The sequence below is a fragment of the Microcaecilia unicolor genome, chromosome 2, assembly GCF_901765095.1.
Source record: "Microcaecilia unicolor chromosome 2, aMicUni1.1, whole genome shotgun sequence".
Lineage (NCBI taxonomy): Eukaryota > Metazoa > Chordata > Amphibia > Gymnophiona > Siphonopidae > Microcaecilia > Microcaecilia unicolor.
This window is the reverse complement of record NC_044032.1, coordinates 400,719,665-400,791,753: the sequence shown is the minus strand read 5'-3', so window position 1 is coordinate 400,791,753 and position 72,089 is coordinate 400,719,665. Positions and strand designations below refer to the sequence as shown.

General features: G+C 42.4%; 1 protein-coding gene across 1 annotated transcript; it reads left to right on the top strand.

Moving 5' to 3' along the window:
* Positions 1-25,652: 25,652 nt before the first annotated feature.
* NPFFR2 (neuropeptide FF receptor 2) lies at positions 25,653-60,829 on the top strand (the record flags this gene model as incomplete). The annotated part of the gene is made up of 3 exons (XM_030192142.1): positions 25,653-25,923; positions 39,180-39,279; positions 59,941-60,829. Coding segments are annotated over 3 exons (1,227 nt in total), but the record flags the coding sequence as incomplete, so codon positions are not given.
* Between the last annotated feature and the right edge of the window lie 11,260 nt (positions 60,830-72,089).

The window sequence follows — 72,089 nt, the reverse complement described above, 5'->3', positions numbered from 1 at the left end:
TAAGTACTGCCAGGGAAAGGAGAGAGTACAGCAGCGGGATTCAATTCTGTTCAATTCTGGTTTCCGCATCTCAAAAAAGATATAGTGGAATTAGAAAAGGTGCAGAGAAGGACGACGAAAATGATAAAGGGAATAGGACGACTTTCCTATGAGGAAAGACTAAAGCAGCTAGGGCTCTTCAGCTTGGAGAAAAGGCGGCTGAGGGGAGATATGATAGAGGTCTATAAAATAATGAGTGGAGTGGAACGGGTAGACGTGTTTACGCTTTCCAAAAATATTAGGACTAGGGGGCATGCGATGAAGCTACAAAGTAGTAAATTTAAAACGAATCAGGGAAAATCTTTCTTTACTCAACATGTAATTAAACTCTGGAATACGTTGCCAGAGAATATGGTAAAGGTGGTTAGCTTAGCAGAGTTTAAAAAAGGTTTGGCTGGTTTCCTAAAGGAAAAGTCCATAGACCATTATTAAATTGGACTTGGGGAAAGCCACTGTTTCTGGGGATAAGCAGTATAAAATGTTTTATACTTTTTTGAGATCTTGCCAGGTATTTGTGACCTGGATTGGCCACTGTTGGAAACAGGATGCTGGGCTTGATGGACCTTTGGTCTGTCCCAGTGTGGCAGTACTTATGTACTTATTCCTGGGGATGCACAAAACATGGATGCTTACTGAGAGACTGTTCTGCGCATGTGCCTAGACAGTTTCCTTACTGAGCTGCTTGCTAAATGTATGTGAATCTCATTTGCATGCGATTTACATTGAGCATTGCTTGCTATTTTGAAAATTGGTAATGTCTACTGTGGATCTAAACGGACATGGGTTTTAACAGGTACTTTTGAGCATCAGCCCCTCAAACACTAAGGGGTTCTTTTACTAAGTTGTGGAAAAAAATGGCCCTGCGGTAGTGATGGAGGCCATTTCTCCCACATGCCAGGCCCTTCTTACTGCAGTGAGTAAAATGACCCCCCCCCCCCCCCCCGGCTAAAAAAAATAGTGCCAAGCTAGCTTAATTTTTAAAAAAGTTGTCTTTCTCTCATTTGGTGGGTTTTTGGGTGGGGATGGTCTCTGCAGTGCCTAGTTTAAAATTTAAAAAAATAAATAAAAGTGTAGGCGCCGGCAGTTTTCTCTGGGTGGACCGGTGTGTGCAGAGGTGGGCATGAAAAAAAAAGTCTTTTTTATTTAATTCCATAGGGGATGGGTAGGGAGTAGGACAGGGCTGATGCTAGGCTACAGGGAGGAGTGGGGTGAAGGAAACAGCTGATGTTTACCTATGTCATGGATGGTGGGGAAGGGAAGGATTGATACTGGGCTATAGGGATGGATGAGGGGGTAAGGTATAGAAGGGAAGGGCTGATGCTGAGCTACGGGGATGGCTAGAGAGTATTGAAGGGAAAAGCTGATGCCAGGCTGCTGGGATGGATGGGGTAGGGTAGGGAAGGTCTTTATGTTTTTGTAATATGTTTTAAAATTAACGTGTGTTGAATTGTGAGCTGTTTAGAATTGCAGAGATAATGTGGCATAAAAATTTAGAAAATAAATCAATAAATTTATAATTTTTGGTCCTTTATTCTGTAATTGATGAGGGTGGTCTGCATGTGACTGCGAGCACATAAGAGTTTCTGCTGGCATGTGGTTTGTATGGGGATCTATGAGTCTGTCTTGTCTGGCTTTTCCAATGGGATGTCTATTGCTGTTGTGTATATTCACTGCTGCCTTTTTAAAGGTACTGTTTTTTGAACTGATGTTATGGTTTGCAATATAGGCTCTAAGAAGCCTCTTTGCAGGATCACAAGTATTTGGCAACAAATGGATTTTGTGTTGCTATTATTGAGGTGCTACTACAATTTGAATGCATTGCTCCAGGATTGTGGGGGTGCTAAGTTTTAGTAAAAGGGCAACTTTATTATGCTTCTGCTACCTATGTTGTTGGATGTATAATTATTATTTGTTACATTTTTATCCCACATTTTCCCACCTTTTTGCAGGCTCAATGTGGCTTACATGTAACCGTTAACGGCGTTAACCGACTCCAGTCTGAACAAATACATGGTATGAATGAATACAAATGATACTGTGGTAGAATGAGGTGCATGTATGTATGGTAGGTACAATTGGGGGAACTTAGAGAGGGAAGGGGGGAAGAAGAATCAGGTATTGTCTGTTACGGTCTTTGGTTACATTGTGTTGCAAGTGTCCAGGTATTTTTATGTTGGGTCGGTGGTGTATGCTCTTCTGAACAGGTCTGTCTTTTGTGCTTTCCGAAAATTTTGGTGGTCGAGTGTAGTTTTTACTGCTTTTGGCAATGCGTTCCATAGTTGTGCACTTAGGTAGGAAAAGCTGGATGCATAGGTGGATTTGTATTTGAGTCCTGTATGTAAATGTAAACTCAGAAGATCCTTATCACAAAACTTACTGAAGTTATTATGATTTTAGCTTCAAGGAGAGAAAATTCCCGGAAGTGTTCCCAAGATAAATATATTTCCTGACAGTCTTCCTTAGTCTGCCCCCATGGCAAAACAGAGTTCATTACTAAACTACCTCAAAAAACCACATGTAGAGGAGCATGGCGAGAATGCTGTTCCCTCAGCAAGTTCTACTTTATGGTCACAGATCAGTAAACCTGGTGTGCAACCGATGGAATTACTTTCAGATTTATCTGACATTGATGAACCACCAAAACAGCCAAAGTTACAGGTTTTCCCAGTTTGTACAATTAGTGGCAAGTCCCGAAGTTTTTCATCTCACTGGTATGATAAATTTCGCTGGCTGGAATACAGTGCAAGCCAGGATGCAGTGTTGTGCAAAGCGTGCAGACATTTTTCTGATACCCGGCTGAAGAAACTTTCACAAGAACTGGCTTTAGAGATTGGAAGCACATGAATCAGAGCTGCTCAAAACATGAATCCAGCAAGGTACACTCTCTTGCACTAGGAAAATCTGAAGACTACAAACAAAGCCACTTACCAGTAGATTGGGGAAACATTTTCAATCAACTAAACCAAGATGCCATGAACTTTTCTGTAGTTGAAAGTAATCGTGAACACATCAAAGTAGTACTTGATATTGTGATATTCTGTGCCAAGCAAGAAATTCCATTACGCGGACACAGAGAGACAGAAGAAGCCTTAAATAATGGAAACTTTTTGGAAATGTTCAAACTCCTTAGCAAATATGACAATAGTATCCAAAGTCGCCTTGAAAAACTTCCAAAGAATGCAACTCTAATGAGCTCAGATATTCAGAATGAACTGTTAGAATCTGCCACTTTACTACTGTTATGCAAAATCAAATCCGAAATACATGAAACCGATAATACATACTATGCATTTCTGGGTGATGAATGCAAAGATCTCTCTAAACGTGAGCTTGTTGCAGCATGTGTCAGGTACCTACACAAAGGGGTAATAAAGGAAAGAGCAGTTGGATTTGTTGATACTGCAGACATGACAGCAAATGGGATTTCTGATAAAATCATAAAAGTGATTGAAGTGCTTGAATTAGATCCAGAATTATGTGTTGGCTTCAGCTTTGATGGAGCATCTGTGATGTCTGGAAACAAAGGAGGTATTCACGTCATTTTGAAATGCATGTTTTGGCGGGCTGTTTATGTGCACTGTAATTCTCATTGCCTCAATCTGGTTCTCTGCACAGCGTCTAAAGCATGTCCCTCTGTTAGCACATTTTTTGAAATTATGAACTCCTTGCATAGTTTTATGACAGGTACATATAGGCATGCTCATTTTTTGGAAGTACAGAAACAACTGCATCCTGATAGACAATCAGGCTTATTTTTGAAAGTGATCGCCGGCGATCTTCCGCCATAAATCGGGAGATGGCCGGCGATCTCTCAAAAGCAGCAAAATCGGTATAATTGAAAGCTGCTTTTTTGACACCATCGCCGCTTTCCTGTCGCCGCGCCGGCGAAAGTTCAAGGGGCATGTCGGAGTGTAGCAAAAGCGGGACATGGGCGTGGCTACCAGATGGACGGCTTTCACGAATAATGGAAAAAAAAAGCGGTGTTCATCAGTATTTCGCCGGGTTTACTTGGTCCTTTTATTTTCACAACCAAGCCTCAAAAAGGTGCCCCAACTGACCAGATGACCACCGGAGGGAATGGGGGATGACCTGCCCATAGTCCCCCAGTGGTCACCAACCCCCTTCCACACTAAAAAAATAAAAATAAAAACCTTTTTTTTACCAGCCTGTATGCCAGCCTCAAATGTCATACCCAGCTCCCTGACAGCAGTATGCAAGTCCCTGGAGCAGTTTTTAATGGGTGCAGTGCACTTCAGGCAGGCAGACCCTGGTCTATCCCCCCCCCCCCCTACTTGTTACACTTATGGTGCTAAGTGTTGAGCTCTCCAACCCCCCAAAACCCACTGTACCCACATGTAGGTGCTCCCCTTCACCCATAGGGGCTATGGTAATGGTGTAGAGTTGTGGGGAGTGGGTTTGGGGGAATTTGGGGGGCTCAGCACCCAAGGTAAGGGAGCTATGCACCTGGGAGCTATTTGTGTATTTTTTAAACATTTTTAGAAGTGCCCCCTAGGGTGCTCGGTTGGTGTCCTAGTATGTCAGGGGGACCAGTGCACTACAAATTCTGGCTCCTCCCATGACCAAATGCCTTGGATTTCGCCGGGTTTGAGATGGCCGGCATTTTTTTCCATTATCGCTGAAAAACAAAAGCGGCCATCTCAAACCCGGCGAACTCTGGCATTTGGCCAGGCTAAACTGTATTATCGAAAAAAAAAGATGGCCGGCCATATTTTTTGATAATACGGTTCTGTCCAGCTGTTGCGCCGCCACCAAAATAGATCACCGGCGACGTTCGATTATGCCCCTCAATGTCTTGAACTTGAACGATCAACAGACACAAGGTGGAGCTCAAAACCTGGTTCTGTGAAAAAATTATTGATGCTTTTTGATGTTATTCTTGAAGTACTTGCTGAATTTTCAAATGCTGCTGGACAGACAAAACTAGATTCCCTATCTCTTCTATATCAGATAGAGACAAAGAAATTCTTATTTCTGGCAGTTACATTTGGGAAATTATTTGAAAGCAGTGATTTTGCCACAAAAGGACTACAGAATGTCATGTTGTCTGTTACACTTTGAGTAAATCTTCTTCTGTGCAAAGCAATGAAGATTTGAGAAATCTGTGGAATGAGATTATTGACTGCCAGCTAAGTGAACTGAATAATCGTTTTCATGTTAATACTTATGGAATGATGACTGCTTCTGCTGCCTGTATGCCAACATCTGAGGCCTTTGGCTGAAGAAGGAGACTACTGCCTCTGTGCACTTTATGTGGCATTACCATAGAGGAAGCTGAATTAACAGTGTTTGTTCAGCATCTAAAACGCAAAGTAGCAGAAGGTATAAATTTTCCATCTTTAATCGAAGTACTAGACAACTGCAATGTGGACATTTTCCCAAATGTCAATGCCCTTTTAAGAGTACTTATCACTCTGCTGATGTCAACTTGCACTGTGGAACGACTGTTTTCAACTGTAAACAGGATCAAAACGGCATCAAGAGCCTCAATGCTCACCAGTCGCCTCCATAATTTGTCACTGTTATCATTTGAAAGAGAACTGTGTGATTCATTGGACTATGACAGAATTATTGATATATTCAACACCAAAAAATAGCGCCTCATTCTTTAGTGAGCATAGTTTCTCAACTTAATTTGCTACATACTATTATACAGGTTTGAAATTGTACATTTATGCACTTACTGTTTTTGTATTAAAGCACACTGCACTGTTCTTTTTAAATAGTTACAGTTCTTGAGTGCATGTAACCACACCTGTACTTTCTACATTTGAAAAGTAAGAGATGGCTTTGTTCTTGGTTTTTATTTTAAACTGTTTGTTTTTACAAATGTCCCTGACATAGCCTTCAAGCGAAACATGGTCATGTTGGATCATTTTCAGTAAAGTTTTTTTGGTTTGTTCTTCGTCTGTGATTCGTTCTGTCCTTTGATATACGTTTCTTATAAAGCAAAGTTGAAGGATATGTGCCAAACTGTGGCAATTTTATTTTGTCAGCATCAGAATAGAGAGAAAGCTGTAGAGCCAAAGGAAGGGGAAAAGACTTAAAAGGTTTTCTTCCTGTTTTGCTTAATCAGGCATTTACATTTGTTATAAGCAAAGTATATTCCATAGCTGTAATTATACTGTTATGTGTGTTGACATATTTGCCATTATAGTAGACATATCTGATCAAGTTTGATATGGCATAATGTAACTATATTTAAAACTATTGGTTTTTTTTTTTCACATTCAGTAAGTGGTTTATATTGATGCAGGGCAGCTGTTGGGCAGAATACTTAGAAATCCATCATCAAGTGCATTCTAAGGCATTATTTTGTAGTATCCCAAGAAACACTACTCATCTCTCTCTCTCTCTCTCTCTCTCTCTCTCTCTCTCTCTCTCTCTCTCTATATATATATATATATATATATATAGTGCCCACTCATATTAGCTCTGGGCCCAGCCAAAATGTTAGGTCTACGCCACTGACAGGATGTCTGCAAATAGGTTAGTTTTGCACATCTCATGACAGGAATGAGCTGCATTCCTTCCTCCCAATGATGTGCTGCCAGCTTCTTCTTTCACCAACTCTGCATTACTTGGTGTAATGCTCTTTAATATAATTTAACCAAGGGATTCTGAGAAACTACATGATCCCTCTCCTGCACTTCAAGGCTTTATTCAGTCCCACCAGACTGAACATGCAGAAGATAAGTCAGTAAATAGATGCATGTGTTCAAAACTCTGATAGAATTTTATAAAATGCTCAGAAAATGTGTTTTATTGTAAACAGCTTTGATTGCTCTGAAAGGTGGTATATCAAACACTGAATAAACTAAACGTTTTTAGATTTTACTCACACCTTTTTCAGTTGTAGCTCATCCAGGTATACTAGATACTTCCCTTTCTCTAGAGGGCTTACAGTCATGAAGGGCAGTTCAACAAAGGGCACCCAAATAGTCAGAGATGGGTTTGTTACTTTTTAAAAGTACTTAAGCAAAAAGTAAAAGCTCTGGCTTCAAAAGTAGTGAAGTAAAAGTGGAAAGTCTTATCCCCCCCCCCCCCAAAAAAAAGTAATAAAGTACAGCTCTTAAAACTACTTTTTTTTTAAACTATAAAGTACAAAGTATTCTTAACAAGTTGGACCACTGAATCTAGTATGTTTACACGCAAACGTCCAGAGGGTTACACAAGGTCCTTCCTAGAAAGAAACAACAACACCCTGACCATTGCAGTGGGCAGAAGAACATTGATACACCCATTGGAAAACAAAACAAGCTGGATTAGTATGGATCAGGCCTACACGGACACTTGATAGTAACAGAATACCTGAGTCATGAACAGAGGTAGCCCCTCATGAAGCATAGAATAAGTAACCACTAATTAAAAATAGAAATATATAGACAAACATTAAACTGAACTCCAAAGAAGCCATACTCTGCATTTAGTGCGAAAACAAAAAACAGAAGTAGTAACACGTCCCTTTGTACCATGCACAATATAAAGAGAGCAGATGCAGATTTCAAAAACTTATATATTCCAATTGCTACGTTAAAAATTAACAAATAAAGCAAACAGAAAATAAGGTGAATCCTTTTTATTTGACTAAGTTCTTACATTTTTTGACTACTTTACGGAGGTCAAAACCTCCTTCTTAAGTCAGGACAAGCATACTATTACAGCAGTATATTGCCCCGACCTGAAGAAATAGGTTTGGGTCTCCAAAAGTTAGTCAAAATATGTATAGAGTTCAATACAAAGGTATCATCTTATTTTTTGTTATTTTTTTTTCTTTTCTTTATATTTTTTAACTTTTGAAGTGGACTAGCCATGGCCACCACATTACCTCATCCTAAATTAAAAATAAAATTCATTTTCTGCCTTTGCTGTCTGGCCATTTAATTTTTCTAATTGTGTTGGTCTCAGTCTCTAGTTACTGCTTTCCTGTCTTCTTTTAACTCTTTCCAAAGGTCTCCTGTCCATGTGTCATTTTTTTCTCTTCTGTCTTCTTCACCTCTTCCACTATAACCAACTCCAATACTGACTGGATCTGTTCCAGCTCTATGGGTGTTCAGCACCCCCAATATTGAAAAAACCCTTTGACTGTGTCCAGGGAGGGGTCATTTCTATTGGGTTTAGCTTCTCCAATTATTTTGAAAAGTTGACTCCTATGTCCCCAGCTATCCAATCTTGTCCAATTTCTCTGAATCTCCCCAGCTCATAGCCTCTCTGTCCCCCCTTATTCAGTATCACCCCCATCTCTGTGTCCCTCTCTCCTCCCCCCCCACCCATGCAGTCTTGCCTAATTTCTCTCTCTCTCCTCTCCCAACCACTGTGGCCCTGAAGCACAGTGTCGCTCCCTCCCCCTGCCCATGCACCTTGACCCGGCCCGCGCTAATTAATTATCATAGGAGACACGTGAGACCCGTCTCTCTGCAGCACTGCTAGTGCTTTCTACACCAGTCTGGAAGTTTATATCAGAAGATTTGGGCTTGGCACAGAAAGTACTAGTGGGACTGCAGAGAGCTGGGTTCTGCATGTCTTCCATGGTTGTTTATTAGCATGAGCCCAGCAGAGGTGCAGCAGGAGGGAGGGAGCAAGACTCTGCTGCAGAGCCATGATGTATGGTAAGGGAGAGGGAGCGGGAGTGGGCCCTAAATGCAGTGAAGGTGCAGTTCAGACTGGGGAAGCAGCTGAGCCTGACAACAGTAAAGTAATAGCCAATCAACAGCTGTTCTGTGAAGGTGTAGAGGGCGGGGACTAGGGTTTCCAGGTGATGTCAGACCCTGGCTTGTATCTGGTTGGGTCTGAACTTCTGGTCCCAGCTCATATGTTTAGATTCCTGTGTGCCTACTTGATCTAGTCACACAGGAATCTAATTTAATATGCAGGTTTACCAACAGCAAGCTGTCAATGCAAACTATAAACCCCTTGAATCCAGTTTTACAAATGGAGTCTATCATAGACTTGTTGTGTCTGAACTCCTTCAAAGATGTTATATAAGACCAGTGGTGTGCTGTAGTGGGCTCTCGCAGGCTCACAAGAGCCGTTTGTTAAGTTTTTAAGAATTTTGGGAGCCGGTTGTTAAAGTAGGCCCCCCCCATGGCTACTTTAACAACTGGCTTCCAAAATGCTCCTGAATTCTCTTTTACTTTGCTGGCAGGGATGCTGAGCCCTGCAAACCAAGTAGATAGACTGCTGCTACTCCCCGCTCCATGTTTCCAGCTTTGAGCAGCAGGCTGGGACTCTCGTGCATGTGAGTCAAGTCCTAGTGTGCTGCTCGGAGCCAGAAACAAGCAGTGGGGAGTGGTGGCAGTCCATTTATTGGCTGGTGGGGCTCGGGCTCCCTGCCAGCAAAGGCATGCCTAGCATGCCTGCACAAGGGAGGAGAATTGAGGCATAGATTGCCCCCACCAGTCCACCCCTGAACCCCCCAAATTGCAGGGCTGGCTATGCCCGGAGAGAGAACCCATTGTTAAAAATTTACCAGCATACCCCTGTATAAGACTGTACAGTGTGTAAAATGGACTTCCTATCAGCTATGTTTGCTGATTGCAATGGAGCCTTGGAACATCAGCATTGCATTTCAAATTTTGTGAAGTCAGCACATCAGAAAGGAAATTAAACATGCAAATAAATTTAACTGTCACCTCATAGCCAACAAGCTAAGAAATGATTTACTCTGGTCTTACAAAAAGAACATCCCATCAAGCTATGCATCACCATTTGGAAAACATTAATGTCATTCAGCTCCAGCTCTTCTACTCCTGCTTTCCCTTAGCCATCATTATTCCCAGGACTCATCTATATAAAAACGCATAGCCGGGAGACAAAGATTAACACCCCCCCCCCCCCCCCCAAATAAAAGTATGCCTTTTATAACCAAACTTGAAGAAGAAACAAATATATATCACAGAACTAGAAAATGTTGGCACATTTAAACTGACTCTGGACTTCTGCATGAAGGTAGCTCTGCCCTCATTTCTTTTAAATAGTAGTAATAAACAATAATAAATACCATTGCATTCCACAAACCATCTTTTTCTTTTGATCTAGGCACAGGAAAAAAAAAGATTTTAAATGCTTCCAGGTTTCAACCTAATTCATGTTTAATGTGGGATATAAATATCATAAATAAGTAAATAAATAAATAGAAACTCTGAATGTTAAGCACCTGATTCTCATAACATGGTCTATTTTAGTGGCCCTTTACCAGGAGAAAAAAAAAATCTCTGCATGAATATAACACATGCTAGGGTGTCCCTATAACCAGACCCTCCAAATGACACACTGATTACGATTTATAACAAATTGCTACTCTACCTCTGAAAAGTTATTCTGTTATTATACTTTCTCTGTGTACATATGTATGCTGTACAAGCCGACATGTTTGAAAATGTAAGTGGGATGGGATCAAATAATAATGCTACCAACGAAGAATGACAACGTGGATATGTGAAGGCTGTGCGGGGCAGTGGCGTAGCCAGACCCAGTATTTTGGATGGGCCCAGTCCTAACTTAGATGGGCACTTCCACAGCACAGCATGGCACTCCATAACCCCCCCCACCCCCCAGAGATATAACAAAAAATTATAGATTTTTTCACCTACCCCACATCAACATCTCTCCTCCTCCGTAGTGCCCCAGCATCTGACTGCCCATCACTGAACCCCGTCCCTCTCTGGTGTACCTTACAAGTGTCCATAGTGCCTACTACTACTACTTGACATTTCTAAAGCGCTACTAGGGTTACGCAGCACTGTACAATTTAACATAGAGGAACAGTCCCTGCTCAAAGGAGCTTACAATCTAAAGGACAAATGTACAGTCAGTCAAATAGGGGCAGGCTAGATTTCCTGAAAGGTATAAAGGTTAGGTGCCGAAAGCAACATTGAAGAGGTGGGCTTTGAGCAAGGATTTGAAGATGGGTAGGGGGGGGGGGGCTTGGCGTAAGGGCTCAGGAAGTTGATTCCAAGCATAGGGTGAGGCGAGGCAGAATGAGCGGAGCCTGGAGTTGGCGGTGGTGGAGAAGGGTACTGAGAGGAGGGATTTGTCCTTTGAGCAGAGGTTACGGGCGGGAACGTAAGGGGAAATGAGGGTAGAGAGGTAATGAGGGGCTGCAGACTGAGTGCAGACTGGGTGCCTGCAGTGATTCAATTATTGTTGCCTTTGCCAGCTCCACCAGACAGAAAATGATGAAAGCAAGGGTGGGACCCGGTCGATGAAAGCCTGCAGGGCTGGCGCAGGCAGCAGTAATTAAATCACTGCAGGCGCCAGGAGCGCCTGTAAGGTACACCAAGGAGGGATAGGACTCAGCGATGGGCGGGCAGATGCCGGGACACCACAGAGGAGGAGGAGAGATGTTGATGTGGGGTGCTGCTGCTGGGTGGGCCTGTGCCCACCCAGGCTCACTCGAAATTACGCCACTGGTGCGGGGAGAAGGGAAAGAGATTAACCTTTGTGGCTTCAGCTTTTTTTGACGTCATACCATCTTCTGTTCTCAATCAAACCTCCTTGGGCAGTGACTGAGCCATGCACTGCTGAAGACAGCCTCTTCCAGCTGCCCCAGGCTTGCTTCATCCCACCTTTTCAACTTTCTCTAAGTGGGACTGAGCAGCGAGATGGACTGGGCAGCCTGAAGCAGCTGTCGTCAGCGCTGCCTGTGCCACAACTCACTGCTGTGGGAAAAGAGAGGAGAGAAAGATGTAGCCAGCTGGCTGGACCCAAAAGAAGGAAGGAAGGGAGGGAGAGTTCAGATGAGCTGCCTGACAGCAGGGAGCTTGAAGGAGCAAAAAAACCCGGCTTTTGTCATGCCGGTTTTAAGAGTCAGCCGACCGCCTAGTTTGTCACCATTATTGGGGGGGCCTGAGACAGAAATGAGGGGGCCTGGGCCCCCGAGGCTCCCCGTAGCTACACCACTACAGTAGTGTGTGTTTCAGGGCTGTTTCACACACCACTTAATGTAAACACCGAGCCACAAAAATGACAAGGAAAGGAGGACATGTAAGTAGCACATATGAGTTATCTTGTTGGGCAGACTGGATGGACCGTGCCGGTCTTTTCCTGCCGTCATCTACTATGTTACTATGTTATGTTATGTTCTTGTTTAATACATAGGAGGCCTTTACTTACTAACAGGGCCGCCGAGAGACTGGGCCAGGCCTGGGACAAGGCCGCCCCTGGGCCCCCCCCCCACCCGAGGTTGTCTGGCCCCCCTCCACCCGCCACCGGGCCCTCTCTCCACCCCCGGGTCCTCTGCACTGACCTTAAGCATCTCACCTTCGAAAGCACAGCAAGCAGCGGCAGACCACTCCTTCCTTCTGTGTTCCGCCCTCGCGGAAGTTACGTCAGGCGAGGGCGGGACACAGAAGGAAGGAGTGGTCTGCCACTGCTTGCTGCACTTTCAAAGGTGAGGCGCTTAAATTCAATGCCAGGGAGCGATGGCGGGCGGGCCGGACTGCGGCGCCGGGCCCCCCCCGGAGGCCCGGGCCCGTGGAATTTTGTCCCCCCTGTCCCCCCCTCTCGGCGGCCCTGCTTACTAAAGTGTAGTAAGTTTTTGCACTTATCGTGCTTTAACAGCAAAATTTATGCATGGTAAATGCAATTTGTGCAGTATCTTTTTTTTTTTGGGGGGGGGGGGGGAGGATGCTCAGCATGTCTTTTGCAGCTGCCATACTGAAATGCTGTTTACTGCACATTAGCAGGGTAATTCTATATATGGTGCCCAGTATTAGGTGCTACTTCTGAAACGGGGCAGAAAAGGCAGATCTGTATGAAAACATTTATAGTACAGTGCCTAAGTGTTTCCATGTGAATCTGCAAAGGGGACATAACGATGGGGCATAGGCGGATCAGGGGCATTCCCGTAACATGCGCACAGTGTTATAGAATGGTTCAGCTCTGCACCTGGTTTCAGTTGATGTAAATCCTCATGCCCTTTTGCTGCCAAATTGTGAGTGCCAGTTACTGATTCCAGTCCTAAGGGGCCCTTTTACAAAGGCACATGCAGCATGCGCCAAAATGAGACTACCACCAGGCTAGCATGCCCCTTGGTGGTAATTTCGGAATTGATGCACACCCATATAGCCGGGACAAATTCTTTTGTTATTTCCTACCAGGCATGGCATTTCCGGTGTTAATCAGCAGTTGGCGCGTGCTGACCGGTCAGTACTCATGCAGCGTGGGAGCCCCTTACTGCTAGGTCAATGGGTGGCGGTAAGGTCTTAGGCCAAAAATGGACACTCGCTGGTTTCAATTTTAGTGCACGCCCATTTTCCAGTCCCTTTAACAAAGGCCCTTTTTCCTAGATGCAGTAAATAAACGGCCCAGTGCGCTCCCAAAAGACACACTTGCACTACTACAGGCAACTTTTTACTGCGGCTTAGTAAAAGGACCCCAAGACTTTGCATTTAGTGTGAATGAACTTACCGTCTCCTCTTGAGATGATAAGCGCATCTACACTAACTGCACAAGTGACAGTATGCGGTAAGTGCAGTGTGCAGTCCACCAGTGCGTACCAAGGGTAGGGCGGTGGGGGTGGTCCACACCGGGTGCAAGCTGCAAGGGGGTGCAGGGAGCTGCCGTGCGGCTGTCGGATCTGCTGGTTCCCTGCTCTGACTTTACTTCTTGATCCAGGGCAGGAAACTGGAGGAACCAACAGCTGCACAACTGCTCCCTGCACCCCCAAGAGGTAAGAGCAATGCACTTGAAGGGGTGGAGGTGTTGGGATTCACAGGGGGTTGATGCACCGGGGGTGTCGTGATTCATGGGGGGAGGGGTGATTCGCTGGGAGGGTGATGCGCCGGGGAGGGGGAGGGGGCTCAGCGGCAATATGCCCCGGGTGGCAGCCAACCTAGGAACACCACTGCAGTCCACTCCACACCCACTCTCTCTCTCTTTCTTTTTAAAAATCATACATATATATATATATGTCAAAGAAAAAATAAAAAGTCCACATCAACGAGAGAGCTGGAGGAAAAGAAAAGGAAATCAATTTAAATAATCAAAGCAAGAAAACATCCTGCTACCTCAGCACCTATACAATTAAACCTATTCTATTCTCATTGAGTCACCTAAGTGATAATTACAAACATATTTCTAAAAATCACTTAGCTTCTCACGCCCATTCTCTTCCCAAACCCACCAAAATGCTACCCCGAAAACAGAATGCAGTTAAGGTGTGAATTAGTGTGTACTATCAGGCCATCTTGGTAACAGTTGCCATGCTCATACAATAAGAGCACCTGCTAGTTTTTGCATTAACTGCTTAACACACTTCAGTAAAAGGGCCCTATAGACACTCCAAAGATCGCAATTCATTGGGCAAGAATCTGTGCTGGTACCTAATATGAGACAGTAACACCAGAATAATCATAACTACTAATGATCCACGTTTGGCACCTATTTACTAACGCTCAGCTCACAATATCAGACACAGAGTCACTATTATAGAACAGGTTTTGTGTCAGACAGTGAACAATAACACTATTATCACAGGCTCTGCATTAGTGAATACAACCTTAATATACAAAGTGTTGACAGAATGAATGGTTTTCTTGAAATCATATCATTTACAATACGCTGGTTGGTACATTGAAAAGTTCACATTTTCTATAGACGTTTTAGTTAGTTTTTTTTTTTTTTGTTAATGGATTACAGCACAAGTTTTAGCCTTTTTTTTAAAATACAAGGGAAATTGAACATGTCCCAACTTGGACATTTTACCTTCATATTATCTAAGCAATATAACCAGAAGATATAAAGGAAAAATGTTCAAAAAATAGAAAATAAATGGGATATAAGCTACTGTTGTGCTCGAAACCTCCATAGAAAAATGAAGGTAAATGCAGAATACATGACCTATCCAGTCTGCCTATCCATGCCATCTACTATCCCTTCCTCTCTGTTAGAGATCCTATGTACTTGTTCCAAGCTTTCCTTAATTCAGATTGACTGGGAGGCCATTCCATGCATGCCTCACCCTTTTCTTCTTCTTTCCCTTCTTCTCGTTCCCACCGTTCTTCTTCTTCAGTGTTGTTCAAAGTACTAGGCCAAAGTACTTAAGTAAAAGTAAAAAATAAATGTATATTTATAAGGACTGGCACAGTCCTTATCCAGCCAAGGCCTTAACCTATTAATTTACGCAGATGATGTTACTATATACATCCCCTTCAGGCATGATCTGACAGAAATAACCAACAAAATCAACGATAGTCTGAACATCATGGACTCCTGGGCAAATTCATTCCAACTGAAACTGAACACCAAAAAAACACATTGCCTCATCCTCTCCTCTTCATATATCCATATTCAGCAAAACACGCTTCAAAAGTGCCAAACCCCTCCGAGAAAAGTTGCATTGGCTCCCAATCAAAGAATGGATCATCTTCAAAATCTGCATCGTAGTCCACAAAATCATATATGGCGTAGTCCCAGAATACATGACAGACCTCATAGACTTACCAATAAGAATCAAAGTCAGATCATCAAGATCCTACCTAAACCTACACTACTCAAATTGCAAAGGACTGAAATACAAAACAACTTACGCAGCCGGCTTCTCCTACATAAGCGCACAACTATGGAATGGGCTCCCAAAAGCTGTGAAAACAATCCACGACCACTTGAACTTCAGGAAATCACTAAAAACCAACCTTTTCAAAAAGGCTTACCCCAGCGACCCCACGTAACCCTCTTCACCTACCAACACAGCATGACTATGATCGAACAGGACAACACGCAATCTTCATCCATTCCAACTCTCCACTTATACCTCATACGATCACTATACAACTTTGTATTTGTTATTCACCGACTGGGCAAATGCCTCTGACGGTACTGCAAATAGGTGGGAAAATGTGGGGTACAAATGCAACAAATAAATAAATAAAGTAAAAAGTACAGTGAAAAACACATTAAGGGCCCTGTTTACTAAGGCGCGCTAGTGTTTTTAGTGCAATCTAAAATTTAGCGTGCACTAATGCTAGAGATACCAATATATTCCTATGGGTGTCTCTAGCATTAGTGCATGCAAATTTTTAGCACACACTAAAAACAATAGCACGCCTTAAGTGTGGCTAAGTAAACAGGGCCCTAAAAAATTTACTTTAAAAAATGCCTAATATACTACTTTATGTGAAAAAAGTAAAAGTACCACAAATAAAATGAATGCAACTATCATTAACGTTTTTACCCAACAAATTTATTGCTGTACAATTCAATCCACTTTGCTTTTAGTAAAACTAAATTTTTGAAAATCACTGTCACTCATGCGATTATGGTTGTGAGTCATTAATCCAGCACAGCTAAAAAAGGTGTATAAAAAGTTCCTTCAAATCAGGCCAGTTTGCAATATTACTGATGTCTTATGAGTGGGTCTGCAGGTTATGATCAACACTTGAGTTGCATTAGAAGTAGTTCAGTGTTCCAAATCACCAAGGTTGATGACAAACCAACTCTTTCAGTAGAAGATAGAGAGTTCTTGAGAATTATGGATTTGCAAAACACTCTGAGAAAGAAACAACAAAACAAAACAAAACAGTACTTTACATCATTTATGCAGAACATGCTGGATAATGGCCATGCACAGCCAGCTCCACTATTAAGGCAGTGAATAATGTTGGTACTTACCTACCTTTGGTGTGCGTCATCCATAAAAAACAGATAATGTCTAATTCCCATCTAACATGAAAACCAATTATAATGACTTTGCATTCAATCTCTTGAAATTTTATTTCCCCCTATATGCATAAATATATGTATAGGGACGTGGTCATATGAATAAGGCACAAAATGGTGCCCTAAATGACCAGATGACTATTGAGGGAATCAAGGATGACTCCCCCTTACTCCCTCAGTGGTCACTGACCCCTCTCCCACCCCCTAAAGATATGAATTAAAAATATTACTTACCAGTCTCTATGACAGTTGCAGATGTTATAGCCAGTTCTATTAGAGCAACAAGCAAGATGAGGACCCAGGCCTCTCCCTCTGTTACACTTGTGGTAGAAAGTCTGAGCCCTTCATAACTCACCAAAACCCTACTGACCCCTTCACCTATATGGGCTATTGTAGTGGTGTACAGTTGGGTGAAGTGGGTTTTGGAGGGCTCAGCAGAAAATATAAGGGGGTAACAGTGAGTTGTGTATCTGGGACCTTTTATATGAAGTCCACAGCAATGCCCCCTAGGGTGCCCCACTGCTCTCCTGGGATGTTTGTCTGGCCAGTCTACAACTCCTTGACCAGATCTTCTTGCTCTCTCTAATTTCTTTGTAACACCAATTGTATTATTGACCCTGTTAGGGCGATGCCATAACAGATCTTTGTAAGCCACATTGAGCCTGCAAATAGGTGGGAAAATGTGGGATACAAGTGCAATAAATAAATAAATAAGAATGCTGGCTCCTTCTACATCCCAATGGCTTGATTTTCTCTGTTTTTCACTTGTACTTTTTTTTTTTCAAAATGGACCAAAAAGATAAATGCACAGTGCACAAAAACATGTTATATGTGGTATAAAAAAAAAAAAGAAGTTTTTCTGTTTCGAAAATGGCTATATTTCCTATTCAGATTTGGGATGTTTAGCATAAAATGTCCAAAGTCCGACTTGGACGTCATATTGAAAATACTGCTCCATGTAACTTTTTTAAGTCTAAGTGCTTTGAAAATATGCCTCTAAGTAATTTTTCTTTTTTCACTTTTCCTTCTTCTAAGGGTATAAAAAGAATCAGTATTCATGAGAAACGTCTTGTTGTGTACAAGCTATGAATAGTTGGGAATTTGTTTCTTCCTGTTTTATATACTTGTCTGCTTATTTCTTGTTTAGGAAAAGTTTTAAAACCCTGCTTTATAAAAAGTCCTTTGACCTATTTTGATTTATATTTGCTGGGAATATTCTTATGCTTTATGTAATTCCCAAGGATCTGCCTTGGTCTTTTTTTACTTATTCTGAACCACTTAGAACTATATGATGAGTGGTATATAAACGCAATGTAATGTAATGTTAGGGATGTCTCAGAAAAGACATCACATAAAAACTCAGAGGTGTAGAGCCACTTTAAAGTACTTGAGGATCAGCATTATGCAGAATGCATTTACTGGCAGAAGGCCAGCTGTATAGAAGAAATATCTTTCAAATAGTGATATGATTCATCATTTGCAGAAACAACACTCAAGCTGAGTTCAGGAAAGGGCAGATAATAGGATGGAGATTTCATCCTACACTGCACGCAGCAGGGACAGGAAAGCTACAGGAAAAAAGTTCCTTTTCCAAGCTGTTCCTCCATTCTCTTTCCCTATTGAGTTAGCAGGTGAGCAGACCCAATGCTTGTGTAAGATGAGCATGTCCTGGACAAAAAGCAAGCAGAATTAAAGGTGATAATATGGTGCATTTAAAAACTGATTGTCCTGGATAACCAGCCCCTGAAGGTGGTTGAGAATGTGGAATTTATTGACTACTCATCTTTTAGGGCTAGATGCACTAAACAATCGTTAGACCCCTTCCCTTACCGATTCCATTAGTGAATCGGTAAGGAACAGGCATGCATCAAGGAAAAGGAATGCAAATGAGCTGCTCATTGTAGCTCACTTGCATTCTCTATTCCATCGTTAAACAGTCAGCCATTCGGCCAAGCGTTATGCTGGCTGCTCTGCGCATGCCAATCCTTCATTCAAAAAAAAAAGTTAGCAGCACATCCGATCCCGCTGCACAAGAGCTTAGCTGCCCCCCCCCCCCCCAGCACCGTCTATGGTTTCCTGCCGCTCCCTCCCCATCTGTGACAGTCTCTTTCTCTCGTTTGCTCCCTTCTTTCCTCCTGCCCCTGGTGTCCTGGCTTGCTCCCTCCCTCCCTCCCTCCGTGTGTGATCCAGTCGGGATCCAAGAAGAAGGCACAGCTCCCTCCTCCAGGCCTCTCTCAGCCAATCACAGTGCATTTAGCTGTTTTGGTGTCAGCTAAACGCGCTGTGATTGGCTGAGAGGTCGTGCGCTGCTCTCCCTCCCAGCTGCTGCTCACCGGATGCTGCGCTTACTTTGGCTGCCCTGGCACAACTTGTGGATGTAGAGCAGCGCCTTGTTCACGCTGCACTCCACCTCGATACAGGTCAGTTGAGGATGCCCATCCATAAAGATGTCCTTTTTGGCTGTCATTCCACCCCCCCCCCCCCGCAGGGCTTACTACTTGCTCGTTAATGGCTCGTTAAGTTTAGTGCATCTGGCCCTTAGTCTCCAAGTACCAACTGCCCTTGCCCTCCAAGACAGCTTTTCGTATGCGAGTAATTACCAGTCTGTATAATCAATACTGCACCTGGCTGCAAGTATAACCAGCCAAGGCAGAAGAGTAGTAGCTAGTTCTGCACCTCACCAGTGACATCTGTGCCAGTTAACACTGCATATGTCTACCCTGAAAATTGACTAATGATAGCTGGATAAGGCATGGACAGGTTATAAGCTTAATGGGTACACACCAGCAGAAGGCTAGAGATGGACTGTGCTGCATACTCAGACACTGGATTTTGATCATGTCTAGCCCATAGCAGAAATAAAGGAATTAATGGAGGGCTGGCAACTAAGCAAGAGAGAGAGACAACCAAGGTTAGTCAGAAGAACATGGTTAAGGCACTGAAGAGGATTTTATGCTCCTAGCACCCGATCAAAAGATATTCACTGGGCTTAGGAATCAGGGGAGACAGCAGCCCTGTCTTGAAGCTACTGATCATTAAGTGGCAAAATATAATAGGTGTTTCTGTTTTTTGTCTGAAGAGCGGGCACCCATTAGGCTCCTTCACTCCTTAAATGATCATTGCCCTGTATTACCAGGCTCCAAATCTGCACAGTTGGAGTCCACTGGAAGCACGGCCTTTTTCTTTTTTCCACCTTTCATTTAGAATGGGCTTTCCCTCTGTATCTGCAGCAATCTTTCTTTTAAAAGGCCTAGGTTTTCGGGAGGGCATATGGGATTAGATTCTATATATATATCATGCCTAAACATTTCGCACCAAATTGAAATTTACCTATGCACCAGGGGCGTATCTGACTTTCCCTGGTAGGGGGGGCAGAGCCTGAAGTGCGGGGGCCATTTTTCGCCCCCCCATAGGCTTACATTGGCGGCACGGGGGGGTTGGCGACGGTAGCGGGGGCCAGGACCAAATGTACGGGGGCCAGGCACCCGTTGGCCCCATTACAGATATGCCCCTGCTATGCACGTTCTATAAAGTACGCCTTAATTTAGGTGTACTTTATAGAATAAGCCTAAATTTCCATGCAGTTTATAGATTACACTGAGCACCAGTCGGCACAACTAAATTTAGTCACAAGTAGTTATGCTAAGTAAAACCTGGTGTAAATGCCGATGCCTGGCACTGACTGGGGGAATTCTATAACCATGCACATAGATTTTAGAAATGCTCACAACCTGCCCATTTCACACCCATGACCATACTCCCTTTTCAACTATGCAGCTTAAAATTTACGTGTAGCACATTATAGAATATGCTTAGAGAGTTCTGTGCATAAATTCTAACTAATGCCAATTAGTGTCAATAATTGCAATTATCAGCACTGATTGGTTTGTTAATTAGGTTATGTGAATTTTTATGGAATACGCATTGATTTCTGTGCAGAAATCTCAGTACGATATACAGTGGGGGAAATAAGTATTTGATCCCTTGCTGATTTTGTAAGTTTGCCCACTGACAAAGACATGAGCAGCCCATAATTGAAGGGTAGGTTATTGGTAACAGTGAGAGATAGCACATCACAAATTAAATCCGGAAAATCACATTGTGGAAAGTATATGAATTTATTTGCATTCTGCAGAGGGAAATAAGTATTTGATCCCCCACCAACCAGTAAGAGATCTGGCCCCTACAGACCAGGTAGATGCTCCAAATCAACTCATTACCTGCATGACAGACAGCTGTCGGCAATGGTCACCTGTATAAAAGACACCTGTCCACAGACTCAGTGAATCAGTCAGACTCTAACCTCTACAAAATGGCCAAGAGCAAGGAGCTGTCTAAGGATGTCAGGGACAAGATCATACACCTACACAAGGCTGGAATGGGCTACAAAACCATCAGTAAGACGCTGGGCGAGAAGGAGACAACTGTTGGTGCCATAGTAAGAAAATGGAAGAAGTACAAAATGACTGTCAATCGACAAAGATCTGGGGCTCCACGCAAAATCTCACCTCGTGGGGTATCCTTGATCATGAGGAAGGTTAGAAATCAGCCTACAACTACAAGGGGGGAACTTGTCAATGATCTCAAGGCAGCTGGGACCACTGTCACCACGAAAACCATTGGTAACACATTACGACATAACGGATTGCAATCCTGCAGTGCCCGCAAGGTCCCCCTGCTCCGGAAGGCACATGTGACGGCCCGTCTGAAGTTTGCCAGTGAACACCTGGATGATGCCGAGAGTGATTGGGAGAAGGTGCTGTGGTCAGATGAGACAAAAATTGAGCTCTTTGGCATGAACTCAACTCGCCGTGTTTGGAGGAAGAGAAATGCTGCCTATGACCCAAAGAACACCGTCCCCACTGTCAAGCATGGAGGTGGAAATGTTATGTTTTGGGGGTGTTTCTCTGCTAAGGGCACAGGACTACTTCACCGCATCAATGGGAGAATGGATGGGGCCATGTACCGTACAATTCTGAGTGACAACCTCCTTCCCTCCGCCAGGGCCTTAAAAATGGGTCGTGGCTGGGTCTTCCAGCACGACAATGACCCAAAACATACAGCCAAGGCAACAAAGGAGTGGCTCAGGAAGAAGCACATTAGGGTCATGGAGTGGCCTAGCCAGTCACCAGACCTTAATCCCATTGAAAACTTATGGAGGGAGCTGAAGCTGCGAGTTGCCAAGCGACAGCCCAGAACTCTTAATGATTTAGAGATGATCTGCAAAGAGGAGTGGACCAAAATTCCTCCTGACATGTGTGCAAACCTCATCATCAACTACAGAAGACGTCTGACCGCTGTGCTTGCCAACAAGGGTTTTGCCACCAAGTATTAGGTCTTGTTTGCCAGAGGGATCAAATACTTATTTCCCTCTGCAGAATGCAAATAAATTCATATACTTTCCACAATGTGATTTTCCGGATTTAATTTGTGATGTGCTATCTCTCACTGTTACCAATAACCTACCCTTCAATTATGGGCTGCTCATGTCTTTGTCAGTGGGCAAACTTACAAAATCAGCAAGGGATCAAATACTTATTTCCCCCACTGTATAGAATTCAGGGGTTTGTGGTTTGGACTGACTGGGATCCCCGTATGATGTTTAGACCTCCTTTCCTATACCCTTACTCAGTGCTTTTTTTGTAGGAAAAAAGGTACCGGTACTTATTATGGGCAGGGTCACCACCTATGGCTCTGCCGCTATGATAGCCACACCCACATTAGCCACACCCCTTATACCAGCCATAGCGCATATAAACAGGCATCATTGAAAATATTATACCAGTATAGGAGAAAAAAATAACCTGTGATTTTTTTTTCATTACAAATAATTTATGTAAGCCATTACAGTTCCAGTATACCTAGTGCAAAATAAGATAGCAGATGCAAATTCTCAAATTGGACATATTCCAAGCACTAAAATGAAAGTAAAATGATTTTTTCTACCTTTGTTGTCTGCTGACTTTGTTTTTCTGATCATGTTGGTCCCAGTCTCTGATTCTGCTGCTGTCTGTTTTTATAACTCTGTTTCCAGGGCTTCCTTTCTATTTATTTCTTTACTTTCCTTCTTTCTTCTTCATTTCTTGCCCTACATCCATAAGTAAAATCTGGGTCCTCTGTGGAGGAGGTGTAACATGAATCCAACTTCTGCCTATTTTCTCCATCCATGTGCAGTTTTTCTCCTCTCTTCCCTTTCCCTCATCTCCATCCATGTACATCCTCTTTTCTGTTTGCTCCCTCCATCCATATCCAGCATTTCTCCTCTCTCCTCCCCGCCATCTATGACCAGCATTTTTCCTATCTCTTCCTCCCCTGTATCCATATCCAGCAATAATTCTCTCTCCTCCATCCAAGTCCAGCATTTCTCCTCTCTCCCCTATCCACCCCTCCATCCATCCATTTCCAGCATTTCTCCTCTCTTCTCTGCACTCCCCTCCCATCCATGTCCAGCAATTCTCCTCTCTCCCCTATCCACCCCTCCATCCATCCATTTCCAGTATTTCTCCTCTCTTCTCTGCACTCCCCTCCATCCATGTCCAGCAATTCTCCTTCCTCTCTCCTGCTCTCATCTCCATCCATTTCCAGTATTTCTCTTCTCTTCCCTGCCCTCCCTTCCCATCCATGTCCAGCAATTCTCTCTTCCCTGCCCTGCCCTCCCCTCCCATCCATGTCCAGCTATTCTCCTCTGCCCCCTGTCCTCCCCTGTCATCCATGTCCAGCAATTTTCCTCTCTCAACTGCCCTCCCCCCTCAACCATGTCCAACGATTCTCCTTCTTCTGTCCTCCCCTGCCATCCATGTCCAGCGATTCTTTTCTCTCCCCTGTCCTTCCCTGCTATCCGCGGGGAAGAGGGGAGTAAGAGGAAGGGTGCAGCAACTCGCCGGGGTATAAAAAAGGTGCTGGTATGCTGAACCATTGTGTACCGGCACAAAAAAGCCCTGCCCTTACTACTACTACATCTGACCTTTTCCCTCTCTCCCTCTTACTTTTCTTCTGTGAATAGTTCACTGTCCTATCAGAAATCGTAGTTCCTTTTCTTTTTTGTTCCCTGTTTTAGTCTGTTCACCGCTCTGTTCTGCTCGCCAGTTAGAATTGTTTAGCAAATACAATTAAACTATAAATGTTTAGAATGGAATTAGAAAAGGTACAGAGAAGGGCAGCGAAAATGATACAGGGGGTGGGACGACTTCCCTATGAGGAAAGGCTAAAGCGGTTAGGGCTCTTCAGCTTGGGAAAAAGATGGCTGAGGGGAAATATGATAAAGGTCCATAAAATAATGAGTGGAGTGGAATAGGTAGACGTGAATCACTTGTTTATTCTTTCCAAAAATACTAGGACTAGGGGGCAGGCAATGAAGCTACAAAGTATTAAATTTAAAATGAATCGGAGAAAATATTTCTTCACTTAATGTATAATTAAGCTCTGGAATTTGTTGCCAGAGAATGTGATAAAAGCAGTTAGCAGGGTTTAAAAAAGGTTTGGATAGTTTCCTAAAAGAAAAGTCCATAAGCCGTTATTAAAATGGACTTGGGAAAATCCAGTGCTTATTTCTGGGATAAGCAGTATAAAATGTATTGTTCTGTTTTGGGATCTTGCCAGGTACTTGTGACCTGGATTGGCCAATGTTGGAAGCAGGATACTGGGCTTGATGGACCTTCGTTCTGTCCCAGTATGGCAACACTTATATACTTTTGTAAACTATAACAGTGCCACTGAATATTGGCTCTTACTGCTGCAGCACTCTCCACTCCATCAATCGCCGCTAACTGGGTAAATCCCAGCTCTCCCCTCTGATCATCTTGGCACTAACCAGATATTCTATGACACTGACCGGTTAAGTGCTGCTGAATACTAGCTATAGAGCTGGCCAGCGAGATTCAGCCCAGTAGGAGCCTTCCTATCCATTTAAAGCCCACTGAATAGCTATCCCTAAGAGTTTAACAGCTCTTCAGCTGATATTCAAAGCAAGTTATCCATCCTGGAATGGCTGCCGACCAGTTAACTCGCTTCTGTGCTGCTATCTGCTCATTTTCAGTGACACTTAACCAGCTAGTGGCACTGAAAAGGACCGGTTAGCACTGAAATGTAAGCTGGCTATATCGGGGGCATTCTGGGGGCGTTTCAGTGGCGGAGTCCAGTTAGTTCCCAATATTCAGAGCTAACCAGCCATGTTTAGCACATAAATATCAGTCCTATCTTTATGTACTAGCCCATGGCTAGTTAAGTCTAAATATTGGCTTAACTGGGCCCGTGCTAGCCAGGTTTAAAAACAAAAACAGAAATTCAATTCCGAAGCCTGGCATGGAATTTCTGGTTTTAGCGGCAGTCAAAAAAAGCACTGTCCACCATTGGCTGAATATCAACCAGTCGGTTTATAGTTTCATTTTATTTTGAATTGAGCGAGCAAAACATTGTTTAATGTTCCATCTCACCAGGATTACAGATGTGTGTGTTACTGTTATTTGTCATGCACGTTTGCATCTAATTCATTATTTGAAGCTATCTTTCAGTTTAACCTTATTATCCAGACTGAAGACTTTACTATCTATGGTGCATACAGCCATGTTTTTTTTTTTTACTATGCTATTAATGGTCTTGTTATCTCAGCTTTTTATTACTGTAAGGAAGAATTAACTTACCATTAATACTTAATTGTCTATGGAATGCAGTAAATGAAGGTGATGTTAATGGAAGTTTTATGATGTAGACCGCTGCTCACTACTAACAACTTATGTTCATATAACATTCATTGTACTGAAGAGTTTTGTATTGCACTTCAGCAATTTTCAGTAGAGAAGAGAAACACAGAGAATGCACACACTGCGAAGTAGATTCCACAAAGGTAAACAGTTAATTCTTTATGTTTTTCAGAGTATACCATGAATGGTAAACTGGATTTCAATTCTTCAAGACCAGAAACTCCTCGATTGGTTTTTAATGGGACATATCGGGATCTACCTGCTTGGAGCAACGTTTCCTATGTGGATTTCTATCTTCACCAGGTTTCAGTGGCAGCAGTCTTCATAGTCTCCTATCTCTTCATTTTCCTTCTGTGTATGTTTGGTAATGGAGTGGTCTGCTTCATTGTTCTGAACAATAAGCATATGCGGACTGTTACCAACCTCTTCATCTTGAACCTTGCGGTTAGTGATCTTCTGGTTGGAATATTTTGTATGCCCACAACTCTGCTGGATAACATCATAGCAGGTACCTGGAATTAAACTGATATCTATTATTTTTTTTCTGACTCCCATCTCATGTCTGCCGGTTTCTTCATTCACAATAGTGTTTCATTTTGTTATTTTCATCAATTTTGAAAAGAATACTCATTGGTTATAGTATTTTATTTATTTATGACATTTATACCCCACATTTTCCTGTACAATTTCGAGTTCAATGTGGCTAACAAGCTAAAAAGAAGTCATTGCAAAATATAAAACAAAATACATAAACCCATACATATGAATATGAAAGAATCATTAATATATAAAGAATTCAATAATAAAGCATAATGGGGAGAATGGAAGATGGAGATTAGGCACCAGGATCAATCAATTGATCGAAATTGCCAGATACACATGTCATTATTTGCCAAATCATTAAACAGGATAGGCACTGGTCTAAACAGTGCCTGAAGTGAATAGGGAGATCTTTCTCTGATAATGTGACTATCTGGGGGGTGTTGAGCTTCCTGGGTCACAGCTCTGGTGATGACAGTTGAGTTGGAGCTTGCCTGTATGACTAGAGTGCAAACTGGCAAGTTGCACGAGTTGCCCCACTCTACCACACCACCTGGAACTCTGGGTGGCAGCCTGTCATGCCCATTCCTGATGTGCATTAGAAAAGAACAAATACACAGAATTTCAGTCAAATACAATAAAGAACATGTGGAAAGAGACATAGAGAAAACAGTAAGGGGACAATATTCAAAGTGATTTAACAGGGCAGGAGAGCTCCTGCCTGGTTAAACTGCACTCAGTGGGGTGGCCACCACTATTCAGAGGCACAATGCAAATTTGGGCTGCAGAGGGGCATTCTGGGATAGAGTCAGGGAGGAGCAGGAGGTATGCAGGTACTGGCAACATTCAGTGCTGGTGCCCACATGTCTAAGTGACCAGATAGGACCACACAAAAGCTTGTCCTAAATGCCATTGTTTAGCTATGCAGATGCTGGCACTGAATGTCGGCTAGTACCCACATAACATCCAGGTATCCCTCTCCTCAAGTCACTTCACTGGCTTCCTATCCGTTTCTGCATACAGTTCAAACTCCTCTTATTGACCTATAAGTGCATTCACTCTGCAGCTCCTCAGTACCTCTCCACTCCCATCTCTCCCTACATTCCTCCCCAGGAACTCCGTTCACTGGGTAAATCTCTCTTATCTGCACCCTTCTCCTCCACCGCTAACTCCAGACTCCGTTCCTTTTATCTTGCTGCACCATATGCCTGGAATAGACTTCCTGAACCGGTACGTCAAGCTCCATCTCTGGCCGTCTTCAAATCTAAGCTAAAAGCCCACCTTTTTGATGCTGCTTTTAACTCCTAACCCTTATTCACTTGTTCAGAACCCTTATTTTATTATCCTCAGCTTAATATTCCCTTATCTCTTGTTTGTCCTGTTTGTCTGTCCTAATTAGATTGTAAGCTCTGTCGAGCAGGGACTGTCTCTTCATGTTCAAGTGTACAGCGCTGTGTACGTCTAGTAGCGCTATAGAAATGATAAGTAGTAGTAATGGTCTGATTCCCCCTCTTGCCTCCCCTCCCTCCTAACAGGACCAGACCCCTGTCTGACCCCTTCCAAGAGAATGCATCCTTTTCCAATCTCCCAAAAGAGCAATTGCCCATCCAGACTCCATGACATATCTCCTTCCCCTTCATCCACTCTCCCCTTCATCCACTCACCTAAAGGGCCCCTGGGTCTACCTTAGGGGCCTTTTTACTAAGCGGTGGTAAGCTCACTGTGGGCTTACGTGCACCAATCTGGAGCTACTGCCGGCCCAATGTGGGCGCCAGTGGTAGTTCTTCCCTCAGAGTGTAATATTTCTGGTGCTAGTGGAAATATTCAACAAATATTTTCGCAGGGGGTTACCCAGTGGTAATCGGGCAGCACCACATGCTACCTGGTTACTGCTGGGTTAGTGCGGGAGCCCTTACTGCCACCTTAATGGGTGGCAGTAAGTGCTCCCTCCGACATGGCCACACGGAAAGATCAATCTTACCGCATGGCCATGTCTTTTTTCAGCCTTTTTACCCTCAGCGCACAGCAAAAATGGCCCCCACCGCTAATTCAGGGCCCTTTTTACCACAGCTGAGTAAAAAGGGCCCCAAAGTATCCCTGGCAGTCTAGGGAGTAGGCAGGACAGGAACAAACCCCAGTTGCTGCTGTCCATAATGGCTCCGGACTTTCATTAGCATGTAAAAAAAAAGTGTGTATAAAATAAATTTAATGCATGCTAACCTATAAATTAATGCACATACTGTTAATTTCTGCACATTGAAATGTTCTAATGTGGGTTAAAATGTTTTTATTAATATGAATGTATGAAATGAACTGAAAACAATCAATAAAAATCTGAGGAAAAAGCCACATTTTCGGAAAACAACTAACCACTTTTCCCTTGTAGCTCCCTAATTAATAAATATGAAACAAACAGATGAAACCTAAGGAGGAATAATTCCATAGTAATTCCTAGTAGGGGCATCTAGCAAGGATAGTACTTAATACATTACTTAGGATTGTGCATTCATCATAGCTTATTCTTTTTTTTTTTTTTTTTGTATGTACACATCTAGATTAAAAGATGTACAATCAATTTGCACAGAAGACATGCAGTTAAGACAACTATGTGCAAAACATGAAATAAACACATAAATATTGCAAACACTTCATTTAAAATGAAGACTAACCAAACTGTATTACTCCTGCTTGATTAAAATAAAAATGATAGATGAATAAAGAGACTTGCAAGTATTCTGAAAAAGGTATGGAACAGAAACCTGGCCAAATGAATTTAAGAGACGAGATTATATCCTGACAATCTTGGTACAGGGTATACTCAAAAGAAACTAGATAAAATGAACAGGAGTGGAGGAAAAGCCTAGCGGTTAGTGCAGTGCCCTGAGAACCTGATGAACTGGGTTCAGTTCCTACTCCAGCTCCTTGTGACTGGGTAAGTCACTCCTCCATTACCCCAAGTACAAAATAAGTGCCTGTATGTAACATGTAAACCATTTTGATTGTAACCCACAGAAAGGCAGTAAATCAAGTCACGTCCCCTTTTCCTTAAAGGGAAAAAAACAAAAACAAACGTATGTGGGAAAACAATGCCCAGTCCCATTTTTGAAAGGACTTAGAAATAGGAATTGAGATGTCCAAGTCAGGACTTCTCAAGTTTCACTAGTATTTTAGAATAGAATCTGCTGACATAGAGACTAAAACAGCCATTCCCTCTCCTTCCCCATATTTAACACTATTTAACTGGCCAGAACAGCTGCTGACCGGTTAAATAGCACTTAACCGGCTACTATCCCCCACTGAATATCCTTGGTTAGTGGCTAGCAGATAGCCGGTTATATCACCTGATATAACTGGATATCCACCGATTTTTTTTTAAAGCTGGTTCAGCAGCCATATCTGGGCTCAGGGGTCTGAATTGGCCCCAGTAGAACTAGATGTTTATATGCTGAGTGCATATGACACAGAGAATGATCTTAGAAAAAAAATGTAGAAAATTTCAAAGCATTGAAAGTCGGCACACAACCCTGTTACAGAATTGTGTTTATCTTTGCCATTTTAGAAATCTAAACAAGTATTTCCCCATCACAGTCACCAGTATCTCTTCCCAGTTTGGTTTTACTTTTTTTTTTTTTTGGGGGGGGGGGGGGATAAAACCACAGGGTGATTAATGGGTCATCCTCCTCCAATCCCCCTTGTGGAGTGCTTTTTAATAGGAGAAATTTTGCCAAAACCTAAACGTGCTTGGTAGCAGATGTCAATCTTGACATTGATCTGTTAGGACATCAGTGTTTATTCTTATTCTGAAATAGGGAACCCAGAAATAGTGGAGCAAACATAATAATATCAAAGCTCAAAACCCGCTATAAACCAGTAGTACTATTAGATGACTGCATGAGTAAAAATCAAACACAGCATCCATCCTGATGAAGCAGAAATTTCTGAAACGGTATTCTGTCAAACCTGTTCATTGGGACATCGGATTATTTAATGATAAGTGTGAATACATATTTGGAGGGTTTTTACCCCATTTTGGATGGATGCTGTGTTTGATTTTGTCCTCGTGAACTTTATTTGGTTACCAGTGTATTATTTGGTGATTGCACCTTTTGTATTTCTCATAGTTACATAGTAGGTGACGGCAGAAAAAGACCTGTACGGTCCATCCAGTCTGCCCAACAAGATATATGTGCTACTTTATATGTATACCTGACCTTGATTTGTATCTGCCAATTTCAGGGCACAGACCGTAGAAATCTGCCCAGCGCTAGCCCCGCCTCCCAACCACCGGTGCTGCCACCCAATCTCTGCTAAGCTTCTGAGGATCCATTTCTTCTGAACAGGATTCTTTTATGTTTATCCCACACATTTTTGCATTTCCTGCCCTATACTGGTTCCTCTGGGTCAGACAGGAAACAAGAACTAATATTACCATAAATATGAAGCAAAACTAGGCACGGGCCGAGTATAGCAGACTTTCAAAAAGCAGAATAACTCTTCCTTGAAGATAGCTGCCTTCCAACCTAATATCACAGGTATAAGGCTGACTTGTGCATGGTAGCTAAAATTTAATGACACTGGAAAGAAAACTGTCATTGTGCTGTTTTTTCCCTATTCTTTTAAACCAGACTCAAATTTAGATGAGTTTTTTTATCAGCTTTTTTGTTTACTTGACAGAGGGGCATAATCGAACGGCGCCGGCGAAATTGATGGCCGGCCATCTTCGGGGCTGGCTCTGTGAGGGGGCGGAGCCAAGCATATTTTCGAAATATGCTTGGCACCGGCCAAATCGCTCGCTGGGTTTAGAGCAGGATCGCCGGGTTTACTCTCATGTTGTGATATTTCATTATTTGGGTATTTCACACATAAGATTGAATCCTATAATGGTGTGTAATGTATGAGGAGTAGCCGTTAGCCTTTTTAGGTTTTCCTGTTATTTGGCTTTCCTCCTGAGTCTGACTTGTTCTAGTATTTCAGTCACAATAATTATCACTCTGAGGATTCTTCCATTATCACAAAAATTATTACTACATATAATATTATTGCTACTGGTTTATATTGGGTTTTGAGTTTTGATATTTAAAAAATGGAAACATAGATTTTAATGTAAGATAAATGTTTATGTTCCAGTTTTTGCACATCTCAACTGTGAATAGCCCTTCTAAAATGACCGCCATAGTTCAATAGATATTGAGTGGCATGTTAGAAAGGAGGTCCAAACTGGAAAGTAGACAACCAAGTCAGGACTTCTGAAGTTCTGCTAGTATCTTAGAACAGGATTTGCCAGCATAGAGCCTGTTCTTAAAATAATGGTGGACTGGACATTCATGTGCCAGGGACATGCAGCATAAACATCCATTTTAGAAAAATAAATGTCTAAAATATGAACGAGGCAACACAGGAACATACATGTCTCTGTGGTAGCATATGAACATGTATGTTATAAAATGGCAATATAGACGTTTACGTGCTAGAACATAAATGGTTATGGTCGGCCATTTTAGAAACAATGGGGCCAATATTGAGATTGCAGGAGGGAACACGGCTAACTCCTGTGGTTGGCGGTGAGGCAGGATAATCAGTGCTGGGCTGTTTCCGGTGACAGACATTGAATATCCAGGTTTAACTTTAACCTGCCAAGCCAATATTCAGCACTAGCCAGTTAAGTTTAAACCGGTCAAAGATAGGCGTGCTATTTTGGCAGCCTAATTTGGCCACCAAACTTAGCTAGCAATGTGCTGAATATCAGTGGATAGCCAGTTATATCGCATGATATAATCAGCTATCTGTTAGCTGCTAACTGTGAATATTCAGTGGGGGATAACCAGTTACCCCCCACTGAATATTGCCAGATAGCTGGATAAGTACCATTTAACTGGCCAGAAGCCATTCCTGGCCAGTTTAATGATTTTGAATATCGGGGGGATGTCTATTTGTCCCTAAGCTGTCACGGAGCCCAGTATCCCTTGCTGGTTTTGCTTTCAGGGGCACATTAACCACTGAGGGATGAAGGAGGTGATCTCCCCTAATCCCTCCAGTGCAGTGCTGCTCAATAAGGAGCAGTTTTCTGAAACCTGGACATCCAGGGTAGCAAGTCTTACTCCCAACATCCATCTTTTTGGACATAGACAGTCATTCCCTATTTTTGGGCCTAACCAAGTTTCATCCAAAACACAACCAGACCAGGTCCCCTTGCCATTTGGATGTTCTTCAGGTTTAGATGTCCATGTAAAAAACAAACATAGACATCTATGCATAGTAGATGTCTAAGGGCTTGTTTAAGGACATCCAAAGCAAATGGTGCTTTGTAAGATACTGTAAATACCTTAGGAAATCAGAGTTTTTTTCAACATAATGTGTGGATGGAAGGGATCCCACAGAGATAAAAGTCTTTTCAAATGACTGAAGAACTGGTTATATTATCTAATTGAATGGGCATTGCCACATGGGAACCGCTAGCACGGCTTGATAACAGAGATCCTAAGTAACATCAAATATTTAAACAAGCTGTGGTTAATGAGCAAAAAAACCCAACAGAAATAAAACATCATCTGCATGATAAATACTGAATCATGACTTTCAGGTAAACTTAAATCCCTTCTGGTTATGCTTACTGCTAAAAGGACAATTTTCAGGCTGTCCACTTTGGGACAAAGTTTCTGGATGCTTTCTATTCATCAACTTTGTATCTGTGTTTTTGGGGGGGTGGGGGTTGGGGGGTGGAAGAGAGATTGTACAGGTAGATTTTTCTCACAAAATAGCATATGTAGGCTCTAAATACATACATACATAGATTAGCTGCATAAAAGAAAGCAATTTTCAGACAGCCAGTTTGCACAGGTAAATCAATATCTACTCACATAAATGTTTTCTGAAAATTGCCCTTTTGGGTTACAGGATTTCATTGTATGCAATAAGACCCTCTGCTAAAATAACCTGACTCGTGGTAAATAACCCAACTTAACAGTAGGCCAGGTTGATAACTTCCCCCTAAACTACAATGTGGCAGTATTTAAGGCATTTTTCAATTATTTTTCTTCAGGGTTCTGTGCTAATGTTTGCATTAACGTGTGTTACCTGAAAAAAGTAAATGCAGGAACACATACTGCCTCCTATCACAGGATGTTAACTGCTTCCACATTAACTTCGCATTAGCCAGTTAGCACATGCTAATGTGAGCTCATTAGCTGGATAATACTTACATGCACGCCCCTCCCCCCAAAATGACCAAAACAATAAATTGTGCATGATTAGCATGTGCTGACAAGCAAATTACTGCAAAATGCTTTAACACATTCTGCGGTAAGCCTTCTTTTCCACATTAACCTCCGAATTCTATTTTTAGCAAGAGTTGCTAAAAATTGCACAAGCAAATTTGGGCACACACCTAATTTGAGTGCGTAACTTAATTGAATAATGAGCTAATTAGCGCTGATAATTGAGATTTCAACAAGCAATTATTGGTGCTAATTGGATTTAATTAAAATGTAAGCACCTAAATTTTACTTGCAGGTCCAAAAAAAGGGGCATGGTCATGGGCGGATCAGGGGCGTTCCTTTAATTTATGCGCATTGTTATAGAATAAAGGGGATCCGCACCTAATTTAGGCAAGGGGATGTACGCCAAAGTTTCATTGGTGTAAATGGTTGTGCCTAAATGTAGTCATGGTTCCCAGTGCTAAGAGCTATTCTATAAATAGCACCTAACTTTAAGCACCGTTTATAGACTAGCGCTAAGCGGTATTTTTTTCAGTGACAATTTTTTAGGCGCCATTTATAGAATTTACTCCTAAGTGTATGTTAGTGCTTAATACAGTTTAGTAAAAGGGCCTGAGTGTAAAGTTCTGAGTATATGTGGTCCTTCCAGCATATCGCAGCCTCCTTATCTCCTCAGTTTTGTTTTGTTTTCTAGTCTGCCAAAGGGACTTGTGACAGAGCTCTCCCATCAAAGTTTCTTTTTTATTAATGCCAATTTACTTTTCAATGTACAGTTGAAGTTCTTTGGTGTTATATGCCTTTTGAGTATGGTGACTGAGCTTTTTGTTGTTGGAATGTTGCCTTTTTTATGCCTGTTATGTTTGGGAAGCTTCTGTCCTAAAGATCTACACCTGTTTTGTCTTGACTATAGAGATACTAGTCATAATCTCAAAGAAATAAGACAAAACATTTTTCATTATCGGAATTGGCTTTGAGATACTGGAAGCTCATAAGCCCAAAGTAGTAATAGCTCCGTTAGAGAAAAACCACAAACGGTAACTTTAGGATTGCTATGGGATGCGATAGTGGCAACGCACAACTCAATTGCTACCTTAACTGTGGAGGCTTTGTCTAATCAAGATATTTCTAAAATTACTACAGAGAACTTGAAGTGTTCAAATGAGATTGGATAAACTCGAGGGCAGTGGCGTAGCCAGACTGCCAATTTTGGGTGGGCCTGAACCCAAAGTGGGTGGGCACAAAATTTTCTCTCTACCCCCCCCCCCCCCCCCCCAGCAAAATGTAGTCACACTCAGATGCATTTGTCACACAGGGTAAAGTGCTGCTTTTCAGTGCATCAGATTTCAGACAATTTATTTAATAGCCTAATCCTTTTCAGTGAGCTTTCAGAGGCCAAAACCTCCTGCCTCAGGTCAGTATAATGCTGTTACGGTATCCTCTCCTGACCTAAGGAAGGAAGTATTGGTCTCTGAAACTTTATTAACACCATATTACTTTATCCTAAATTAAAAATAAAATTATTCTCTGTACCTTTGTTGTCTAGCCATTTACTTTTTCTAATTGTGTTGGTCCCAGTCAAGATTCTGCATTCCTTTGTCTTCTCTTAACTCTCTTGCCAGGGTTTCCTGTTCATTTGTAATTTTTCTCTCCTTTTTCTTTGTTTTCTTCAATTTATTTTTCTGTCTCACTCTCTGTCCAGATTTAATGAATTCTTACTATCCATTCTTTAATTTCCCTCTTTTTACTTCATCTACCTATCCCTTTTCATCTTTTCCTCACTTTTCTTCTCCCCATGCCCCTTCCTCTTATTCTCCAGTCTTTCATTAACTCTATCCTCTCCCCCTTTCTCTCCCTATCCTTTCAGTGTCTCTCCCTCTCTCTGAATCCAGCGTCTCCTCTTTCTCTCCTACCCTTCCATCCAGTGTCACCTTCCCTCTTTCTCTCCTACCCTTCCATCCAGTGTCATCCCTCTTTCTCTCTCCATCCTTCCACCTATTACTAATCCATCCATCCATCCATCGTCTCCCTCTATCTCCCCTTCCTTCTAGACAGTTATCTCTCTACCCTTTTCCATTCAGCATGTCCTCTCTCTCCCCCCCATCCTACCAGTGGCTTTCCTCTTTCTCTTCCTACCCTTCCATCCAGCGTCTTCCCTCTTTCTGCTCCCTTCTTCCAGCATTTTCCCTCTTTCTCCCTCCTTTCATCCAGCATTTCTCCATTTGACCAGCTAAGGTCTCCCCCAGTTTCTCTCCAGCAGCTTCTCTCTCTTTCTCCTGCCATTTTCCATGTCCCCTCCTTCTCTTCCCCATCTTTCTACTCATCTCTCTCTCTGTGTACCCCTCTTCCATCTAGCATATTCCCTCTTTCTGCCCCTCCTTCTAGCATTTTTCCTCTTTCACCCTCCTTTCATCCAGCATTTCTCCTCTTTGTCTCTCCATCTGACCAGTCAGGGTATCCCCCTTGTTCCCCTTCCTTCTCCCCAGCAGCCTGTCTCTCCCCTGCTCTTTTCCATGTCCCCTCTTTCTCTCCCCATCTCTCTCTGGCTCTCCCCTGCTCTTTTCCATGTCCCCTTTTTCTCTGGCTCTCCCCTGCTCTTTTCCATGTCCCTTCTCTCCCCATCTCCCACATGGCTCTGCCCTCTTTCTCTCCCCTGCTCTTTTCCATGTTCTCTCCCCATTTCTCTCTCTGGCTCTCCCCTGCTGTTTTCCATGTCCCCTCTCTCCCAATCTCTCACTATCTCTCTCTGTACTCTCCAGCGTCCTCTTCTTTTTTCTCTCCCCTCTGCTCTCTCAGACACCCTTCCCCTACCAGCCACGTTTCCTCTCTCACTCTGGCCCTCTCAAGCAGGAGCAGCAGCAGTGTCGTCGTCAACACAAGAAGAAAAACAAGCGCGGGGCCGCCCGCAGCAGCCTTCACTCATGCGCTTTCGGCTCTCCCATCCTCTGCCCCCGCTGACGTCAATTTCCCGTTCCGGGAGCAGAGGACAGGCAGAGCCGACAGCGCATGACTGAAGGCTGCTGTGGGCGGCCCCGCGCTTGTTTTTTTTCTTATGCCGGCTGAATTGAAGTGGTGGCTCGGCGAAGCGCCTGTTTTTGTTCCTGCTGCTGCTCAGGAAAGAAGCGGCGGCAGCAGTTGCAGCAGTGGAGTTCAGCGGGAGACCGGGAGATGACCTGCCAAAGCGGGATGCGGGAGACTTGGCACGAAGGTGGAGAAGATGTCGGATCATGGATGGGCGGGCCTGGAGGGAAAGTGGGTGGGCCTGGGCCCACCCAGGCCCACCCGTGGCTACGTGCTCGAGGGTCAGACTCCTGACATACAGAAAGTTCAATCAGTTATTATAAAAGATATAACACTCTCTGACAGATTTTTGGAGACTTTGGAAAATCCCTTACTTAACTTGCGTTTTTTAAACTTTCCAAAACACCCTATAAAATCGCCTGGAGATGTTCTTAAAAAATATATGGAAGAAGTATTGCACATTCCTAAAGAAGTGTTACCTTCTTTTGCAAATGTTTACTTTATTTCTTCTAAAACTTTAATTCAGACAAAATTATTAAAGATGTTTAAATAAACTAAATAACAAGGTCAGATGCTGAGCCTGTAGAAAGCACTGTAAATCTGCTAGCCTGCTTCTGGGAACTGGGAGAGAGATTGGGTCCTAACTTATTTTTAATATCAAGCAAATGGGAGGGGTTGTTATAGTAGCTCTAGTGGCAGATGATTTTTTTGAGAATTGAATGGGTGAGGAGGGAAAGACTGGTTAAATACTGTTGGTTTTCAACAATGTCAATCTATGTTTATGTACTGAGGTTTAAGTGATCTGAATCTAGTTCACCACAGATTTAACTTCATTTTAAGATGAAAACCTAAACACCAACTGTAGGTTCAGGAGAAAATGCATTTACTTTAATAGTCAAAATCTGACTGGCTAAGTTAAGTACTCTGACCTTTTGAAAACTGAAAATTTGCTTTTACCCATACAAGGTAAAAAATCTGCATACAATTTAAATGTTTGGCATTCATAAAATTACTCCATTATGGTGTAACTCTGGACTTGTGTAATTGCCTAGGGTTGGTAGTTGGAAGGAAGACCAGATTCTGTTGGTGGCTATTCCTGTATGTGTGTCTGACTGTTTTTTGTAAATATCTTGATGGTTGATTTTTAATTTAAGTACTCCTTCTCTGATTTTAACTATTTTTTGTTTGAAAAAAGTAGCCAGTTGCTCTGCTATTGGTGGGGACTCTGTGGTTGTGGTTATTTCTTTTGTGGATAATAGGCTTTTTATCAGATTGAAAAGTTTACTGGTATTAAGGAAATTACCACCAATTATTTTGTTAGGGTATTGAGTTTTTGCAATTTTGATCTCATTTTTATATGTTTTGATGGCAGTTTTCCAAGTTAATTTGTTTTCGTTTGATTTGTCTTTAGCCCATTTTCTTTCCAGTTTTCTACATTTCCTTTTCAAAAGAAGGATAGATTGATTAAACCAAGGTGAAATTTTCTGGGTTGGTTTGGATGTAGATTTGAGGGGAGCTCATGTTATTTAAGACATTTTCGCATAGGTCATCTCATTTAATCATGAAGTTGTTATTGTCGGCTGGGGGAAGAGCAGGATTGTTCAAGATGTTAGACCATAAGGTTGTGGTATTTATTTTTCCTTTAGTTTTGTGAGGAGTCGTAGTACTTTTATTTTTCATTGATTTTGTATTTTCCTTCCAATAGAGGGAGCACTCGAGGCTACTAAGGGTGGCAGAGTTTGAACACAGGTCTTCTTATCTTTATTCATGCTGCTGGAGCAGATAGGATGATTAAGTCACTAATTAGATTCACCTACAGTTGGAAGATACTAGCTGTGAGCCTCAGGTACATATGAGTTCAGGTGCTGTTTCACTGGTTAGGATCCTATTAATAGTGTCTTGATCCTCAAAAATCCTGCAGAGGTGACAAATGATGTTGACCTTCAGCCTTGAGATGTTTCTGAGCCACGAAGTATGTGACCAGCAAGCCTTGATGAAATGCACAATGATGGCCCATTCTCTTCTTCTCCTTTGTGTAGATAGAAGGGATCCAGAGGGGACCCCCACCCTCTAACACTCAAACGGTCATAAATTCTATAGATTCTGGTTCCTGCAGACTTTCACCTCACTCCTTAAACTTTGGTTATACTCAGGACTTTTTTTGAGGGTGTACTTGGGGGTACTGAGAACCGGCACCTTTTCCATTGTCTGCTAAAATTGACCCATGGTCCCCAAATTATAATGGAAGAGCTCAGGCTCAATACACCAATTCCACCTGTGGCTGGTTGCAGGGGGGCTGGCTATTGTGGGGTGGGTCCCTCAAATGATCACCACACCCCTGAAGGGTGGCCTGGCATTTGCTAGAAAAACGCACTGGTTATACTAGTCTAGCAAGTAGGCTTCTATTGCTGGGACCTATAATGCTAAGGCATTGGATGGAAGGCCCTCCCCTAATAGCAAGGATCAGTGGCTGGGGAAGATCAGGAAAAGCTAAAGATATGGTTTCAATATTGAGTTTCCACTTTATAGTTCGGGGGAGAGGGAAAGGAGTTCTTGCTGTCACCATTTTCCTCAACTGATTATAATATGCACTTCTATATTTTTACAGTTGCTTTCAGCTTCTGTCTGTTTCTGGAAAAAGCTAGAAGAGGCACCTATCCAGTACCAGTCTCATTGTATACTACTGAGGTCAGAGCAGAAACATTAATCTATTGGTTTAAGGTACAGGCACTGGGAATTCAAGCAAGCATCCCTTACTGCTGAATTCTCAAGGACTCTATGACTGGATTTAAATATCTAGTATCACACCTGCATTTTATGGGAGCTGAAAACATCTACAAAAATAGATGGAAACCATAGATTTTTTTTTTAAACAACTATGTTCTCTTCATACCCTTCCATAATACTGCAATTTGTCTGATACCTTTACCATCAGTGTGTTTTTTGAAAATGAGTAAAAGTATATTAAATATGTTTTCTATTTTCAACTTAGGATGGCCATTTGGGAACACAGTATGCAAGATGAGTGGAATGGTCCAAGGGATATCAGTTTCTGCATCTGTTTTCACTCTGGTGGCTATTGCAGTTGATAGGTAAGATAATGTCACCACTTATAACTTATTTAAGATACACAGATGAAACACATTTAAGACCAGTTTTAAAGACACAGCCTAGAACAGCCAGCCTAACTTCAAGGTATGCACACACTTTCTTATCTTTGCATTTAATTTTCAAATGGAATTGCAAAGTCTGGGGATGCTGTTGGACAGTTCTTTATCAATGTGTGCTCAGATACAGCTGGTTGCACAGGCTGTTTCTTTTGATTCACATCTTACACAGAAAACACAAAGTTGTTTGGGATGGTCTGACTTTCCTACACTGGTTCAAGCTTTAATTTTATCAGGTCTGTACTATTGCAATACAATTTATTTAGGCTTGTGACGAGTATTGCTATTAATCCAGAATTAAGTGGCATGATTGGTTAGTGGGTGTTGTTGTTGTGATCATACCACCCTGCACTTGTGTAATCTGAACTGGCTACCAATTTACAGGTGAATGAAATTCCAAAAATTATTTTGTTGTTGATATTTTAGCTTATTCAAGGGCTGGTTCCACTATATCTACAAAGGTTGGTGGGGCCTTATATGGCATAGTGTGCTCTGCACTCTGAAGATAAAAGATCGATTTTTGGTTCTGTAATATTGAAAAGCAAGGTTGTTTTCTACTAGGTCAAAGGAAGAAAAGGGATCAGATTTGGAATTTAGCTCATGCTGTAAGCGCAACTGGAGTTATATTCAGGTACTGTAGGTATTTTCCTGTCTCTAGAGGCTTAGAATCTAAGTTTGTACCCAATGCAACAGAAAATTAAGGGGGGTCTTTTACAAAGGTGCACTAGCAGTTTTAGTGCGTGCTAATGATTAGCATGTGCTAAACGCTAGAGACATCCATGGAAATATATGGGCATCTCCAACGTTTAGCACATGCTTACTTTTAGCGTGCGCTAAAACGCTAGTGCTCCTTTGTAAAATGACCCCTAAGTGACTTGTCCTAGATCACAAGAAGCAGCAGTAGGCTTTTTCTGTGGTGGAACCCAGGGCCGGCTTAACTATTGGACCAGGTGAGATTCTGGTCCAGGGCGCTGATGATTAAGGGTGCCAAAACACCCAGCCTCTAACCTCATCTAGTCTACAGGTTAAGCCTGTTTTTTCCCCTTCCACCCTTCCCCAGTCCAGTCTCTCCCCTTATTTCTTCCCTCTCCTTGCAGGTATGGCACTACTCCCTTTCTTCTCACTCTCCCTCTGGTAGAAGCAGAAGCATGACAAGCTGCCTTTGGCCAGCCCCTGGGCCTTCCCGCTGACATGTCTTGCATCCTCTGATGCGATTTCCTGTGGACGGGACATGGCAGAAGGACGACCCAGGGGCTGAACGAAGGCAGCCTGCCATGCTGCTGCCTGCCACCAGCGACCAATGTAAACTTTACAGAACTGCAGGGGAGTGAGAGAGGTGAGGGAGCAGTGCCAGACTCGAGGGAAGCGAGACACACGAAGAGGAAAGAGAGATTGGACCGAGGTGGGGGGGGGGGGGGGAGAGATGCTGAACCCACATGGAGGGATAAGGGAGGGGGCACTGGAAGCAATGCAATGGAGGAAAGCAGGTTGGCTTAGGGCACCACTATTCCTTGAGCCAGCTCTGGTGGACCCAGTCCTTCAGAATAGTTTGCAGTAGAACTGTGGTTGGTGGAAGATCTTGCAATATTTCATAAGAAAATTAAAGCCATGTTGTTTGTGGAGGTTTTTGGGAAGTAAGGTAGGTGGTTGGAGAGACACTGTGAGGATTACAGGATGCATGAGTTGTTATTGTGAGTACTATGTTCTAAACATTCTGGGGTCAATAGTCAAAGCAATTTAAATAACCACTAAACTGAAAGCTAGCTATTTTGGGGGCAGTGCAGGGGCAAAGTTGGCCCTTATGTGGTTAAGGGCCGATATTCAGAACTTAACCACCTAAGTTAAGTGGTCAAATCGGACCATATAAAATTCAGTCCTATCTTTATGCAATAACATTTAGGTGGTTAAGTGCTGAATATCACATTTAACCTCATAATATAAGAAATAGCCGATCACCTAAACCTGGATATTCAATACTGGTGCCTGGATGTGGCCCAGCACACATTATCTGCAGATAATGCCCGTGGCAGCTGCTGCTGAATATCTACACCTCCATGAAAATGCCTTTTTTTAAAACCCAGCTAAACAAGCATGTTATGTAAAATCCCACACATGCCTTGAACTGTTACATTTAGCCAGACAATACAGAAGGGGACAAGGCTTTCCAACTGAGGTATTGTAAACCTCAGATTCTTTTCATTTCTCTCCTTCTGTGTTGTTCTGCTTCAGCTCTTTTGAGTACTTATATCTCCTTTGGTTTTTGCCCTCAACATTCATCCAGGCCAATATATTTGGGTAAAGTGAAGTTATCTGTAGCAGATGCTCTCCAAGGACAGCAGGCTGAGTATTTCACATCTGGGTGATGTCTTCCCACGGAGCCCGGAGCGGACACTGCCTAGTGTATATAGTTATTAGAAAATTCTAGCAGCGTCCCACCACGTGTGTGCGGGTGCCTTTCCACCTGACGTGTGAGCACAGATTCCTCAGTAGGATAACATAGTTGAACATAGTTGAAGGAATACAACTCCTAGTAGGAGAGGTGTCCTCGGAGAACACCTGCTACAGGTGAGTAACTTTGCTTTCTCCAAGGACATACAAGCTGTAGTATTGCCACATCTGGTTATCTTTAGCTACCAGGCTCACCAAAAACAGCAATGTTAGAACAACAGGGACTCAAAACATTGAGACCTTGCAGTCACTCAACCTTAAATTATAAATATACTAATTGTGAATGTGCAGCCTGGAACAAAATAAAACTGGACTTGGCAGTGTGGAATTGGGTTCTAGATATCAAACAAATTCTGTAGAACTGTCTGACCGAATCAGCTGTTATGTCCCGTGTCCTGCTCAAGGCTGTAGTGAGATATGAATGTGTGTACTGAAGACCACATCACAGCCTTGCAAATTTCCTTGATGGAGGCTACTGATATAGCCATGGCTCTGACATTATAAGCCTTGACATGACCCTCTAGAGTCAGTCCAGCCTGGGCATAAATGAAGGAAATGCAATCTGCAAGTCAATTGGAAATAGTGTGTTTGATCCACTGAGGGAGTGCCCCACTCTTGGAAGATCTTGTGGGCTATTCCCATATTGAGAGACCACTCTTAAAGCTGAATTACCCTGCTCAGTCTGTCTGCCAGGCTGTTGTCCTTGCCAGCCAGGTATGTTGCTCGTAGTACCATCCCGTAAAGGAGGGCCCACTGCCATATCTATACCAACTCCTGACACAAGGGGTGAGATCCCATACCCCCCTGCTTGTTCACATAATATATTGCAACCTGATTGTCAGTTTGGATGAGAACAATTTGGTTCTATAGCCGATCTAGGAAAGCCTTCAGAGCATTCTAAATAGCCCTTAGCTCCAGGATGATGATGTGGAGATCTATCTCCTGAGCAGACCACACTCCCTGGGTGTGAAGTCCATCCACATGAGCCCCCCAAGTTGGATGTATCCACTGTCAACACCTTTTGAGGAGGTGGAATTTGGAATGTGAGTCCCACAGTCAAAATGCTTCAAATTTGTCCACTAGAGGAGGGATTGGACAAACTCTGGAGGAACTCAGATTACATCCGCTAGGTTCCTAGTGGCTTCAGACCATTGGGAAGTCAGAGTTCATGGAGCACCTCTGAAATGGAGGCGAGTCATGGGAGTGACATGCACTGTGGAGGCCATGTGGTCTAACAATCTTAACCTGCTTGCTTGCTTAATCTGTGACCTGCTTGCTGCTCTGCACCTGTGAAGCAAGCACTATCAAGGTATCCGCTCTTGTCAGGGGCAGAAAGGCTTGAGCTTGCACCGTATCAAGCAGGGCTCCTATGTATTTCAATTGCTGAGTTGGGAGAAGGTAGGACATCAGACTCACAGAAACAGAACGAAACCTTGCGCCGGACCTCGTCTGGCGGGGGTTGGGGTCCCCCGCCAGCAAAGGTAGGTGACAGCGAAGGCAGCAGCGGGGGAGGGTTGGCAGCGGGAAGGGGGGTCGAGAGGGTCATCAGCAGGGGGGTCCAGGGCCAAATCTATGGGGGCCCAGGCCCCCATGGCCCCACGTAGCTACGCCACTGAGTTATAGAATAGGGCCCTCTTTGCCTAAGTCTACATGCCGGGATTTACACCATGTTTTCATTGGTGTAAATGGATGTGCATAGTTTTAGGCACTGGGATATCAACTAAGTGTATTTTATATACCGTGCCTAAATCTAGGCACCGCTTATAGAATACACGTAGGCAAAAATATTTTCCGCGCGGATTCTTTAGGCACCATATATAGAATCTAGTCCTAAGCGCAAAAATGGACACAAGATTCAAGAATTAAGAAGGTACGTGTCCACATATGCAGAAAAATGACATTATAAAATTACCTCCTGAAATCCCTTCCTCTGCCTCAGGTATCCTCTGTGCTTGTCCCATGCTTTCTTCAGTTCAGCCATTACCCTTGTCTCCACCACTTCCATCGTGAGGCTGTTTCACACATCTGCTATACTTTCTGTACAGAAATATTTCCTGAGATCACTCCTGAGTCTATTCCCTTTTCTTTCTTATTATATGATCTAGGCTTGCTTTTAATGAACAGAGACCTGCCTCCTGTACATGTATACCTTGAAGGTATTTACATATCTCTACACATGCACATATGTGAGTGATTTTATATACATATATACAATTCACAAATGTCTTTCAGTTTACCTATCCATTACCCCTTTTGTGGGGACCATTTCTATATGGAATTAAGGGCTGGGTTCTACTGGCAATTCTTCCTTCATTATTTTCCTATCAACACCAATAAATAGATCCCATATTTGTTTTTGTTATTTCTGTGCTGTTAATATGCTGCTTGCTTAGGGAGTCTTTTTACTAAAGATTAGAGCATGTTATCTGCAGCAGGACCCATAGGAATAAAATGGGTCCTGTGGCAGATAACATGAGTTAATCCTTAGTAAAAGACCCCATTAGTGTGTTAAGTTTACCTTGTGCATTTCAGTTTGTAAAAAGCAAAAAAAAGTTTTTTAATTAAATTAAATCCTACTGGCAAGAGAAAGATAAAGAAGATAGGGATAAAATTAATGCCAAAAGGAAGAGTGATAAAATGCATGTGAGAACACAGATTAGTATACTCAAATGAAGAGCCCAGAAGAACAGAAGAAATGAAAGAAGGGGTTATAGTGGATGCAGGGGAAAGGCATGGGGGTAGGTGTGAGAGAATGGGGAAGGTATGAGGGCAGGGTTGGGAGATACAAAGGAAGTGCAGAGGAAGGCTTCAGAGGTAGTAAACCGATATATTTAATTATTGATGAGAATCTATCGAATCACATTTTTAGCACATTTATTAGACATATTTATCTACCATCTGCTGTGCCCCTTAAATGTGCCCATCCAAAGATGAAATTAAAAACCGAAGTTAATTACATGCATAGATGACCGTAAATTGCATTTGTTTGGTTTAAATTTCAAGGTTGGATGTTAAGTCAGTTAATGTAATTAAAATTGTAGTTAAGTTCACTTTGCCTGAGTTGACTAGTGTGTGCGTGTGTGTGTGTGCATACATATCAATCTCTCTCTTTGCCTCTCTGTCTGACTACGGCAGTCATTTTAAAGCTCTATTCATGTTTTAAACATGGATATCCCAGCACACACCCAAACCTCTAAAACAACTAGAGCCAGATTCAGTAAATGGAGCTGAAAAATAGGCATCGGGAAAAAAAACAGTGCTCAGTGCTATTCTATAAAGAGCACTCCAGGATGAGCTCCCTTTACAGAATAGCACCTTGTGGGGATTACCATGCCCAACTTTGGACACCGGGATTTACACCAGCTGAAACATGGTATAAATCCTGCTGCACAAGTTGGGCACAGATCCCCAGAATTCTATAACAGTGCATACATCTTTTGAGAATGTTCCTGACCCTTCCAAGGCTATGTCACTTTTTGGTTTGCATCCTATGGATTTGGGCATCCAGGCTTATAGAATAGCACACAGCCAGACGAATGCCCAACCCTAATTGGTACCAATTAACATCAATAAATTGTTAGCGCCCAATTATTGATGTTAATTGGCTTGTTAACCAACTAGGTTGTGCATGCATTTCTGGATTATGCTCAAATTTGGGCACGGATATTTGGATGCCCTTTATACACTCTGGAGACTACAGTGCAATTTTAGAACAGACCATAGAAAAATGGGGATGAAGCAAAAATGGGCAAAAATGATCGGAGGCCAAGTCAGGGGCATTTCAGGGTCATGTCTGTTCTTGATGTCTATCAGCAATTCTGGGTAACACATCGACATACAGGGAATGCAAAAAGAAATCAGGGCTTACACTTGCTATAAAGAGCAAATAAGTGCTACTGCAGCGTGTTTTTGTGACTGCTTGTGTTGGTGCAGATTGGAGGAGAGCTGATACAAGAGTCTGTGAGCCCACGTGCTATCTCTATCCACCCAGGTCTGTATGTCTTTCACCCCATCCCATCCTTGCTACAATCCCTCCAGAGCTCATCTCTCACTCCCTGCCCTCTCTGCCCCCACAAACTTCTCCCCTACTATCTTTTTCTATACCCACCTGTGAGCCCCATCCACCACCTTCCCTGACCCTACTCCAACCTGTTGGATTATTTGTAGTAAATAATTAGCAGATTTTAGTACACACAGCTTCAGCTTTAGAAATGTTAATTTCTTTCTTCATCTCTCTCTCATTCACCCCTGAATAATTCACTGCTGAGTCACTTTAAAGTTGAAGTAACAAAACATCTGTTTACTCACAGTTTGTAGTTAGATTATAATCAGACAGGCTTATATATACATATTACTATACATTTGTCTTATCAGCTCCTTCCATGTGCTTAGATGGTAATGGATGCTCACACCACCATAGATCCTCTCAGGTTAGGAGAGATCATGAGCTCCATGTGCTCCATGTGCTGCATGTGCTGTGTCTAACCCCCACAGGAAGTTGCATAGCTGTGTGACCTCTCTAAGTAATTCACATCAGAGGTCACAGAGTAATCACAGAGAAATAATATCTGACAGGCAATGCATGCAAAATACAATACATTCCAACAAACCCCTTCTCATGCATAACTGTCATGCAATTATTTATTCATACAAAGTCCAAGCTTTATACGCAGATTCACAAAATGTTCTCTGGGTAACGGTTTGGTCATGATGTCAGCTGTCATCTCACTGGTGTGACAATAGTGTAGACTGATGACCCCTTCTTTCACCAACTCTCGCACGTTGTGGTATTTCGTTGCGATGTGCTTGGTGCGTGACTGAACCTTGTCATTCTGTGACAGTCGGATGCAGCTCTGATTATCTTCCATTATCTGGATTGGTCTCTTTTCAGCTATTCCGAAATCCAGCATAAGTTTTTCAATCCACATCAGTTCTCTGCACGCTTCCGATACGGCCACATATTCAGCTTCTGTAGAAGACAAACTCACAATACTTTGTTTATGACTGGCCCATGAAATTTGTACATTTCCATACATAAACACATATCCACTTGTGGATTTATAATTAGAATGATCCCCTGCCCAATCTGAATCACAGTAACATATTAGTTTTGGATTACTATTGGCTGAAATCTTTAATTTACAATCAATGGTACCCTTTAAATACCTTACCATCCTTTTAACCGCAGTCCAATCTGATTTGGTAGGTGAGCTGACCCTTCTGCTCAAAATTCCTACTGCATTTGCTATATCAGCCCTGTATGTGGTAGTTAGATATAAAAGCTTACCTATGGCTGATCTATATTGGATGTTATCTGGTAAAGGTTCTCTTACTGTTTCATCCTTCAGAAAATCAGTGATCATGGGAGTGCTTACAACTTGGGCATCTTGCATACCTAAACTTTCAATAAGCTCATTTATTTTCTGCTTCTGGCTTAGAAGATAAGAACCATCATTTTGTTTCTCAATTTCTATACCAAGATAGTATGACACATTACCAAGTTCTTTTATCTCAACATTGTGGTTTAAACACTTTACAATGTCCTTGTACTCTTGCTCACTTTCGCTTGCAATGAGCAGATCATCAACAAAAGCTAAAATGTATGCATATTGTCCATTTGTGCACCTAGTGTACAAGCATTTATCTGCTTCACCTTGCTTAAATCCTAAATTTGTCAATATTTCATGCAATTTTTCATCCCAACATTCTGCACTTTGCTTTAATCCATAAAGACCTTTGTTTAATTTACACACTAGCTGTCTTTGTTTTGTATTTATGAAACCTGTTGGCTGTTCCATGTACAAGTCTTCAGTTATATCTCCATGAAGAAACGCTGTTTTCACATCAATGTGGTTGACTTGCATGCCTTTTGAGACTGCAATGCTCAGAAGTGTTCTGATTGTCGTGTGTTTCACTACAGGTGCAAACACTTCATCAAAATCTTCTCCATATTTTTGAAGATATCCCTTTGCCACTAATCTGGCTTTATACCTTTCCACTTTTCCTTGTGCATTCCTTTTTAACTTGAATACCCATTTGCATCCTATAGCTTTCTTGCCAGGAGGTAATTTTGTAAGAATCCAAGTATTATTTTTATCCAATGCATCAATTTCTTCTTGTGCAGCTTTATGCCATTCAGCAGCTTCTTCTGCTGGCATTTTCTCAATCTCATCCCATGTTAAGGGCTCTTGAGCTTCTGCTGACTTTGTTAAGTAAGACAGTCTTGGGGGTGGAACACCTTTGTTTTCCCTGGATGAGCGTCTGACAACAGGTTGGTCTGACCTTTCCGCATCCTCTATATCTGAGAGTCCTTCTCCAATTGATTCCCCTTCTCCAACTGTACTGTCTTCTTCAATGATCCTTTCTGTGTCTGCTTCCTCTGCCTGTTCCTCGTTAGATACAGGTGAGTTGCTTTCAGACATCTGCCTTGGTATGGCATTTATATACACTGGCATGTCTATTATGGTTCTAGTTTCATATTCTGGATGATAAGGCTCATCTGGGATAATCCAGCCTTTATCAACCCTTTTGTTTTCATCAAAATATGTAACATGTCTTATGCCAACAATGCCAGTTTTCAGATTCAAAATTCTATATCCTTTGTGTCCTGGAGCATAGCCAACTAAAATGCCCCTTTCTGTTGTGGAATCCAGCTTATGCCTTCTTTGCTTTGGTATATGAGCATATGCTGTACTTCCAAATGTTCTTATGTGTGACAGGTTTGGCTTCCTACCATGCCATGTCTCATGTGGTGTGCGCTCAGCGCCTTTAGTTGGCATTCTGTTTTGTAGGTACACTGCTGTGAGAATGGCTTCCCCCCATAGTCTTTTAGGGAGATTGCTATCTGACAGCATACATCTGGTCATTTCCACAAGTGACCTAAATTTTCTCTCTGCAACAGAATTTTGCTCTGGTGTATAAGCTACTGTTGTGATATGCTGAATGCCTTCTTGTTCTAGAAATGTGCGCATGCTTTGTGAAGTGAACTCACCACCATTGTCGGTCTGAAGAACCTTTGGTTTTCTTTCAAATTTATTGCTCACCATGGCTACGTATTTCTTCAGCATGTCTGTGACTTGACTTTTTTCTTTCAGCAAATAGGCCACACAATATCTAGAGAAATCATCCAAGAATATTAGCACAAATCTGTTATTTCCCAATGATGGGATATTAAACGGTCCACATAAGTCACTGTGTATTAAGTCCAGTACTTTATTACTCCTATTTCCTGTGTATGCAGGAAATGAGGGTCTCACACCTTTTTGAGTAACACAATCTATGCATTTCTCCATTTTACCAGCATCTGCACTTATCTGAATGCCAGTGGCCAGTTGCTTACTGTGAAGATCCTGGATCACCTTAAAATCACGATGTCCCAGGCGGCGGTGCCAGATTTCCAGACTACATTTACCATCATTCTTCCTTACTTGCGCCATATGTGAGGCTTCACCTGAAATGTTCAGCTTATAAACATCATTATGCATAAAAGCTTCAGCATACACTTCATCATTTTTAGAGATTGTGCACTTACTGTTTTCAAAATGAATCACAAATCCCTTCTTATCTAATGTAGATACACTAAGCATATTGCAAACTGCTTGGGGAATATACAAGACATCACTTACAGGAATTTCTTTAACTTCATTAGACACTTTGCATTTTAAGAATCCAATACCTTTTGCTTGGATCTTAGCAGTCCCTGCGTTTGCAGTTTTAAGAATACCTTCCTCTGGACACATTTCCTGAAAGAAATCCTTACAATTGGTTAAATGGCATGTGCTCCCTGAATCCAAAATCCAAGTACTTTCATTTGAATTATTATTTACCATAGTCAAAGATTTTTCTGCCATTAGAAAGCCCTGGTGTTTATCTTTGTCCTTCATACATTTCCTGGTTTGAAAATTCTTTAGTTCCATTGGCTTAGGTGAGCTAGAGGGAGTGTTTTGTGTTTCCTTACACCATTTAGATACATGTCCCTCCTTTCCACATGAGTAGCAAATCAGCTTGCCCTTGGGTGGAGTTTTCCCATAGCTCCGCCTTCCTCTGTTCTTTGCCAAGAAATTTGTTTCATTTCTCTCTGACTTGCTTTGAGAACACATCTCCTCAGAATCATTTATTATGCATTCCTGCCTTAGTTTTGATGTTGTCTGTTCAAAAGATTGCCCTTCAATGGCCTCATTTACAGACCTAAAAACATCAAACTTCTTTGATAGTGAGGTAAAAAGAAATGCTCTTTTCAATGCATCACACATGGGAATTCCAGAAAGTTCTAGCTTTTGAAATGAAGACATAAGATGCATAATGTGATCATTACATTTACTTTTATCCCTTAATTTGGTTTCATTCAACTCTGCCAGCCAAATTGGTTGCTGCTTTGCATATGTAGTTGCATACATAGTTCTCAGTTTATATAAAATGTCCTTTGGTGTATCTTTTCCCTCCACTAATATGGCTTGTTTCTCTGAGAGAGCTTCCAAAAGCATGCACTTCACATAATAGTTTGCATTGTCCCATTCAGCCATATTTTCAGCTGTTCTGTCTTGGTCTAAGCATATATTTAATCCTTTTGCTCGAAGGAGACATATGAATCTTAGTTCCCACTGCTGATAATTAAACTCAGTTAATTTTGGCACCTTGAGAGAATAGAAAAATGGTGAATTTCTTCCCTCAGCCATTTTCTTAGCCTTCTGTCTGCTGTGTGGGGGGAGAGAGAGACAGACTGAATCTTTCCTTTAAAACTTAAGAGAAAAATGTGGCCTTTTTTCTGCCTGGTAATATTTCTCTTCTTTTTCAATTCCTGAGCCCTGGGCCCATAACCCTTTTGTTGGATTATTTGTAGTAAATAATTAGCAGATTTTAGTACACACAGCTTCAGCTTTAGAAATGTTAATTTCTTTCTTCATCTCTCTCTCATTCACCCCTGAATAATTCACTGCTGAATCACTTTAAAGTTGAAGTAACAAAACATCTGTTTACTCACAGTTTGTAGTTAGATTATAATCAGACAGGCTTATATATACATATTACTATACATTTGTCTTATCAGCTCCTTCCATGTGCTTAGATGGTAATGGATGCTCACACCACCATAGATCCTCTCAGGTTAGGAGAGATCATGAGCTCCATGTGCTCCATGTGCTGCATGTGCTGTGTCTAACCCCCACAGGAAGTTGCATAGCTGTGTGACCTCTCTAAGTAATTCACATCAGAGGTCACAGAGTAATCACAGAGAAATAATATCTGACAGGCAATGCATGCAAAATACAATACATTCCAACACAACCAAGTCTCTCTCTGTCTGCATCTGTCCTGCTCCCTCTGAGTCCCTACTCCAACGTACAGCCTGTGTCTGTGCCTCTGTGTGTGTGCAAGTGAGGTGGTGACTGTGAGGAGTAACCTGTTGTCAGTCAGTGTCTGTGCTGCTGCACAATATGTAAGTCTGGGTGTTGGTGGTAGTGGGAGTTGTTGGCCATGAGCTGCAAGAACCTGTGGGATTTGGAGGACATGCTGCATGAGGGACTACAGGAGGAAAGGAGGACCAACAGGTCAAATCCTTATCGTAGAATATAGAGACCCAGGACATTGTTTCTTGACCTCACAACTGACCTCACGATTAGAGCCCCTCCTCTACACCGCCACTCACAGGGTCCAACCCACGTCCATGCATCTCAAAGTCACCTCTGCACTTGCGTTTCTCACAGCTGGCAATTTCCAGAGTCTCCTGACAGCCACTGTAGGCCTCAGTCAGTTAGCCATTTCCTACTGCATCACACAGTACCTTGCGGTCCTTTTCACATACACTGTGCTTACTCACAACATTCCCCCAGACACAGCAGCAGAGACAACACACAATGACCCAATTCTGTGAGGTAGCCTTTTTCCAGTCTGTCCATGGTGTCATTGCCCCCAAATAGAAAAAACCTGCCTAGTTCAACAGAAAGGTATTCCACTCTCTCAATATTTAAATAGTGTGCAATGCACAGGGAGATGTAGCAGTGAATTATCAGCCAGTCGTGAGTATCCCTTGGACGACTAAGCTGTTGGAATTTTTGTGAATGAACAATTTAAAGTTTTTATATAGTCACACAATGTCTTACATAAGACTCAGCATGGTTTCAGACCCAGACACAGCACAGAAACATTAGTCTTAGTCTTTACTACAAAGATAAAATACTTTTTGAGCTGGGGGCAACAGGTTGTAGTACTTCAATTTGACATAGTTGCAGTATTTGATGCTATTAACCATTCTTTGCTCCTGTTCAAATTGAGTGAATTGGGAATAACAGAGACAGTGCTTTGTTGGTTTGAGCAATTTTTGAGTAATAGGACATGTCATGTAGGAGGAAGGAATTAGTATGTCATCATGTTGGAATCCTGGTTGTGGATCACAATCTCACCATCATTATTTAATGTATATCTTAGTTCGCTTGATACTTGCTTTTCAGATGTAGGTATTATGGTCTTGTCTTATGCAGATGATATTTTCTTATTATATCCTGTTTTAGAAAAGTTTGAAGATACTCTAACATTTATAAATCACTACCCCCTGATATACAGCACTATTTAACTAGCCAGAATGGCTGCTGACCGGTTAAATAGCGCTTAATCGGCCATCTGACAATATTCAGCAGGGGATAACCAGCTATCCCCCACTGAATACCCCTGGTTAACGGCTAGCAGATAGCTGGGTATACATGAAAATGTGGGATATCTTTGCCCACTTTAAAGATAACAGGCCAAGTCCGAATATCGACTTAAGCCGGTTATCTTTAAACCGGCCCAAAATAAACCAGATATTTAATGCCGGTCACCGGAAATGGCCCAGCATTGAATATCCAGGCTAAGCACCAACCATGGGAGTAAGCTGGTCTAACTCCCGTGGTCTGATCATTGGCCCCTATATCTCCCTTGTAGATAAGTTAGCTACAGAACACTTTTTAAAACCGAATAAACAAAAAAATTAAGATCTTATGGTTTGGATATGTAGATAGTGCTCCAACTAAAGAGCTGGTATTAGCAACAGGAGAGATCTTAAAGGTAATTGATCATTCTAAAATGCTGGGGATTTTTCTGGATTCTAAATTGACATTTGATAAACAAATCAACACCTTGAGTAAGAAGTTCTTTTGTGATATATCTTTTATTTCTTTGTTATCTGTTTTATGTCACTACCCCTGATGCAGCCTAATTGGCGAAACGTGGCCACGTCGGGTCTGTATGAATAAAGAACCTGTTTGGACTTTCAGTGTCTGCTTTCTGTTCATATTTATAGTGTTGCCTTTTCACAGATAAAGTTGTTTCTCTTTGCGTCCTGGGAGTTAGTGCTGTTATGGTATAGTAAGGTTCTAAGTGTGTTTTTGCGAAAGTTTGTGCACAGTGTTTGTGCATTGTGGAGGGATTGTGTGTTGGCCTTACTGAGGGGACATGAAAACTTTAATATATCAGACAGTGTTTGTGAAGAAATCCTAGTGCAGACAGTTGCTTATAGAGGGGTGAGATGGGGAAGGGTGCAACAGAAGATATGGGAGGTGCATGGAGTGGTACAAGGAAAGGGTACAGGTAGAGCAAGGGAGGGGCATGGAAAAGGGCTGGTGTCAGATTTATCTCTGTCAAAAAGTTGGAAAACCTATCCATTGGCAGCAGGAGATGAGTTAATAAGACATCACCTCCTGCTGCGCAGGACAAGTCTTGTGATAAGTACTGCAAAATCTCACAGCACTTACTGCAAGACTGGTCCTGCAACAGCAGGTGGTAACATTTTATTAAGGCATCTCTTGCTGCCAGAGGGGTAGGTGGCTTATTGGTGTTGTGGCCTGCAGAATTTTGGTGAGCCAGGGGCGGAGCCAGAAGGGAAAGTGGAGGTGGAACAGGACTGGGGGCAGGCTTGGGTGGAGTGGGGTGGAGCTGGGGGCATGTCTTGAAATCTCCCTTTCAAATGTCGGGCCCCCTTGGCAGCTCTGCCTCATTGTCATCTGTATGACTTTCGTTAACCACTTCCTGTGCCAGGTGAACTATGGTCCTTCCTGGACTTCCTCCTTCCATTCTCTCTTCTTTCACCAACCATGCATTTTCATGGCATTTTTTCTACACCCTTACCAATATAGAAAAAGGACAGGAAGAAGCATATCCTTGCCTGGAATTCTAAACTTCATTGTGCAGCCATATATGTTGGTCATTGAATGATTTGAATCGAAAGTCAGGATGTACATATCAGGTAGTTCTGGTTCTTATGGAGGAGCGGCCTAGTGGTTAGAGCACTGGTCTTGAACTCCAGAGGTGGCCAGTTCAAATCCCACTATTGCTCCTTGTGATCTTGAGCAAGTCACTTAACCCTCCATTGCCTCAGGTACAAGCTTAGATTGTGAGCCCACCTGGGACAGAGAAATATCCAGTGTACCTGAATGTAACTCACCTTGAGCTTCTACTGAAAAAGGTGTGAGCAAAATCCAAAAAAAATAATAATAATAATCTTCTTTTGACTTGGTTGACTATCAGCCCCTGTTAGCCCAGTTCAGCAAAATTGGGCTCAGAAGCCAAGTCTTGAACTGGTTCAGTTCCTTCCATGTATGCACTGGTTCCTTTTTTTCTTCTATCTGCTCTCCTGCAGTGTAGCCCAGGGATCAGTCCTTGCTCTCTCCTAGCTTACTTTAGGTCCTAGGTGTCAGTGGGATTTACTAAACAGGAAACATCCTGTTGATATAGATCTCTTCTTGACACTGTTGCTTCCTGGCTAAATAGCAACCATTTAAAACTCAACCCTTCCAAAACCCTTGACCTCATGGATCTCGGGTTAACCGAACCACCCACTCTTCTTCTTCTCAGTTCTTCTTTAACACAAGTTGACTCCTTTAAATATCTAGGTATCATTATAGATTTTCAATTGAAGTGCCCCAGGCTACAGCACCCTTCCTTGATAAAATTCTCCTTGGGGATCAAGGACCCAGGGGAGAGATAAAAATGGAGGGAAAAGCTTGATGTTCGTGTGTTTAGGGAATCAATTATAAGTCATGTTTGGTAGGACCAATGGAGATAGTGTGTGATTAGAGGAACTGGCATGTAGGAACTGGGCTGAGGAGGGGGGAGAATGGAGATGAGTGCCTGAGGTTTTTGAATTGATGTTGTGAAAGCAGGCTGGACTTGTATAGGGATTTGCAGCATTTCAATCATTCATACATATTTTGAAAATTAAATGCATAAGGATGGTTTTATCCCTCACCTTAGTTTCAGCCCCAAATGACACTTTAACTGTGGTTAAAAGTACAATATTATGAAACGACATGGACATTTTTTGTCATTGAGTGCAGATAGAGACAATCTACCTGCATAAATAGTTGTTTCACCCAGAAAGATGTCAACTGAGTCTTGTTCCAAGATGGCGCTTTGACCGGACGCACCTGTGTTTGCTGCTGAGGTGACTCCGTTTTTTCCTGCCGTTCTCGCTGCCTCTGTAACCTCTATGATGGGGAAACAGAGGGGGAAAGTCAAGGAGCATTCCTCGGCTCCTGAGGCACCTTTGGCGTGGCGGCAGACGACTCTGCAGTTCCCAAGGCAGCTACCGGGACCTCGGGGAACTTCGACCCCTTCTGCAGCTCTCGACGCGTCGGCGTCGATTGAGAGCGCTAACGGGGCTTCCCTGAGCCCTGTGGAGCGCATTGCTCCGCCTCAGCCCGGAAGGGAATTGCTGGCAGCCCAAGCAGGGACGGAGAACGAAGGAGTTCAACCCAAACTGCTCGAGGGAAGGACTGCAGCGTTAGAGAATGAACTCCAGCTAAGAGAAGCACTAATTCAATCAGCACTACAGGTATTTCCTCAGGACATTGTTACTAAACTGTCTCAAGTTGGTGCTCAAACTCAACCCCCTCCTGGAGCTTGTGGCGTGGTTAGACCAGCAACTGTGACACTAGAGTCACTATGGGACATGGTACACAACATTCAAATCTCTATGCAAACTACATTAAAAGAAAATACTGACAATATAAAAACTCTTTCTGAAGCTGCGCTACTCCAAGCACAGGTGTCTGCGCAGCAGTCCTCGAAATTGGAAAATATGAGTACCAAATTGCAAGAAATGGGAACTTTAGAGACTGCTTTGGTTAAGGACAATATTTTTCTTCATAAACGAACGGAATACTTGGAGAATCAGGCTAGGAGACTTAACCTTAGGTTCCTAAATTTCCCTAAGTCTCCTTTAATTCCACCTGTTGAAATGGTCAAGAAATATATGGTGGACATTCTTGGAATGGATAAGGATTCATTGCCCCCCATAACACGGGCCTATTACATCTGGAACCCAAAGGGAGGTGATGGAAACCCCCCAGTGGTGGGGGATGGAATGAATCTAACCTCATTCCTCGAGAGTTCACTGGAAATTATTACTCAGAGGTCTACTATGCTTGTCACTTTTGTTCTGGAGCCTGATCGCAATGCTATATTAAGACTTTCCTTAAGACATTTAGAAAACCTGTTTATGGGCTCAAAGGTCCGTATTTTTCCAGATCTCTCAAAGCCTACACAAACTAGACGCAGGGCCTTTTTGGAACAGCGTCCTAGAGCGTTGGCATTGGGAATAAATTTTGTATTACGATTTCCTTGTATATGTAATTTACTGCTGGAGGGCAAACAGTTTCAATTTGTTGACCCTAAACAGTTAAAAGACTTTCTTGATGCTAGAGTAGATATGAATGTTGTATGCCTTCCATAAATAGCAGGCTAGGGCCGTTAACCCGAGGTAGCAACTGGTAGTTTTTTTTATTTTTTTTATTATTACCTTTTGTTGCTTATATTTCTTGATTCTTGGAACCAAATGTTTCTTAATTTGTGGACGAATAGGCCTTGAGATTTATTCTTACATGTATTTCCTGTTTGTAATGCCGATTGCATATTCACAATTTGTAGTGAAATAATGAAATATACCAATAAATAAATAAATTTAAAAAAAGAAAGATGTCAACTATGTTTTTTTTTTTTTTTTAACTTCAGGAGCCACTGCCCTCTTAAACCCCTTAGAATATTTATTTCCATAGTGGTGAAGCATCACCTAATGCCACCATTTAAGGACAGATGTAAGTTGGTAGATGGCAAGGACCTCTTCTACTATTTATGACAAAGGGGGGGCTAAGGCTGCCATGGTGCACTAGTGGGGCTGACATTGTTCTGAGTTAGGGATGGGTAGCAGATGGTTGTGCATAAGGGTTAAGCTGGAGGCACAAGATAATTAATAGGAGAGGGTATTTACGGTGGTGATTAGGGCTTTTGAGAGTATTTGTTAAGGGAGTAGGCCTGTATCGCTAATAAGCTTATGAACCCCTTTTTATATATCCAACAAGTGTGGTTGTTATTTATTTTAGCATGGATATGATAGAGGTCTGTAAAATAATGAGTGGAGTGGAATGGGTAGACATGAATCGCTTGTTTACTCTTTCCAAAAATACTAGGACTAGGGGGCATGCAATGAAGCTACAAAGTAGTATATTTAAAATGAATTGGAGAAAATATTTCTTCACTTAACGTGTAATTAAACTCTGGAATTCATTGCCAGAGAATGTAGTAAAAGCAGTTAGCTTAGTGGGGTTTAAAAAAGGTTTGGATAGCTTCCTAAAAGAAAAGTCCATAAGGCATTATTAAAATGGACTTGGGGAAAATCCACTGCTTATTTCTGGGATAAACAGTATAAAATGTATTGTACTGTTTTGGGATCTTGCTAGGTACTTGTAACCTGGATTGGCCACTGTTGGAAACAGGATGCTGGGCAAATAGGTGGGAAAATGTGGGATACAAATACAATAAATAAATAAATAAATAAATAAAAGCTTGATGGACCTTTGGTCTATCCCAGTATGGCAACACTTATGCACTTCTGTATTTACGTACTCAGTTTAGTGCAGGTTTCTACCCACCTTAACCTCCTAATTCTATAATAGTCACCAAAACGTGAACACAATTTTGGGCACATGCCCAATCTGCATACACAAATCTAATTGAATAGCGAGCCAATTAACGCCAATAATTGGCTTTTTAACATGATTTAATTGGCATTTACGCTTGCAAATTTAGGCGTGATCAGACAAAGGGTGCAAAAAAATGGGAGGGACATGGGAATAACAGGGGTGTTCCTAAATTTAACATAATAACAGGGATATGAACATAATATAGGTGTGTACATTTGCACCTCTTTTTAGTTGTTGCAAATGGCCTAAAGTTAGGTGCGATTCCAGGGCGTAAGTGCTATTCTATAAACCCCACCTAGCTTTAAGTGCAGCTTATAGAATAGTGCTTTTTTCAGCGACAATTTTTTTGATGACATATATAGAATCTAGCCTTATAAGGGCAATTCTTGAACTTGGCGCCTACACATACATACCACTTATGTACATCAGAGATGCCAAAATTGGCAGTTACACACATAAGTGCACTAGGTGCCACTCTATATTTATTTTTTGTATTTGTAGCATTTGTATCCCACATTTTCCCACCAATTTGCAGGCTCAATGTAGCTTACATTTACACATATAAAGTCACACATACAGTATATATATATATGGATGGAGCATGGGCAGACTATAGACATGTCTCCAACCTGTACATGTTAATTATAGAATAATATAAGTTGCACACTTTGCATGATACATTAGGTGTGCCCATTTATGCCTGCCATTGATGTAAATGGCCAATTCCGGTTTACGCTAGTATTTTATGATGCCATCTTGTTACACACATGCCATTATAAAGTTGGCACATATCATCGGTGCGCCTAACTGGAAGTTATGCATTACCAACCAGTATTCAATTCTAGCACCTGTATCACTTCATGGGCAAAGAAAGGACCGCACAAAAGGCAGTCCTATCTGTCTGCTTAGCTACGCAGACACCAACGCTGAATATGGCTAGTGTCCGCATAACTACTGGCAGATTTTCAGTGGAACTACCACTGAATATCGGCAGCCAGTCCACACAGCATGGTTTAAGTGGGCAGCAAGCCAGTCATTTAACCCTCTCTGTGTTTCTATATAATGTAAGTTTCTTAGGGACCCTTTTACTAAGCAGGAATAAGCCCACCATGGGTTTACTGCATGCTAATCTGGAGCTATCACCAACCCAATGCAGGTGCCAGTGGTTGGTCCACCCCCAGCGCGTGACATTTCCCATGCTAGCGGAAATATTTAAATATATATTTCTGCAGGGGGCTACCCGGCAGTAATCAGGCAGTGCTGTGCCCTACCCGGATACTGCCGGGTTAGCGCAGGAGCCCTTATCGTCACCTCAATGGGTGGAGGTAAGAGTTCCCCCCCCCCCCCCCGCATGGCCACAGTGTAAGAGCAATCTTACCGCATGGCCATGTCTTTTTTCAGCTTTTTTACCCACTGCGGTAAAAAGGGCATCAGGGTACGGCTTAAATGGCCCCTGCCATTAGCACATTAAGTTACCGCAGCTTAGTAAAAGGGCCCCTTAGTGTGGGGTGTCAAACCTATCACACTTACAAAGTTTCCCATAAACACAGGTTTTGATGAAAACACTACAGCTCTTGTGTATTCATTCAATTCAAACTTTTGAACTACTATAACATTATTCAATTTTTATCCAGTTACATGTCGTATTGTTCTACATTATCGATACATTTATAAGAACTGTCTATTATCATATAGTTTCTTTTATGGAATGGAAGTTATAAAACATTGTTATTTTGTATTGCATTTGGTTGTTTGTTATCCTTAAAAACTTATTAAATTTACTTCAATCGGAAAAAAAACTACGTTCATATTGTAACCTGAGCAAACTTTATGCAGACCAAAAGAGGGTATCTTAGGGGTGTTCCCAAGGGAGGATTAACGTCTATGCTGATATTCAGTGCTGGACAGCCAATTAACTGGCCAAAAGTTAAGCAGACAGCTTGGTCTGGTTAACTTTAGACTAGGTATTCAAGTATGACCTCATTTAGGCTGATTATCAGAACAAAATGAACAGGATAACATTGTTCAGTTAACTGTCTGCACACCGCTGGCTGAATATTGATACCGAAGGGTAATATTTTTTTCATAAATTTCAAATGCTGCTAATATGATTTTGAGCTGATATAAATTATTTGCATTTTGCTTTTATTTAGATGATTTACTGACAGAATAAATTTTACTTTATTTTCAGGTTCCGATGCATTGTCTACCCTTTTAAACAGAAGCTCACCATAACTACTGCTGTTGTCATCATTGTAGTTATCTGGGTTCTAGCTATCTCTATTATGTGTCCATCAGCAGTCATGTCCCATGTGAAGGAGGACAAATATTTCAGGGTGATTCTTGGCTACAGCAACAAAACCAGCCCTATATACTGGTGTCAAGAGGACTGGCCTAATCAAGAAATGCGTAAAATATACACAACAGTGCTGTTTGCTAACATCTATCTAGGTCCTCTTTCGCTTATTGTTATAATGTATGCTAGAATTGGAATCACTCTGTTCAAGACCACAGTGCCGTTTGGAGTTAAACAGGGTCAGGATCACCACCACGGTGTGTCCAAAAAGAAACAAAAAGTCATCAAAATGCTCATCATCATAGCTTTGCTCTTCATTCTGTCTTGGCTTCCCTTGTGGACTCTGATGATGCTTTCCGACTATGCCAACCTGACAGAAATTCAGTTGCAGATCATCAACATTTATGTCTATCCCTTTGCGCACTGGTTAGCCTTCTTCAACAGCAGCATCAATCCTATCATTTATGGCTTCTTCAATGAAAACTTCCGTAGGGGTTTCCAGGCAGCTTTTAAGTTTCAGCTCTGCTCAGGAGAAATGGAAAGGAGGGGATTCTATTCTCAAAGGAGTCAAGGCAATACTGTCTTGCCAGTAACTTCTCAGAAACAGGTACTTCAAAACCAAGACACGCAAAACACAAGTTGTGTGGAAAACCAGCTTCAGGAAGGAACTAAGATAAACAACAAACAGGATTTAATGATGGAAGACCTTGTAAAAGTCAACAACAACAGAGTTCATAAAGATGTGATCTGAAAGGATTTACTGAAGAAACTGCAAAAAAATAAAACAGTAGAATTGTACATAATATTCAAAGTTTGTATTAACTTTTTCAACTATAATGCAAATGAAGCCTTTGAAGGAAAGATATTTAGCATAATATTTTCATCTATGTGTAATTTGTATAGTGCATTCAGCCTTGACCAGAAACATTTAGGCATTTTGCTTTGTGATATATGAGGAGATGCATTAAGTTATGCCAACTATCAGCATTCCTTCATCTACAAGATACAAGATTTGATGTTTGTTGTCAAGTTTTCCTTCCAATAAGTTCTTTAGGAGAGGATTTTAACATGTCTCCTTCACCAGATACCTCAAAATATATTCAAATGGGATTACAAAATAAAAAAACTAACCCCTCTGTTTACTAAGCCACGTTAGCGGCTGCCATGCAGCAATGTCATCACAGCCCATTCAAAGTGAATAGGTTGTTTTGGCATTAGCGCATGGCAGCAACTTAGTAAACAGAGGACTAAATTAGAACAATATCCCAGGTTAACAAATATCATAAATATGACTATTTCCAAGGTATCAAAAAGAAATATTGAAAAAGTTTTGTGAAGGGGCTCAGAAAACCACTATGGTTAAAAATGAAAAATCACACATATGGTCACCATTATCTATCATAACATAGTAACATAGTAGATGACGGCAGAAAAAGACCTGCACGGTCCACCCAGTCTGCCCAACAAGATAAACTCACATGTGCCATTTTTTGTGTATACCTTAGCTTGATTTGTACCTGTCTTTTTCAGGGCACAGACCGTATAAGTCTGCCCAGCACTATCCCCGCCCCCCAACCACCCGCCCCGCTCCCCCCCCCCCCCGGCTCTGGCACAGACCGTATAAGTCTGCCCAGCACTATCTCCACCTCCCAACCACCAGCCCTGCCTTCCACCACCAGCTAAGCTTCCTCATTAATTAAAGTCAGCAGTCCTAAAATATGCCAGAATCATAGTCCCCAATGGTAACTTCAATCCAAGCTATAATGCACTTCTTCATCAGTGATATCAATAAATCTCAAAAACACACTTATCTCATAGGCATCACAACTGAAAAACATCATTGAAGAGCAATTACTGTTGATAGATATGATGTTTATGTTTAAAGCAAAATAGCATCTGCACGTTACCATGATGATAATCTGTAGGTGGTGGCGATGTTATTTAGGTGAGGTGGTCGGCATGAGTGTACGCTTATTGCAAATTTATTCAGGATGATATTTCTCAGTCTTTGACTGAGTTATGCAGAACTATATATAACGAGGAATGTGGGACAATATAGACATTCATATAAACCTTATCAACCTCATTAATATTCAGTGTAGGGATCCATAATTACCACATATTAACCATTGGGGAGGAAAAAGTCTTAGAAGTTTATTTGAGCACTATTTTGTGCTTCATGCATTCCATCAGCCGCATAAAATACCTCCACCTTCGGTTAACAGTTAGTAATTTTTTTTTATCATAAATTTTGTATTCAGTTCCACAACACAATTACTATACTCTGGTAAAATGAAACCAAAGCTCAAAATGAGTTAAAATGTATCTATTAGACCATAGTCCAATCCATTGGCAGGAATTCCAACACAGTCCAGTCCAGCAAAAAAGAAAACAATTCCAAGCTTCTCTATTAAAACATAGTTCAGTCCTGTCCACCAACAAGACCCTTGTTTCGCAGATCTTTGCCGCTTATTCAGGGTATAAGCAAACCCAGGATATGAATGGACCATCTGCTCAGTGTGTGGCAGAGGCTAAGAAAGCAAATAGAGTGTTAGGTATTATTAAGAAAGGAATGGAAAATAAAAATGAAGACATTGTAATGCCTTTGTATCACTCCATGGTGCGACTACACCTCGAATACTGTGCAATTCTGGTCACCGCATCTCAAAAAAGATATAGTGGAATTAGAAAAAGTACAGAGAAGGGCAACAAAAATGATAAGGGCATGGGACGACTTCCCTAAGAGGAAAGGCTAAAATGACTAGGGCTCTTTAGCTTGGAGAAAAGACGGCTGAGGGGAGATATGATAGAAGTTTATAAAATAATGAGTGGAGTGGAACAGGTAGGCATGAATCATTTGTTTACTCTTTCCAAAAATACTAGGATTAGGGAGCACACAATGAAGCTACAAAGTAGTAAATTTAAAACAAATCAGAGAAAATATTTCTTCACTCAATGTGTAATTAAACTCTGGAATTCTTTGCCAGGGAACGTGGTAAAAGCAGTTAGTTTAGTGGGGTTTAAAAAAGGTTTGGATAATTTCCTAAAAGAAAGGTCCATAAGCCATTATTAAGATGGATGGGGAAAATCCACTGCTTATTTCTAAAATAAGCAGCATAAAATGTATTGTCCTGTTTTGGGATCTTGCCAGGTACTTTTAACCTGGATTGGCCACCCTTGTAAACAGGATGCTGGGCTTGATGGACCTTTGGTCTGTCCCAGTATAACAAATCGTTTCCTGTTTGAATCACAGTGTATAGTATGCAAGTATGCTTTCACTTGCTCTCAGGCAATGCAACGTCCATGTCTTCAATCTAGGACTGATTTATTCAGGATTTGCACTGGTATTTCATAAAAGCACATATAAAATAGACTAAAACTAGGCATCTTCCTGCCCTATTATAAATTTCATCGTCTGAACTGAACGAATTGGATTATTGCTATACTTTGAATCACAAAGAGGGGCATAATTGAATGGGGCGCCCAAGTTTTCCTGAGGGCGTCCCCACAGGACGGCCCTGTGAAGGGGCGGAGAAACCGCTATTATCGAAACAAGATGGGCGTCCATCTTTTGTTTCGATAATACGGTCGTGGACGCCAAAATCTCAACATTTAGGTCGACCTTAGAGATGGTTGACCTAAATGTTGAGATGGTCGACCTGAGAGATGGTTGTCCCCGGTTTTCAGCAATAATGGAAACTGAGGACGCCCATCTCAAAACCGACTAAATCCAAGCCATTTGGTCATGGGAGGAGCCAGCGTTCGTAGTGCACTGGTCCCCTTGACATGCCAGGACATCAACTGGGCACCCTAGGGGGCACTGTAGTGGACTTCACAAATTGCTCCGAGGTGCATAGCTCCATTACCTTTGGTGCTGAGCCCCCCAAACCTCCAAAAAATCCCACTCCCCACAACTGTACACCACTACCATAGCCCTAAGGGGTGAAGGGGGGCACCTATGTATGGGTACAGTGGGTTTCAGGTGGGTTTTGAAGGGCTCACATTTACCAGCACAAGTGTAACAGGTAGGAGGGGGATGGGCCTGGGTCCGCCTGCCTGAAGTGCACTGTACCCACTAAAACTGCTCCAGGGACCTGCATACTGCTGTCATGGAGCTGGGTATGACATTTGAGGCTGGCATAGAGGCTAGCAAAAAAAATGTTTTTAATTGTTTTTTTTTTAGGGTGGGAGGGGGTTGGTGACCACTGGGGAAGTAAGAGGAGGTCATCCCCTATTCCCTCCGGTGGTCATCTGGTCAGTTCGGGCACCTTTTTGAGGCTTGGTCATGAAATAAAATGGACCAAGTCGACCAAATGCTCATCAGGGATGCCCTTTTGTTTTCCATTATCGGCTGAGGATGCCCATCTCTTAAGCACGCCCCAGTCCTGCCTTCGCTATGCCTCTGACATGCCCCAGTGAACTTTGGTCATCCCCGTGACGGACTGCAGTTGAGGACGCCCAAAATCGGCTTTCAATTATGCCGATTTGGGTGACCCTGAGAGAAGGATGCCCATCTCCCAATTTTTTTTGTCGGAAGATGGGCACCCTTCTGTTTTGAAAATGCCCCTGAAAGTGATGGGAGGTCTTTTATGCTAATGACATCAATGAGATAGGCACTCAAACTTATTAGTGCTGGTAAAAGTTTTCTGAGGCTTTTTTCCTCCCATATTCTGTGAATTAAATTTTGGTCTCACTTTAAGTGTATGCTCAGTATTATTTTGGTATTGTCTGTGAAGCACAATAGAGACCTAATTTTTTTTTTTAGTTCCAACATTTATTAAAAGAATGGAGGAACAAAATAGAAAAAAACAAAACAAGTTCAACATTCAAATACAACTGACGTAAGCTACAGTGACAGAATATAATTGATAACATCACCACAAAGTATATCATCAGTTCATACTTAACCAAATATCACAGCAGTCACAGACCGGCTTTAGCGTCCAAGTGATTATGAATCAGCTGCCAAATCTGTTGGCTCATACAGAGTTTGCTCATTTTCTCAGCAGCCTTCCGCTCATATTTGTAGATCAAACAGATGGTGCATCACCAGAAAGTTCTGTTTAATCTGTCTGCATGTTTCCAATTGACAAGATCTGTTGTATATCCAAATACATGAAGATATCAAATAAACTACGATATTTCTTATGCATAAGGGTCCTCAGTGGAGGAGATTAAAGTACATATATCAACTAGAACACTAATGTTTATGGTAAAGTGAAATGAGTCTTTGATATCCATCTATATTTCTTCCCAAAATATCAGAATCACAGGCATTTAAAAAGCATATGAATCAGATCCCCTAGCATACTGCAGTCATGCCGACACAAGTTCGTTGCACACAAGTCAGGTCTATGCAATTGGATTGGCATCCATATGACTCTGGGAGCTAAAAAGAATAAGGATTGCATAATATGGTAGATTGAGTTGGCCTGCTAACTTTGGGACCCCTTTCCTAAACCTTTACTAAATGCTAAGCCCATTTCTAATACGACAGTGTTTTAGAAATTGTTCCTTTTATTTTTTTGAAATTGTTCCTTTTATTTTTTTTTCAGGTTGTGTGCTAATGATCACATTAGCACGTATTATCTGAAAAATATTAACATGGGAACACTTACCATCTTCTATTTAGGAGGTACAAAGGACCAGATTCAGTCAATTTACCAAACAATAGGCGCTGGGAAAAAGCAATGCTCAGTGCGATCCTATAAATGGTGCTCCGGGATGAGTGCCCTTTATAGAATTGCGCCTAGAGAGGATTAGTGCGCCAAACTTTGAAAACGAGGGCTTACACAAACTGAAATGTACTCTAAACCCCGGTGTGCAAGTTGGGCACGGGTTCCTGGAATTCTGAAACACTGTGTAGGTCTTTGTGAATGCCCCTCACCTGCCCATGTCCCTCCCATTGCCACACCCCCTGGGTTGCTTGAGAGAGGATTTGGGTGCGGAACTTTATAGAATCACATGCAGCCATATCCATGCACCAATCTAAATTAGTGTCAATTAACGTCAATAATTGCTTGTAACAGCCAGTTAGTGATTGTTAATGTCTCATTATCTAATTTATTTGTGCACGGCTCTGAGGATCACGTGCAAATTTAGCTACCATTTATAGAATCCAGGGAGTAAGTGTTTCCAGGTTAAGTGCCAAGTGCATGCTAATGCGAACAACATAACTTGCTAATGCTTCCACGCTCATCCCCTCTTCCAAAAATATATATTGAAGAAAATAAATATCATGTGAATAGTGTGCACTAAGGGGGTCTTTTACTAAAGTTTAGCTCGAGTTATCTGCAGGAGGGCCCATTTTATTCCTGTGGACCCTGCTGCAGATAACTGGAGCAAAGCTTTTGTAAAAAGACCCCCTAAGAGACAAACTATCACAAAACACTTTAATGTAGTTTAATAAAGGGGCCCCTTCAACCCAAAATTTATTCATTGAAATAGGATCCGCTTCCAATTTCCTTTCTCATACTTTGAGCTCTCCATTGTGGCCCCCAAACCTAGGGGCCATTTTACTAAGCCGTGTGTCTACACGCGCCCGATGTGCCCCAAAATGGAGTTACCGCCCGGCTACCATGTGGCTCTTGTGGTAATTTCATTTTTGGTGCGTCAGATATGCACATCCAATTAATAATTTTTATTTTTGGACGCACGTATCGGACACGTGCCAAGTGGCATTTGACGCATGTAGGTTATTACCGCCTAGTTACCACATGAGACTTTACTGCTAGATCAATGGCTGGTGTTAGGGTCTGAGACCCAAAATGGACGCACGGCAATTTTCATTTTGCCGAATGTCCATTTTCGGCAAAAAATTTAAAAAGGTATTTTTTACAGGTGCATTGAAAAATTATTCTGCGCACGCCCAAAACATGTGTCTACACTACCGCAGGCCATTTTTCAGTGCACCTTTGTAAAAGGGCCCCTCAGTACTGAAGTGGTGTGATCTTTTGCATTCATGGTTTTACAGCAGATAACCAATTCAGCTTCAGGGGATATCTGCAAAAAAGCCAATTTAGAGCATCTCTTGGGGCACTGCCTTTAGCTTTTCTGCAGACCAGGTCTCAGATGTATTGAAAGACACTACGGGGTCCTTTTACTAAGCTGCAGGAGGTGCTAATGTGCAGTTACTGCAGCTTAAAGTTGCATACCTCGGAATGCACTGAGGCACCCTGCAGTAAATTGGCAATCTAGGGGTGGAGAGTGGGTTTGACACATGGAGGGGCATAATCGAACGTTGCCGGTGAAATAGGTCACCAGCGATTTATTTTGGCAGCGGCGCAACAGCTGGCTGGAACCATATTTTCGAAAAAGATGGCCGGCCATCTTTTTTTTCGATAATACGGTTTAGCCCGGCCAAATGCCAGAGTTCGCTGGGTTTGAGATGGCTGCTTTTGTTTTTCAGCGATAATGGATAAAATGCCGGCGATCTCAAACCCGGAAAAAATCCAAGGCATTTGGTCGTGGGAGGAGCCAGCATTTGTAGTGCACTGGTCCCCCTGACATACTAGGACAGCAACCGGGCACCCTAGGGGGCACTTCTAAAAATGTTTAGAAAATATACAAATACCTCCCAGGTGCATAGCTCTCTTACCTTGGGTGCTGAGCCCCCCAAATCCCCCCAAAACCCACTCCCCACAACTTTACACCACTACCATAGTCCTTATGGGTGAAGGGGGGCACCTACATGTGGGTACAGTGGGTTTGGGGGTTTTGGAGGGCTCAACACTTAGCACCACAAGTGTAACAGGTAGAGGGGGGGGGGGATGGACCTGGGTCTGCCTGCCTGAAGTGCACTGCACCCATTAAAAACTGCTCCAGGGACCTGCATACTGCTGTCAGGGAGCTGGGTATGACATTTGAGGCTTGCATACAGGCTGGCAAAAAAGGTTTTTGTTTTTATTCTTTTAGTGTGGGAGGGGGTTGGTGACCACTGGGGGAGTGTGGGGAGGTCATTCCCCATTTCCTCCGGTGGTCATCTGGTCAGTTGGGGCACCTTTTGAGGCTTGGTTGTGAAAATAAAAGGACCAAGTAAACCCGGCGAAATACTGATTAACGCCGCTTTTTTTTTCCATTATCCGTGAAAGCTGCCCACGCCTGCCCATGTCCCGCCTTCGTTACGCCACCGACACGCCCCCTTGAACTTTCGCCGGCTCGGCGATGGGAAAGTGGCGATGCTGTCAAAAAAGCAGCTTTCGATTATACCGATTTCGCCGCTTTTGAGAGATCAACAGCCATCTCCCGATTTATGTCGGAAGAAGCCCGGCGATCACTTTCGAAAATAAGCTTGATAGATGCATATGTGGCTTAGTAAAAGGGCCCCTATATACCTTGATTCCTCAAGATGAGACTGTAAAAGGTCATTAAGTTTACTTTATAACTCCCATACTATATAAGCTTAAGCTCTTGCACAGGGTGACAATGTAAAGCCTTATAATTAGAAAATGTACTTACCTTGTCCAAATAGAATTTCAACTGATTTTCATTGTAATTTCATGATGACTGTCAGTGATGTAAGAGAAGTTTCCACTCATGTTATATTCACCAACTGTGCAAACAAATGTGCTATATCACATATCCACAAAAGTCTGGATTACTCATGTCCACAAAAATCTAAATTCCTCAGTCCAGATCTGAGTTTCAGGAGTAGCTACGGTGGTGACCATTGCTTCTTCGGGGGCTAATTTGTATATGCCCATATTTGAAAAAGATTGGATATGGTTTTCTCCATTTTAAGAAATGATACATACATGGCATGGATTTATTGAATTCTGTTGTTGCTGTTGTTGTTGTTATGGAATGGTGATATAAGCATGCTTGTGAATTTTGTTGGATGGATGAATTCTTGTAAATCTCACATACAGTTTACATATCAATATTCCAGTACAAAGATAATATTTTTTGATGTGGAAGTTGATCAGGAAAATCAAGCATTTTCAACTAAGGTGAACTTTTAAATGTGGGTATTAGGAAGAAGAAAATCACCTATTTATTTATTTATTAGGATTTATTTACCGCCTTTGAAGGAATTCACTCAAGGCGGTGTACAGTAGTTTCTTCCATTTAGTATATTGGTGACTATAGATCAAGGAATTATTTTCGATTATGTTTGTATATCTTCTATTTAGTGGGAAAGATAATATAGTCTGAGGTGTGGGTGAGGAAGTTATTGAAAAACTGGGCAAGGCAGTTGAAGATGGCAGGCTGGGTGAGGCCTGTGTTTACTGCTTGCACCAACTGAAAAGTGCCAGTGGCAAGAAAGGCAAGGGAGGCAGTGACCTTAAGGTGGACTGGCACTGGATTATTTCTGCATGTCCTGGCCTGGAGGAGGGGTTGTAGCTTGTCACAGAGGCGCTGTATGGCAGCCCTATGAAAGCGATACCTAGTAAGGCATTGCTGGTCAGTGAGGTCCATGAAGTGGATCCTGGGCTTAAATACTCTGGGATTAGGGTATCTCCTCCAGTGGCATAGCCAGACAGCCAGTTTTGGGTGGACCTGAGCCCAAAGTGGGTGGGCACAAAAGTTTCTCTGCCCTGCCCTACCCCCACCTCAAAATATAAATACTTTAGCTAATGAGGATCCCCAAGCTCTGTCAGCTGAAGACTTTCTCTGAGGGTGGCCAGAACTCTCTTTTACCAAGCTTGGCAGGCAGCAGCAATGACCCTAAGCCACTGATGCTGGCACCCCACACATGCTTAGTTGTCGATGGTTCAAGGATACTGTTGCCAACTGCAGTGCTTGATAGAAGGGAGTTCTGGCTGTCTTTGGAGGAGGTCCTTAGCTGGGAATTCTTGGGGATCCCCACCAGCTACACAGCAAGGGTCAGGATTGGTGTTAGACCTGCTTGTGACCAGGTCAGAAAATAAAGGAGGCCCCCCTCCCCGATTCCCTCTCCTCTCTGCCTCCCCTCAGATTTCCCATCTGCCATTATTATCACACCAACAGACCCTCACCAAATACAGATCAAGGGATCACAAATTAGAAATAAAAATATTTAGACAAAAATTTAGTAGGAACCCCAAGACGTTAAACTTAGCATTACTGCAACACTGGAGACATAAAACAGAAATGCATTTCCTTTTCTACTGAACACAATGCAAAGACATTTGCTATGCACATTTCCAAAAGCTAACATATTCCATTTAAAACATTCATAATAAAATGCTTTGTTTCTACCTTTGTTGTCTGGACATTTTATTTTTCCATCTTTCTGGTTCCAATTTCTCTTTTCTGCTTTCCTGTCTGTCGTCCACTAATTCTTCAAGTGGCTGCAGTCATTTGTCTTTTCTCCTCTCTCTCCTGTCTATTCCCTCACTACTCCTGCCTCTGACATATTGATCATTCCTTTTTAGTTCTTTTCTGCCTTTCTCTCACCCTTCTTCTTCTCCTCCTCCTTTTTACTTTTCAACTACCTATCAAATTTCTATCTTCTTCTTTCGCCCACTAGCTCTCCCATTCCCCATCTCACTCCTTCACCAGCCCTACATTCTCTTTCATCTTTAATCTACTCCCCATTACCATATTTCTATCCTCTGTAATCACTATCCTCTCATTCATTTTCTTGCCACCCCCTCCTGGCCTCTCCCACAGGGTTCCATCATTCATATAGTCTTCCTCCATCCACCCTTCTAGCTAGGATCTCATCCTTCTTCTTCCCCTCCCCACCCCGCCCCGCCCCACCCTCATAGTCTGATATTTTCTGTCACTTCTCTCTTCCCTCCTGCCCTCTCCCCCATGGTCCAGTATTTTTCCCTCTTTCTCCCCTCACCACCTTCTGTGTACCTCTCCCTTCTTCTCATCCACTCCCATGTCCAACATCTCCCCCTATGTTCAACATTTCTCCCTCTCTTGCCACCTATCCCCTCTCTATGCAGCATGTCTCCCTCCCCTCCACCTCATATGCATGATTTGTCCCTTTCACACCCTCCACCCCCTTTTCTGCACATCTCCCTTCTTCCCCCATGCAGCATCTTATCCCCCTATGCAGCATCTTCGCCCCCCATTCAGCATCTTCCCTCCCATGTTCCCTCCCCCCCTCATGCAGCATCTTTCCCCCATGTTCCCTACCCCGTGCAACATTTTTCCTTGCCTTCCTTCCCTCCCCCATGCAGCATCTGTCCCCTTTCTTTTGTCTTCCCTCCCTTGTGCAGCATCTGCCCCCTGTCTTCCCTCCCCCTGCAGCATCTGTCCCCCATCTTCCCTCACCCCAGTGCCATATCTATCACTCCCTTCCTTTCTCTTTCCTATCCCGATTCCCACCCACCTTGTGCTTCTACAGATTGCCGGCAGTGGCAGTGATTTCTACATGCTGCCTGAGTCTCAACGATCTCCTTGCAACCGCTAAACGATAATCCAGAAGCTTCTCCTCTGCCACATTTTGACTGGACAGAAACCGGAAGTTGCGGCAGAGGAGAGGCTTCCAGGTTAGTGCTTAGTGGCTACAAAGAGGTTGTTGAGTGGCAGGCAGTGTGTGGGAATCACTGCGAGCCTACAACCAGCAGAAGGCAGCTACTTTAGGGACACCGCTGCTGGGTGGGCCTGGCCACAAACTGGGTGAGCCCAGGCCCACATGTGGCTATGCCCCTGATTTAAAGGAGGGTTTGGGGAAAGTGATTCCTTAGATCCTTTCTAGTGTCCATTGTAACCCAATTTTGTGGCTCTGTGTGGTAGCATTTACAGGTTCTGGCAAGGTATGAGGGTTTCTCTGTGTGGAGCAAGAGGAAATTTTGTGCCCACCTACTTTGGGCTCAGGCCCACCTAAAACTGGCTGTTTGGCTACGCCACTGCTTTAAATCTTACTGCACCCTAGCCCAAATTGGCCTGATCCACTCTGGGAGCCTTGACATGATTCCATAGGCTGCTCCTACCATTCTTCCCCTGTCTAGGAGGGAAAAGGAGCACCAGTAAGCATGTGGTTCTACAATATTAACTCAATAGAGTACTAGAGCTGCAGTGGCGATACATGCCAGAGAGCAGCCATATACTCTTCAGAAACATTCTCAACTGCTTATTATTGGATAAAGGGCCCTTCATGCTTTTTC